At 39.9% G+C, this 61,616-nt stretch overlaps 1 protein-coding gene and 1 long non-coding RNA gene across 2 annotated transcripts; one reads left to right on the forward strand and one right to left on the reverse strand.

The window, feature by feature from the left end:
* Positions 1 to 28,139: 28,139 nt before the first annotated feature.
* On the reverse strand, positions 28,140 to 32,233 carry LOC121137640. The gene is made up of 2 exons (XR_005874928.1): positions 31,928 to 32,233; positions 28,140 to 29,601 (listed from the first exon to the last, which is right to left on the reverse strand). It is a non-coding gene; the product is annotated as an uncharacterized LOC121137640 (long non-coding RNA).
* A 410-nt stretch (positions 32,234 to 32,643) lies between these two features.
* Irak1bp1 (interleukin 1 receptor associated kinase 1 binding protein 1) lies at positions 32,644 to 59,376 on the forward strand. Its single transcript, XM_005073694.4, has 4 exons — positions 32,644 to 33,028; positions 41,105 to 41,170; positions 58,612 to 58,742; positions 58,841 to 59,376. Exons 1-4 carry the CDS (start codon positions 32,717 to 32,719, stop codon positions 59,109 to 59,111), a joined length of 780 nt encoding a protein of 259 aa, XP_005073751.1. The 5' UTR covers positions 32,644 to 32,716; the 3' UTR covers positions 59,112 to 59,376.
* The last annotated feature ends 2,240 nt before the right edge of the window (positions 59,377 to 61,616 follow it).

The raw sequence follows: 61,616 nt of genomic DNA on the forward strand, positions 1-61,616 counted from the left end.
TTTCATAAAGTTTTTCATTTATAAACCCCCACAAGTCTTTAGTGTTGACTCCAGCAGAACAGAAAATATCTTTATACATCACTATAAAAACAGACCTGTTTACCAAAGGAAGACATTCCAAAGGAGAACAAGAAACAGAAGTGTAAACTCCATCTCCAATCACAACGTTAAAAAGAGTTTGGCGATTATCATGGGCAAACTGAAGTGCAGGAAGATTTGCAAAAAGAGTCTGTACGTGAAAATCTCATTCAAATCCAGGGAATGAGGTTAGCCATCTTATTGTTGTGACTGTAGACTGTAACTGGACTGTTGGTTCTTTATTAGTGTACATTAATTGTGCAAAATAATAGTTTTCACTATTATATAACCATACATTTATATAATGCACTTTGATCATTTTTCCACTTTCTTCTCATATCTTTTTTAAATGTTGTATTAGTCAGGATCCTCTAGAGTAGCAGAATTTACAGGAGAGAGAGAGAGAGAGAGAGAGAGAGAGAGAGAGAGAGAGAGAGAGAGAGAGAGAGAGAGAGAGAGAGAGAAAGGGGATTTATTAAAATGACTTACAGGCTGTAGTCCAGCTAAGCTAATCCAACAATGCAATGACTGGCTGTAAATGGAAAGTTCTATAATCCAGCAGTTACTCGGTCCACAAGGCTAAATGTCTCAGCTGGACTTTCGTATATGTTGGGATCCAGAAGAAGTAGGTTCCAATGCCAGTGAAGGAGAGGACCTGCTAGCAAGGTGAGGATAAGCAGGCAAAGAAAAACATTTCCTTCTTCTTCCAGGTCCTTATGTGGGTGTGGCCTGGGTTAGAGATGTACCTTCCTGCCTCAAGATCTGGGTTTAAAGTGGATCTTCCTACTTCAAACTAAGCAAAAATCCCTCAGATGTGTGCCCTCCATATTTGGCCTTTAGTTAATTCCATATGTAGTCAAGTTAACAACCAAGAATAGCCATCACAAATATGTATTTCCCATTTGAGAGAAATATGCAATATTTATCTCTCTAAGTCTAGCTTATTTTTGCTTAATGGGCAAGCTCCAGTTCCATCTACTAAAATTTAAATGATTTCATTCTTCTTTATGCTTAATACTCCACTGTGTGTATAAACAACACATTTTCTTTATCCGTTCGTCTACTGCTGGGCACCTGGGTTGTTTCCATTACTTTGTTACTGTAAGTAGTGCCATAATTAAAAATGAGTATATGTGTGTCTGTTGTATACTGACTAAATTCTTTGGGCTAATACCCCTGAGAAGTATAGCAGGAGCAAACAAGTTCTATTATTAGATTTCCGAGGAACCTCCACATTGATTTCTCTAATTGCTTCTTTATGGTACTCTAGCAGCAGTGGATAAAGGTTCCTTTTTGCTTGAATCCTTTACATTATTTATGCAAAGGATTTTGTTTAGTGCATAAAAAAGAGAGGCGGGAAAAAACAGAGAAAATAAAAGTTGAAGAATTACACATTTATATAAAGCAGGCTCATGGTAAAGCAGGATAGAGGCAATTTAGCCTGCATTGTCAATGTGGCTGAAGTCACTTGACTTTCTTAAGAAGCCAGACAAGACTAATAGAAGGAATATGTGCCCAAGGCAGTTTTAGGAGAAAATTAAGTAACACTTCCAGACCTGAGAAAAAAGTATCAAAAGATATGCAACAACCAAATAAAAGACAGCATAAGACATACAAAAATATTAGTAGACTAGTAATAGAAAAAGAAAAACAGATGAAAGTTGAAGACTATTCTTATTAACATTGCATAAAATAATTGGAAAACATAACCAAATATAAAATGTGTGAGAAAAACAAGTGCCTATATAAAGGAAGCTTCAAAAGAGAATTTTGATACATGAAAATGGCTCAGTGGGCAAAGAGTTTGCTGCGCAAATATAAGGACCTCACTCATATGCCCAGAACCCATGGCAAACATCGTGTGTGTGTGTGTGTGTGTGTGTGTGTGTGTGTGTGTGTGTGTTGGACAGAGGGGAAGTGACAGCTAAATGGCCAGTTAGTCTAGCCCAAACAGAAAACTTCAGGTTTGGTGAAAGACCCTGTCTAAAAAAAATAAGGTTAGGCAGACAGTGGTGGCAACGCCTTTAATCCTAACACTCAGGAGGCAGAGGCAGGTGGATATTTATAAGTTCAAGGCCAGCCTGGTCTACAAAAGCTAGTTCCAGGACAGCCTCCAAAGCCACAGAGAAACCCTGTCTCCGAAACACCAATAAATAAATAAGTAAATAAATAAATAAATAAAGTGAATGAAAAAAAGAAAGCATCTTCAACAAATGGTGCTGGCATAACTGGATATTGGCATGTAAGAAGACTGCAGATAGATCCATATCTATCTCCATACACAAAACTTAAGTCCAAATGAATCAAAGACCTCAACATAAATCCAGCCACACTGAACCTCTTAGAAAGGAAAGTGGGAGGTACCCTTGAAGGAATTGGTACAGGAATCTGCTTCCTGAACATAACACTAGTAGCACAGACACTGAGATCAACAATTAATAAATGGGACTTCCTGACACTGAGAAGCTTCTGCAAGGCAAAGGACACAGTCAACAAGACAAAAAGGCAGCCCACAATATGGGAAAAGATATTCACTAACCCCACATCTGACAGAGGACTGATCTCCAAAATTTAAAAAGCGCTCCAGAAGCAAGTCTCCAAAACACCAAAGGATCCAATCAAAAAGTGGGGTACAGAACTAAATAGAGAATTCTCAATAAAAGAGTCTAAAGTGGCTGATAGACACTTGAGAAGGTGCTCAACGTCCTTAGCCATCAGGGAAATGTAAATCAAAACAACTCTGAGATACCATCTTACTCCTGTCAGAATAGCTAAAACCAAAAACACCAATGACAGTTTATGCTGGAGAGGATGTGGATAAAGGGAAATGCTCCTCCACTGCTGTCAGGAGTGCCAACTTGTACAGCCACTTTGGAAATCAGTATGGAGATTCCTTGGGAAAATGGGAATCAGTTTACTACAAAATCCACCAATCCCACTCTTAGGCATTTACCCAAAAGATGCGCATTCATACAACAAGGACATCTATCTGTTCCACTATGTTCATAGCAGCATTGTTTGTAATAGCCAGAACCTGGAAGCAACCTAGATGCCCCTCAACTGAAGAGTGGATAGAGAAAATGTGGTACATTTACTCAATGGAGTACTACTCAGCAGAAAAAAAAAATGGAATCTTGAAGTTTGCAGGCAACTCAATGGTACTAGAAGAAACCATCCTGAGTGAGGTAACTCAGTCACAAAAAGATAAACATGGTATGTACTCACTCATATATGGATTTTAGACATGGATCAGGGGAGTGTCAGCCTACAATCCCAGTGCCAGAGAGTCTGGGAAACAGGGAAGACCCTAAGAGATATATGCATAGTACCCCAGAGAAGAGAAATGGGACAGGATCTCCTGAATGGATTGGGAGCATGCGGTGAGGGGAAAGGGAGCAGGGAAAAGGAGAGGGGGAGCAGGAAGGTTGAATCAGAGAGAAGAATACAGGAGAACAGGATCAGAGATACCATAATAGAGGGAGTCATTATAGGTTTGAGGAGAGAGCTGGCACTAGGAAGATTTCCAGAGATCTACAAGTGTTGGGGAAGTCCTGTGTATATGTTAATAAATTACTGCTGGCCAATAGGAATCTAGATAGGTGGGGCTAGGAGTCCAGGAGGATTCTGGGAAGAAGAAACACAGAGAGTTCGAGACGTAACGCCATTGGGGTAGGAGCCCAGAAACTTCTCCGGTAAGAGACATACTTAGATTAACAATTATGAGGTAACTACTTAAGTCAGAGCTAGCCAGTAAGAAATAAGCAAGGCCAACAGCTTCATAATTAATATAGCCTCCTGTGTGTTTATTTGGGACTGATGCAGATCTGGAACCAGGCGGGCGAGAAGGCTCCTGTCAAGGAAAGCTTCTCTTAACATACAAGGATGACACCAACTGGCAAACTAAGCAATAGTGGAGAGGCTACCTTAAATGCCCTTCCTGGATAATGAGATTGATGACTACCTTATATGCCATCCTAGAGCCTTCATCCAGTGGCTGATGGAAGCAGAGGCAGACACCCACAGCTAAACACTAAACTGAACTCCTGGAACTCAATTGCAGAGAAGGAGGAGTGATGAGCAAAGGGGTCATGACCAGGTGAAACCCACAGAAACAGGTGACCTGAACAAGGGGGGAGCTCATGAACCCTAGACTGATGGCTGAGAGGCCAGCATGGAACTGATGCAGACCCCCCTAAATTTGGGTGTCAGTGAGGAGTTCTTGGCAATCTATGGGGCCTGGGGTAGTAAATCAGTATTTATCCCTGGCATACAAATGGACTTTGGGAGCCCATTCCACATCGAAGGATGCTCTCTCAGCCTGGACACATGGGGGAGGGCCTAGGCCCTGCCCTAGATGATATGACAGACTTTGGAGATTCCTCATGGAAGGCCTCACCCTCCCCGTGGAGTGGAGTGGGGATTGAGTGGAGGGTTGGGGGGTTGATGGGGGTGGGAGAGGAGGGGAAGATGAGGGATCTAAAATTGATGTGTAAAGCAAGATGTTTCTAATTTGAATTTTAAAAAATAAGTTGAGAGACCGCCTCTCAAAATAATACAGTTGAGAGTGATTGAGGGAAACATCTCTCATGAACCTTTGGCTTCCACAAGTGCAAACTTGGATGAACACACCCACACCAGCACTCACACTTATGTGTACACCATGTCTTTGCATCATTTCTTGAGCAACTTAAAGTATAAAGCGTTTATTTAGCTCACAGTTCCAAATTTCTGCCTATCATGGTGGGAAAGTCACAGGGGCTGGTTACATCACATGCACAATCAAGGCACACAGAGCAAAGAGTGTTGCATATCAGTGTCTGGCTCACATCTTCCACTATTGCATAGTTCATGATTCCCTTACTAGAGAATGCTGGGTAACACAGTAGTTGGTTCTTCACACTTCAGTTCATGCAATCAAGACTTTCCTCCACAGGCACGTACACAGACCAACTCAAGCTAGATAATTTCTCACTGAGACTCTTCCCTGGTGATTCTAGATTGTGTCAAGTTGACAATGGTCTTTTAAAATCCCAACACAAAGACACAACTAAGAAAGAGAACTTCAGACCAATATCCCTCATGAACATTGATGTAAAAATACTCGATAAAATACTGGAAAATTGAATCCAAGAACGCATCAGAAAACTCATCCACCATGATCAAGTAGGCTTCATCCCAGGGATGCAGGGATGGTTCAACATAGGAAAATCTATCAATGTAATCCACCATATAAACAATCTGAAAAAGAAAAAAAAACATGATCATCTCACTAGATGCTGAAAAAACCTTTGACAAAATCCAACACCCCTTCATGATAAAGGTCTTGGAGAGATCATGGATAGCAGGAACATACCTAAACATAATAAAAGCTATATACAGCAAACCAACAGCCAGCATCAAACTAAATGGAAAGAAACACAAGGTGATTCCTCTAAAATCAGGAACAAGACAAGGATGTTCACTCTCTCCATATCTCTTCAATATTGTACTTGAAGTTCTTGCTAGAGCAATAAGACAACAAAAGGAGATCAAGGGGATACAAATTGGAAAGGAGAAGTCAAACTTTCACTATTTTCAGATGACATGATAGTCTATATATGGGACCCAAAGAATTCTTGGGGAACTCCTACACCTGATAAACACCTTCAGCCAAGTGGCAGGATACAAAATTAACTCAAAAAAAATCAGTAGCCCTACTACATATAGACAATAAAGGTGATGAGAAAGAAATCAGAGAAACATCACCCTTTACAATAGCCACAAACACCATAAAATATCTTGTGGTTACTCTAACCAAACAGGTGAAAGACATGTATAACAAGAACTTTTAGTCTTTAAAGAAAGAAATTAAAGAAGATCCCAGAAAATGGAAAGATCTCCCATGCTCTTGGATAGGCAGAATCAACATAGTAGTAAAAATGGCAATTTTACCAAAAGCAATCTATGGATTCAATGCAATCCCTATCAAAATATCAGCACAATTTTTCACTGACATCGAAAGGACAATCCTCAACTTTATACTGAAAATCAAAAGACCCGGGATAGCCAAAACAACCCCGCACAATAAAGGAACTTCAGGAGGCATCACCATCCCTGACTTCAAGCTCTATTATAGAGCTATATCCCTGAAAACAGCTTGGTATTGGCACAAAAATAGACAAGTAGACCAATGGAATCGAATCAAAGACCCTGATATCAACCCACACACCTTTGAACACTTGATCTTTGACAAAGAAGCTAAAATTATGCAATGGAAAAAAGAAAGCATCTTCAACAAATGGTGCTGGAGTAACTGGATGCTGGCATGTAAAAGACAGCAGATAGATCCATGTCTATCACCACACACAAAACTTAAGTCCAAATGGATCAAAGACCTCAACATAAATCCAGCCACACTGAATTTCTTAGAAGAGAAAGTGGAAAGTACCTTTGAACAAATCAGTACAGGAGACCGCTTCCTGAACATAATACCAGTAGCACAGACACTGAGATCAACAATTAATAAATGGGACTTCTTGAAACTTAGAAGTTTCTACAAGGCAAAGGACACAGAAAACAAGACAAAATGACAGCCCACAGAATGGGAAAAGATATTCACAAACCCCATCCCTCCAGCCTCACCAATAGAACTACATTCAACTTCTCCCTTAGACTTAGTACAGCTCCACTTCATGTCTGCAGTCCTTCTTAACAGTTGGGTCAGTTTGTTTTATTTGTTTGGGTTTTGGTTTTGCAAAGGAAAATATACATCTTGCCAAGCTAATTTGTAAGCTATGCAATTCCTCTCTGTCTCAACTTTTGAAATAAATCCCCAGTGGTCTCCCTGAGTTAAATTAGCAGAAGAAGAATATTTCATGGCTCATTAGTGCATTGAATCAGGCAGCTAGCAGTGTGGAGAGAGAAGCAACAGGCTGAGACCCATTGTGTTAACTTCACAATTAACCTGTGAAATATTACGAGGGTGAAAATTTGATCTGACAGTGACGTTTGTAGATGGAAATTCTGGGAAGTGATTAGGGTTAGTTAAGGTCATTGTGGCTGAATCACTGGTAGCTTTTTCTTGATTCTTTGATGGTTTCATACACCTATACAATGTATTTTGATCATATACCCCCATTACTCTCTCTTGTCCCCCTCCCTGTCCTGCTGAACCTCCTTTTAACCAAGAAGTCTGCCTCCTACTTTCCCTACTTTCATATCTTTTTGTGACCCACTGGGTCTGAGGTTGCTTGCATGAGTATGGATGTAGTTTATTTACTGTAGCATGGGCAAACAATCCCATGGCTACGCCATTTGTGTTGAAGGATCACAGTAAAGAAACTGATGAAATGACTGCTCCATTTTTGTGGAGGTGCTTATTGTGGGTAAGAGAGAGAAAATACCCAGAGACCTCTGGAAGAGTTCAATGTAAAGAAAAAAATAGACATCGTCAGGGCTGAGGAAGTAAGGAAGCAGAACAGTGGGGGAGTCATGCAGGTCACAAGGACAAGTGGCTAGCAGGAGGGAAACTCACAGGCCTGGAGATTAGGATGGAAGTGTGGTGACGAAAGGGGCCAGGATGCTAGTGTGGACTTGGAAATGTGTGATGGGTGCTTGGGAATAAGGACTTAGGGAAGCTGGAGGCTAGCATGCTGATAGGCTCTATAGGTATTTGTCACTGGAGAGTTCATTTGACTCCCTCTTCCCTGGTACCATTAACTGTCAATGAGTCCTCATGGAGCATGAAGCTTCCCAAGTTCTTCCCTCATCCATGACTGAATGATGAAGGGCCCAGCCTTGTGCAGGTGCCAGCACCTGATGGGATTTCATGGGTGGATGTCCCAGAGACAGTGATTAACCACACTCCTCTGTCCTCCGGGTCTTAGATCAGTTCTGCCTCCTATCAGATACCTTGTGAGTCTTGGAATGAGTGATACAGATGTCTATTTTAGGGTTCTAATTCTGAGCATCCTGACCTTTGCTTCGGGATTATAAAAAAAAGGAGAGACCAGAAGGTATACATTGATACCTTGTTCCCATCTCTTGCCATAGAATGGCCTGTAACATCTTAGGAATCTGACAGCAAGATGCAGCCTCATCAGATACATCCTCATGCTCTTCAACCAAAATCGCCCTCTTTTACATTATAAAATAGTATGCCTCAGGTATTTCATTTCAGTTGTGTAAAATGATCTAATTTATTAAACTTGTGTTTTCATGCTTACATTTATGTGACATCTTCAGCTTCAATTCAAGGATTCTACAATTCAAATGAGAATATGTGAGCCATCAGGAGTACAAGGTAATCTTTTAGAGTAATTTAAAGAAAAATACTGGAATTTTTAAAAATTTGCTTTCATCTTTGGTTTACCTGTATGGGTGTTTGGCTTGCATGTTTGTCTGTGCAACACAACAGTGAGGTGCTCTCAGAGGCCAGACACTAGAGTTATTTGTACCACCACATGGGTGCTAGGAATCTCTCTCTGGAAAAGCCAGTACTCCACCATTTACCCATCTCTCCAGCCTCAGAGTTTCCACATTATTCTTCTTTAAAAATAAAATAAAATGTAATAAAAACTCATGGACTTTATTTAAGGTATGGATTCTTGCTCATCACTTTTCATACAGTGAACAAACTCTCCTAAAGTGTGGATGTTCCAGGCACAGAAGAATAGATTATGTCCACATGCATCCATTCTGTATCTCAGCCATTTATAAATCACCACCTAGGAGGACGTGTAGATGATATCATTAAGTTTTGCTTAAACTAACCTCTACCTGAAGGACATATAGCTTTAAGGTATTCCTGAAAAGACAAAGTGTGTTGTAAGAGTGGATATGAATAAGGAACCAAGAATATAGAAAGTCTACTCCTGGGTATGAACTCTTAAACAGCTGTATTATGAGTGACACAAAGATGATCTAGTTAGAGTAGATAAGAAGTTGGACAAAAGATTCACAGTTATTAAGACATCAATTAGAATATGAATTTACATCTACCATCCTTAATTTTGAGCCATTATATACAACTTTCTTCCTTAGAGTATTTAGTCATTGGTGATGTAAAAACTTTACAATTAACCTGACATTTCTTAAATATTATTAGTTTTCTTTTGATTTTGGGTGTGTTGTGTAATATATAGACCATACTATTTATTCTGTGTAGATAAACCTTGTTTATTATAGAGCAGACTCAGTGAACTAAAAGAATGAACATCCAGGCATGCTACTAGGCCTGTTATTTACTGTAGTCCAATCTTTAAAAAAAATGATGTTACCAGTTTTATTACTTACTATACTCCAACCTGGGCAGATTTCTTAATCTCTTCTTGATTTAGCTTCTTTATACATGACATGAGAATAACAGTACCTATCCAACAACTGATAAGGTTCTTACACCAGCATCTTGAATATTATAATCTCTAAATGTTAAATTTAATGAGGACATTAATGTTTAAAGAAAATGTTATTCAAATGGTAGGATAAATGCCATTTTAACCAGTATGCATAGAGTTAGCTAAGTCTGACACACTTTTCTAGAAAAACCTTGTGTCACATTTCTCTTATTTGAGAACTTAAAAGTAGTTACAGTTTATTGATTTTTTTCTATTTAACCCAATGTAAAGAAAAATATTTTCGTTATTTTACATTTCAATGCACCATTTGGTTTTTAAAATTGGGAGACTGAGCCCCTTCCCCTAGTCTTTTCCTACTCTAGCCCTCCCCGAGACCAAGAGCAATCAGGGAAGAATTGTATAGTCCTGGCTGGGAAGAGTGGCTGGATATTCAGGTGAGGATCCAGTGAGGATCCAATGACCCTCCTTACCTGTTCCTTCTGGCAGGGGGTAAGCCAATCAACAAGCAGAGCTGTGAGCATCTTCTGCAGACACAGTTGCTCTTACAACAGTGGCAATTGTTCTTCTTAGAGGGCAGCCCATGAGTAGTAATTCCAAGTAAATAAATCTCAGGATATTCAAATAGATAAATGGTTATATTAACGACACAAATAAGCTAGACACTATTTACACCTGACCAAAAAATAAAAGCAATGTGACACTACGCTCCCCAACAGTTAGCATACTAAGTGTTCCTTATGTTGATGCTTGTTTCAGCAAACACTGAAAACTGATCGTGGGGCACACGCAGGGCCATCAGCTATCCCAGATAATACAAGTCAACACTCATGACAGACATGACAGTTCAGATTAAAGATTGCTGATGACCAATAATGCACCCAGAGTCTATGAGCTGGAGCCAAAATGACCAAGAAGTGTAAGTTACTGATTTCGGTGAGACGAATACTCATTAGGAGCCTACAGAGCGTACCAGCTGGTTGGCTGAGGCTAGAAGTTGAGGGTCACATCAGAAGGTGTGGCACAGAAACTCTGAGTGGAGAGTGACAAAGGTCAGTTATGTGAGTTGCGGGAATAGAGAGAAATACTAAACAAGGATTGCAGAAAAGACAAAGTTAAAAGCGTCTGAAGCAGCACGGCCTGTGCCCGGCTCTAAAAGCATCTAAATGTAACAGGCACAACTGGGAGACGAGGAGAACAGAAAGGCAAATGAAGTTGGGTCCCATGGCTGCAGCTCCGGGATTTGGTATTTAAAAAACGGGAAGAGCCATGACCAGAAGCAGCTCAAGAGACTGGTTCCAACAGATTCGCACAAAAATTCAGAGCAAGGCAGAAAATGCCAGAGGCGGGGAATAAGTCCAGAAGTCCCTTCCGTCAGAGAAGCCCCTGCCTGAGCCACCGCAGTGTATGTACCCAACTGCAATTTCAAGACAGTACCTAGAACTTCCCACGAACAGCATTTGACCTTTTCTCAGCCAGTTTTATGTATTCATTCCGCAAATGTGTATCCGATGTTTTTTTCTACTGAATACAGTTTCAAATGCCAGGAACAGACTCGGGAACACAGTGGGAGTGGACCTCTATTGGAAAGTGTTACTTGTAAGAGACACAAGCTTTTGTGTCATGTAACAAAGGAATTATAGAGGGTAGAGAGCCCCCAGACTGTTCTGGTTTACAATAAAAGCCACGAAGGCTCTCTGATACAGTTGACGAAGACTTGGTGAAGCAAGACAGTGAACCCCAGATACCTGGAATGAGAGTTGTCCGAGCAGAGGAAAGCGCTGCGGCTGTCAAGCAGGGTTCTGCCGCAAGCCCTGAAACCATGTCAAAGTCAAGTTGAGATTACAGGACAGAAGATTATGGACTTCAGACGGACACTTTTGCAAAGCCATATTTCACTTTTAAAAGCCATATTTCACCTTTAAATGAAACAAAAAGAGTGTGTTGCTGTGATTTGAGAGCCTGAGTGAGAAAATCAGAAGTAGACAGTTTTACCAGCACAGTCAGAAAATTCACTCGCTGACTTGCTTTGGGGACTAGGGTCGGCTGGGTACCATTTTCAGTGACTTCCAGCATGATTTAGTGACATCACTGTAACATGTTGGGCCAACATGTTACGCACATGAGAACATAGTTTTTTTTGTTTGTTTGTTTGTTTTTTTAATTTTCCAGTTTAAATTTGGATAAGAAACAAGGTTGCTTCACAAGTCAGTTCCAGGTCCCTCTCCCATTCCCTCCCTTCCTCCCGAGCCCTCTCCCCCCCCCCCCCCCCGTTATCCCCTCATTTCCCCAGGGAGGGTGAGGCCCTCCATGGGGGTGTGCATAGTCTGTCATTTCATATAGGGCAGGGCCTAGACCCTTCCCCAAGAGTTCCGGTGAGAGTGCACCTCACATTGTTCTATGGGAGTCCAAAGTCCGTGTGTATACTTGGGATGGGTACTGATCTGCTGCCCAAGGCTCAATAGATTCCCTAGGCCGCCTCACTGACACCCAGATTCAGGGGGTCTTGATCAGTCCCATGCTGACTTCCCAGGCTGATGCCTGGGATTCAAGAGTTAGCCTTTGTCTGGTCAGCTGTTTCTGGGGGTTAAACCAGCCCAGTCTTAATCCCTTTGATCATCAGTCCTCCCTCTCTGTTACTGGCTTTCTTGAGTTCAGCTCAGTACTTAACCAAGGGAGTCTGCCTCTTCTTCGATCAGCCACTAAATAAAGTTTCTGTTTCCCAGACTCTCTGGCCATAGGATTGAAGGCTGGCACTCCCCAGATCTATGTCTAAAATCCATATATGAGAGAGTACATGCCATGTTTCTCTTTTTGTGACTGGGTTACCTCACTCAGGATGGTTTCTTCTAGTGTCGTCCATTTGCCTGCGGATCTCATGATTCCATTATTTTTTTCTGCTGAATAGTACTCTATTGTGTAGATGTACCACATTTTCTCTATCCACTCTTCAGGTGAGGGACATCTAGGTTGCTTCCAAGTTCTGGCAATTACAAATAAAGCTTCTATGAACATAGTGGAACAGACATCTTTGTTGTATGAATGGGCATCTTTTGGATATATGCCTAAGAGTGGAGTTGCTGGGTCTTGTGGTAGGTTTATTCCCATTTTTCTGAGGAATCTCCATACTGATTTCCAAAGTAGCTGAACCAGTTGGCACTCCCACCAGCAATGGAGGAGTGTCCCCCTTTCACCACATCCTCTCCAGCATAAATTGTCATTGGTGTTTTTGATTTTAGCCATTCTGACAGGGGTGAGATGGTATCTGAGAGTTGTTTTGATTTGCATTTCCCGGATGGCTAAGGATGTTGAGCACTTTCTCAAGTGCCTCTCAGCCATTTTAGACTCCTCTATTGAAAACTCTCTATTTAGTTCTGCAGCCCACTTTTTAATAGGGTCCTTTGGTGTTTTGGAGACTTGCTTCTTGAGTTCTTTGTAAATTTTGGAGATCAACCCTCTGTCAGATGTGGGATTAGTGAATATTTTTTCCCATTCTGTGGGCTGCCTTTTTGTCTTGCTGATTGTGTCCTTTGCTTTACAGAAGCTTCTCAGTTTCAGTAGGTCCCATTTATTAATTGTTGATCTCACTGTCTGTGCTACTGGTGTTATGTTCAGGAAGCTGTCTCCTGTACCAATTCGTTCAAGGGTACCGCCCACTTTCTCTTCTAAGAGGTTCAGTGTGGCTGGATTTATGTTGAGGTCTTTGATCCATTTGGACTTAAGTTTTGTGCATGGCAATAAACATGGATCGATCTGCATTCTTCTACATGCCAGTCTCCAATTATGCCAGCACCATTTGTTGAAGATGCTTTCTTTATTCCATTGTATATTTTTAGCTTCTTTGTCAAAGATCAGATGTTCGTACGTGTGTGGGTTAATACCCGGATTTTCAATTCGATTCCATTGGTCTACCTGTCTATTTTTGTGCCAATACCAAGCTGTTTTCAGGACTATAGCTCTATAATAGAGCTTGAGGTCAGGGATGGTGATGCCTCCGGACGTTGCCTTGTTGAACAGGGTTGTTGAGAGCATAGTTTTTAACTGGCATGGTTTCTATATAGTCCTAGAAGAGCACTTTTGGCATCTCGTAAAATTTAAGGATTTGTAATCTATTTCTAACCATTTAAATATTATTAAGTCAGAGACTGGTGTTGTCCTAAGGTTTTAGTTTTGTCACAGTTATGTTAGTAAAAAACAACTATTGGTAAGAAAAATATAAATATTCCACAAAGGCCTTGGGAATCAAGTGTTCTTTCTAATGTTATTTACCTTAAGCTTTAACCCAGCTTCATCTTTGGTGACCCTTGTCTGTGTAAAATGACTACCTCAGATACTGCTTAAAAACACTATTCATGCATATCAGTCCATTTAATCCCTTCAACACACTTAGAGGCCTGTAAAGGTGATGATATAGAAAGTAAATTCCATGAAGTCGTCATTCAGGTTAAAGCTGAAAGCAATGAAATTTAATTTTTTAATTTTTAATTGACTAATAAAAACAAAAATGTTATAATCCAAGTTCCTGGATACAACAGAAAATAAAAATAGTTTTTAGATGAAATTAAATGTAATAAACATATTTTATACATTTTTGTAGCTTGAAGATACAGTAATCCCTACCTTACACTCTAGCCAGGAGAAACAAAAGCAAGAGAGGGAAGAGGAAGGACAAGAAAAAGCAGGAAGAGGAGGGGAAGGAAGGAGGAGAAGGATGAGAAGGACGGGCAGTAATGGTCGGGAGAGGGGTGGACTGTGCAGACGAGATTAGTGCAGCAGGGCCCATTGGTAACAACAAAATGACCAGGAAACAACAGCACCAGCCATGCTTTGTGACTTCTTACAATGAGCACATGAAGGCTGGGCTTCACTCATGCCCAGGACTGTCACTAGTGCCCAGGACTCTCACTACTTCCCAGGGCTGTCAATAGTGCCCAGGACTGTCACTGTCACCCAGGACTATCAATAGTGCCCAGGACTGTCACTGTCACCCAGGACTATCAATAGTGTCCAGGACTGTCACTACTGCCCAGGACTGTCACTAGTGCCCAGGACTATCACTACTGCCCAGAACTATCAATAGTGTACAGGACTGTCACTGTCACCTAGGACTATCACTAGTGCCCAGGACTTTCACTGTCACCCAGGACTGTCACTACTGCCCAGGACTGTCACTACTGCCCAGGACTGTCACTGTCACCCAGGACTATCAATAGTGTACAGGACTGTCACTGTCACCCAGGACTATCAATAGTGCCCAGGACTGTCACTGTCACCCAGGACTGTCACTAGTGCCCAGGACTATCACTACTGCCCAGAACTATCAATAGTGTACAGGACTGTCACTAGTGCCCAGGACTATCACTAGTGCCCAGGAATGTCACTACTGCCCAGGACTGTCACTACTGCCCAGGACTGTCACTGTCACCCAGGACTATCACTAGTGCCCAGGAATGTCACTAGTGCCCAGGACTATCAATAGTGCCCAGGACTGTCACGGTAACCTAGGACTGCCACTCATAACCATGGTGGCCACAGAGACTCCATTACCAACTGACTGCCTAGAGATGGCATGAGGGAACTGTGAGGGGAGGAACAACGTGCCCACACTTGAGGTCTTTGAATGCAGGCGACTTAGAAAGCACTTTTGTTCTAGTGATCTAAAAGTCCAGTTTCCTTTTTTACTGACCACAGCCCCAACATTATCTAAAAAACAAAATACTTTCTACTTTCCAATCACAAAGAATTCTTTCAAGCTTGCAAACTTTTCTGTGCTCTGCTTTCTATATTTGAAAATACCTCCTTCTCATTCTTCAAGGTCAAGTACTCAAATATGACAGTTGAGTACAATTAAAACCTATTGGTTTCACTGTTTTCCTTTGGTAAAATCCAGTTAATTGCCCCAGTAGAGCTGAGATTTATTAAAGCAAAGTCGAAGCTAAATCGAAAACCTTTCAGAAGAGCTGATGCCAGCAGGAAGGACCCCTGTGAGCTCATGACAGATGGGTCCCATGTTTATGTGGAGTCATCTTTTTTGGAAACTAGATTGTGGGGACACCAGACCTTGAGCAGAAACCCACTTCCCCTTCGGCCTGGGAGCAGGCAGCTGTGAGATAATGTTTACTGAAAACAATTCAGTACTATAAAGCTCTTGATAGGGCTCAGATAAGGGCTTGCTCACTGAAACACCATGACTTTGACACCCCCTATGGCTAGATGCTTCTTCCTGTTCCCCCTGCGGTGTCTCCCCGATTCTGGGGCCAGAGATTAAACCACCAGCCAGGAGGGTGAGAAGTCTGGGAGAGTTGTTGGAGAATTGTATGTAGATGGATGGCAGAAGTCCTTAAAAAGGGAAGCGTTTTTCCTTGGGGAGACTTCTCTCCTAAGCGGACTTGGGGGCTCCTCCTAAGCCAACTTGGGAAGCATAAAGTTTTCTTAAAGCAACCGACGGGTCTCTGTGTCATCTATCCCGACCACCTAGCTACATTCTCGGATGCAGGCTGCACAGCAGGTGCGACACTAGATCTCTTCAGTAGGAGAATGAGGAAGCCGAGGTATCCTCGATTCCTCATAGTACCAAAAGCCTGCAGAATTTTCCACAACTTAGAATTCACACTGCGGATTTGGTATTTAACATCTACTGTGCCATTTACCTCAACCACCAATTCATCATGGCCCTTCCAGAAAGGGCTTCCTAGTCTTTCTTCCCAGGCAAACGCTATGGAAATTCACATTAATCATTTCACACATCTTTCAGGATTGATAGCAATGATTTAGTCAGTTTCAAACCTCATCAAAGTGGCTTTCAGTTTTCTCAGAGTTGTGTGAAAAATTGTTCTAAGACTGGAATGATGAAAGAATAATTAATTAGCCGAATCAGTCCGATGTCAGTGATTTGCTCACATTGAGTTCAGCACTCCGATCACAATGTTCCCTTAGCATTTCCTGACTGACAGGCAGAAACCCCATGAGTCTGAACATTCTACATCAACAGCTAATGGGAATGTAACTGAGCGTTGATGTTTAAAAGCCCAGAGAACCTGTGAGATTAAATGCCGGTTGACCATAGGCCAGTTCACCGCTTCATACTAATGCTCGAGTCCACCACATGTTCGTTTGATTGGCTATGACCTTGTGGAAGTGCGGTGCTTTTGAAGCTATGGAATCTTTTGTAGAGAATGTAGAGGTTCGAGGACTTTCACATCAGCATGAACATCTATGCTCATTCATTTTATTGTTTATATTTTCAACTGTGTATTTATTATTATCTCATACAATACATCCCAACTGCAGTTTCCACTCAGTCACTCCTCCCAGTCCCCCTCCCACCTCCTGTGTCGCCCAGATCCACTCCCCAGAAAAGAGCCTGCTTCCTAGGAGTTGAGCAGGACTCTGGGAGAGAGAAACACAGGGAGTCACGATGTAGTCTCCAGAGGAGTAAAAGGTCCAGACCCTTTCTCCAGTAAGAGAAATACTTAGATTAACAATTATGGAGTAAATACTTATGTCAGAGATAGCCAGCAAGAAACTAAGCAAACTGCCAACAGTTTCATAAGTAATATAACCTCCTGTGTGTTTATTTGGGGACTGCAACTGTGGCAGAGCCCAAGTGGCTGGCGGGGGGGGGGGACACCAAAACGGCTGGCAAGGAAAAGGCTTCACTCTACACTACTCTTTCTAAGATTTTTATCATAAAGGGGTGTTGAATTTTGTCAAATACTTTTTCAGCATCTAATGTGATGATCATGTGTTTTATTTTTCTTTCAGTTTGTTTATATGGGGGATTACATTGATTGATTTTCCTGTTGAAGCATTCCCTGCATGTCTGGTCATGGTGGATAATCTTTTTGATGTGTTCTTGGATTCAGTTCATAAGGGTTTTATTGAATATTTATATATCTATGTTCATAAGGGAATTTTGTCTGTTGAATCTTTGTGTAGTATAGTTGTCAGGGTGACTGTGGCCTCATAAAATGAATTTGGCAGTGATACGCCTGTCTCTATTTTGTGGAATAATTTAAGGAATATTGGTATTAGCTCTTCTTTGAAAGTCCAGTATAATTTTGTGCTAAAACCATTTGACCCTGGGCTTTTTTGGGGGTGAGTGAGAGACTTTAATTACAGCTCCTATTTCCTTGAGGTCATATGTCTATTTAAATTGATATCTGATCTTGATTTAATTTTGGTAAATGATATGTATCAAGAAAATTGTCCATTTCTTTTTTATTTTCCAATTTTGTGGAGTACAGATTTTTAAAGTATGACCTAATGATTCTTTGGATTTTCTCTTGTCTGTTGTTATATCCCCTTTTAATTTCTGATTTTTTTAATTTGTATATGCTCTATCTTTTAATTTAGATAAGGATTTGTCATCTTGTTGACTTCTTCAAAGGACCAACTCTTTGTTTTGGTTCTTTGCATGGGTATCTTTGTTTCTATTTTATTGATTTCTGCCCTCAGTTTGATTACTTCCTGCCATCTACTCTTCTTGGGTGTGCTTACTTCTTTTTACTCTAGAGCTTTTGGTGTGCTGTTGTCAGTATATCTGCTTTTTTTTTTTTTTTTTGATTTTTCAAGACACGGTTTCTCTGTGTAGCTTTGTAGACCAGGCTGGCCTCAAACTCACAGAGATCCACCTGCCTCTGCCTCCTGAGTGCTGGGATTAAAGATGTGCACCACCACCGCCTGGCTGATCTGACAATTTTAGTGCTATGAACTTTCCTTGTGTCCCATAACTTTGGGTGAGCTGTATATTCATTTTCATTGAATTTGGCGACATCTTTAATTTCTTTATTTCTGTCTTGACCCAGTAATCACTCATAGAGAGTTGCTCAGTTTCCATGATGTGGGAAGACACCCTTGTCTAGTAGAGGTCACACTTCCCCATAGCCTGACAGTTTATCTCAATAGCTGGACAACATGGAGCTCCCTCCCTCCAGCAAAACTTCCAGAATTCCTCTATCTGCCCTTATCTGGACAATGTCCCTGGGCATAGAGAACTTACCTTATCTGAAAGCTACCCCTAAACCAGATTCCTGCCTCTGAACTAGATGCCTGATTCATCTTTGGCTTGAAGTTTGGCACAAGTTGTGGGGAGTTCTGCTATAGGACCCTACTGCCACAGATTAAGCCTTGTGATAGGAGTGTGCCACTTAATGCAAATTAGGGTTTGTCCCCAGGCTCCCCAATCCTTTGTATTCCTTATCCTGCAGAATAAAGTTGAGTTGATTTACCAAAATCTGTCTCCTTCGGTGTTCATAGGCCATGGACAAAACTCTCTGTTGCCTCTTTCTCCTCTCTCAGACTGATTGTTAATCCTGTTATTTTGTTGTTGTGGTGGTTGTTTGTGGTGGTGGTGGTAATGGTGATGGTTGTGGTGATATTTATGACTTAATAAAGATTGCTGCTTTGCTTTTCTGATCTTCAGCTTCAACCCCAACATCTGTCCCTGGGTTTACATTATTCATGCTACAGGTGATGGTGGTGGTGGTGTATGTTACTAAATATGTAAATACGACTTTCTTAGTCTATATAATGTTACTCATATATGTTTTCAGGGCTGACCCTTTGATATTAGATACCCAATCAGTGTGCTTTTCCCTGGAGAAGACTGTATCTCCCACTCTCAGCACCATAGTTATCTGTAGTTCTTTGTCTGGGGATGAGGCCTGTTGAGCTTTCCCCCCTCCCATGTTAGCATGCCTATTGGTGTATCCTTGTCAGAGTCTTATTTAGGCAGACTTCATAAGTGTAGCCTCTGGCATTCCTAAGAGACACAATCTTACAGTAAAGTCACTGTTCTTCTGGCTCTTACAGTCTTTCTACCCCCTTTCCCATGATATTCCCTTATACTTATGTGCAGGAGCTGTGTTGTAGATGTTCCATTGCAACTAGGCTCCACAACCCTACATAACTGGCTTTCTGTAATAATCTCCAGTTTTTGCAAAGAGAAGTTACCTTTATGAGAGTAGAGGACTACACTTACCTATGTGTATAAGGACAAGCATTTAGAGTGTAGTTAGGATATTAACCTTCTTCATCTCAGTTTTCTCCCCTGTAAAGGGGAGTTTTGACTTTAGTGACTTTCTGAAGGTCCAAACACTGATCAATTTATTATATCAGTTGAATTCTTTACTAACAGGTCCCTCGTTCTGCTAGAGATAAATAGGCATTCTAGAGCATGCATGGTACTTAATGTGTGTCTATATAGAGATTTTGAGTCCTACAGATGACAGTCTATGTACCAGAATTAGTTCAACATTTATGAAAACAATCAATAGCCCAAAGTAAATGGCAGTAGATAACAAATTCCTCAACCACAAGAAGATGCCTATGTACAAATTTTAGATACATTGAGGGATACTCAATGTGGAAGCTTGTTGGGAAACCACAAATGCAATCATGTTACTACAAGAGATTGTTTGCATGCATAATAACTGGCATGTGGGTATAAGTTGCTGAATTTTAAGTGATAAAGGTCTGAATATAAAAACTAAGGCTATGTGCCTATGAAAGGAAAGAAGTTTCCTTTAAAACACAAAATGGAAAAAGCTTTCCATCCACAAACACTTCATTTTTTCTGCAAAAGCCAGATAGAATTAACATACTATCACTAAATTGATGGTTGATTTTCTTGTGTCGTCATGAATGGCTTTTAAAGATTAAATGACTAGAGATATCGAAGATAAAAATGTTAACATACACATAAAACAAGCAACTAAACAAGAATCCTGGATGCCAGTAGTGAATACTATATCACACACACACACACACACACACACACACACACACACACACACACATATATATATATATATATATATATATTACAGTCATAACTTTCACTGTTGGAAGGAGATAGCAGGCTGGTGAGATGACTCAGCAGATAGAGGTCCTTATCACCAAGACTAAGGACCCAAATTTAATCCCCAGGACTCACATGGTGTAAGGAGAGAACCCAAACCTGCAGTTGTCTCTGACTTCCACATGTCTGCCCTGTTCTCTATTCACGCGCACATATATGTGTACAAATACACTAAATAAATATTTGAGCTTTTAAAATAAAAAGTATATACTGTAATTTACTATTAAATTACATTTTACAAGAACCTGTCTGGGTTGATTAACAACACACAATGTGTATTAAAATAATACACATTTGATATCTCAGCAAAGAAAATTAAATCCAACAATCCATGGTTTAAAAAAAAACAACAATGAAGAATTTGACCCTAGAAATTTTATTGGTATTTAGGGAATTAATAAAAAATTCTAAGATAACCTGGCTTGCTTTTTAAAGTCAAGATTCTAGAAAATCACACAAAACCTTGGATTTTTAGAGAGTTCAATAGAGAAAAGTAAACAGAAATATAACATCGTACATAATTCACTTAAAAATGTATGTGAGGTCAAAATTAACCTTTCTTCTCTTTATGAAAAAAGGTGTGTATGCTGGTGAAGATAAGCCATCTAGCAATATAGAAAAGGTGTTGTACAATGATGTTTATTACACTCATGAACTTAGCGTGGAGAATGGAGCACTATGAGAGAACATATTTGTAATCTCCTACTGCCATCTTATGTAGTGTCTTGTCACTGCACAGTACAAAAGAGGAAAATACATGAAGAGGCAACACCAGAAACATCTTCTAGAAACTGTATATGAAACTCATGCTCTTCACATAAAAATTGAATATCTATTACTTTATTACATAAAAATTAAATTTTTGTTGCTCAATTCTAAACTGCAATTACAATTATATTTTTAAAATTAAGCTACTGAGCAATTTATTTATAATTCCTTCCCTATCGATTCATTGAACTTATTTATGCTGGTCATATATACTATACTTTACTTCTGATCTATTGTAATGAAAAATGCTAGGTAACACTGCACATTAGCCAAATGTATGAGTAATGTAAAGCCCAAAAATTTTAAACGGATAATAATCAGATAGTAGACTAAGCTAAAGTGAAGATCTTCCCTCTCTCTCCAAACATTTAGCAATGCTGGGCAAAGTGTCTGGGAAAATGCATAGCAGTGCTACCAGAGAGCTAGCTAGCATGTAAGAGAAATCTTCAAATGTGATGCCACAGACAAGACAATCAATAGTAATATTAGGAGAAAACAGAAGAAACTGCAGAAATTTGTCTAAGGTGACTTCTGCAGCACATTGACAAATAGAGGTCATTTCCAAGGGGGATGCCTTCCTATCACAAGGTACTCATACCATAAATGCTGCAAAAGAGGAAGCCACTGCCCAGCAGAAAAAATGTGCATGCCATGAATAGCATATCAAGTGGAAAGAAGTCACTGCCAGGGATCCAAATAACAGAGCAATCCCAAGGGACTCTACAACGGGACATTTGAAATATTGATGTCTATTGAGGCAAAAATGTGACACATGGAAAAGAACTCGCAGATTTAAAACTAAAAAAGAATAAGTTTTGCAAATAATAAGTATAGCAGAATGGAAATAATTCTTAAATAACTTCAACTTTGGGGAAATAGTGAAAAAGAACCTCAACTTTAGTTGACTGTTTAGTGAAGCATTTTCTACTTGATATATTTTATTAAAAATTTATAAACATGAGTTAGTGATCTTTTAAAAAATCTTGTCTTTGTAAGACTCTTTCAACTTGAACAAATAAGAACAATTCTGATAAACCACAAGATGGCATGGGTAGTTAAGAAGGAGAATAATAAACTATATTAAGAAGTTACACACCAATAATGTATGTCCTTGGGTGCCTATATGGAATTAAGCAGATCTGGAATTAAGGCCAGCGGTTGCTACAAAGTCCCAAAAAAACTTCAGCTACCGAGCAAGATCTTACCTCATAAAAATTGTTTATACACACACATATATATCTATGGGAAGACTCTCTTGACATGAGTGCTAATAATGCTCAAACTCTTCTTTAAGCATATCCAAGGTACTTGAGGGGAAATTTAAGTTACTTTTCTCACTGAGGTAAAAAAGACAATTGGAACACACTCATACACAAAACAAAGATTCTATAATATCTAAGACAATAAACCTTAAAATATGCGATCTAATCAGGAAATAACTACCATTACTGACATCTACTGAGAAAGAATAAATCCTAATAAGATTATAAATGATTTTAGCTTTTCTCTTTGAGTCTTTACGAGGATGCCTGTGTACTATCTTCTGTGACAAAAGAATATCAAAATTCAAAACTAAGATACAACTGACATGGCTCAGATCATTAGCCTCAAGAAGGGTGCTAGGTAGATGTAGAAATGCTCTAGATCTTAGATATGTAGGAAAAGTCCTTCCATAGTTATTTCTATTTTAGTAGTGTCTAACAGGTGATTAACTACTAATACAGAATAATGGAATATCAATATACTTGATGACCTCTGTTTATCATAACAACTTCTTTAGTAGCACTTGTGAATGCCAGGAAAGATGAAAAATAAGTTCTTTGTACAAATAAAACCTTCAAATAAATCTTAATAAAGAAAAGTGACATTTTACTGGTCATTCCCCTCTTTAAAAAGCAAAGTGGAAATAACAGCAATTATGCCACTTCCTAGTTCTTAAAATAATTTCATTATTATAAAAAAGGTATTATAATAAACACATAGGAACAACTATGAATAATAGCCATATTATGTTTAATCATAAAACAGAACTACAAAACCTGATTAACGTGTTACAAAGGAATATAATAAAGTAATTCTTCCACAAACAACAATAAATCCACATTGATGACTGTAAAAAATTCAGTCACAATAATCTTTGATGGTTCTTGATATGACAATGTCACACACATAATAGTACATATGTAAGATCAATTACCAGCCTTGTTTACTAAGGTATAAGTACCTACATAAACTGCTGTCAACTCAAGTTTTAAGTACTAAGTCACTCCAAACCACGAAAATCTGGCCCTGGTTGCCTACAGCTAATGGAATTATGCACTATATAACCCAGGTAATTCTTCTAATTCTATATTTTGTACATTTGGCTCAAGCTTTATAACCTAAACTCAAGAGACTGGGCTTGGGAAATTTTGCATTGATAGCATCCTGTTATTAATGCTAATGGACAGAGAATTCAGTGATGAGAAGCTAATAGAAGCGAGCTTAAAAAATAAAGGAAAACACATGGTGAATTAGTGGATCTCAACCTTCGTTAAAAATGCAAATCTCCTACTAGTCTATTAAAAAAGCATCAGGGACTCAGTGGTTAACAGCACTGGCTGCTTTTGTAGAGGATACAGAACAGTAACTACACAGTGGCTCACAACTATCTATAACTCCAATTCCAAATGATTCAATACCCTTTTCAGGCTTCCATGAGCACTGCACATACATGGTGCACAGACACACATGAAACCAAAACACTTACATACATAAAATATAAATAAACCCTTTCATAATGTCTTAAATTCCAGATCAACTAAATCAGAATCTGTAGAAACTGATCCGTGTTGTTTTCTCTTGACCCATGAGAATATTCTAACACACAGGTTTTAAAAGCATAGCAACAGAGAAGATCAAACAAATAACATTATTCAGGTTGAAAATATTTACAGCAGAGACCTGTGTTCTAAACCAAAAAGAAGCTGAAAAGAGGAAAAAAACCACAAATATAACAATTTTTGAAGCACCAGAGTATAATGTAGACAGTTAGTAGTAGCTGCAGCACCAAGAAGTTTGTGAGTGACTGACGGCTAAGACACTGAAAGTGTCTAAAGCAACGCTCCTCCCTGGGGCTCTTACTCCTCCAGGAGTAATAAATGCAGTATGAAAGGAAAATAGATTTCATGTTGACTTCACCCTGTCTTCTATGTTATTTTCTTTGAACTGTGTTGATTAAAAAAGAAAGGCATTTGGAATTTCATTTGATTGCATACCAAAACTAAATTAAATATGTAGCATTTACATGCAAAAATTCTATCTTTCCAATACTCCAATTTCACAAATAACATGTTTAATACCCATCAGTTTCTTTTAAACAGACTTATAAAAAACTGTCTTCTAATTGTTCAGGTTGCTTTTCAGGCCATCTCTATCTAACTTCCAATAAATTTTGCATTTAACTGAATGTAGGTCTAACAGAACCTTACCAGATTGTAGTAAGCGAGATTAATATTGATTGTATTATTAATGTAACCCACATTAACATTATTAATGCTGGCTATTAGTATTTTTTGATAATTTTATCATTATAAATATTTCTAGCATTTATATTACTATTGGCTTCTATAGCTATTAACACTGGTATTTTCATAATCTTCACTTCCATGTTCCTACCTAGTATAAAATTCAGAGGTAATAAAGCCTCTGAAACTATATAAATATAGAATCATCTGACAAGGGAGGTCAATGCAATATGGAAACTAATATATTTATTTACCAGAGAACTTACACACAAGCTGGGAAGATCAGAAGCATGGCCCACTTCCAAGAGAGAGAACTTTGCTTTCCCTTTTCCTTTTATATCCTTACCTGCCCAGTAAGGGCTCACCCCTATGATCATCTTTATGTTTTATTTTAATTGTGTGTGTGTATACAGGTGCTGATGGAGGTCAGAAGAGGGTATTGCTAGAGTTGCAGTTGCAAGTAGTTATGAACTTCTTGATGTGGGTACTATGTCCTCTGCAAGAATAGCAAAGACTGTTGACCACAGGTCCATCTCTGAAACAACTAGGACCATTTTTATGTAAATAACACTAGGAGTGTAACAGACTAGATTTCAATCTTGACTGTGCTGGGTAACTGTGGACAATAAACTCACCTTTCCACACCGTTTCTGTAACTGTAAAGCTGAGGCAATGAGTTGATCTGAGAACTTTTGAGAAAATTAAATGAGATAGGATCCGTTCAGTATTTGTTAATAAATGTTCACTACAAATGTTCACTAGATAGATAAAACAAGGGAATCATCTGCTTCTGTCAAGAGAAAATAAATAATGGACTGTGGAACACAAAATGAAGTTACCTTAATGAGTTTTTCATTTTTGTACTGATAAAAACATGTAGCCACCAAGAAAATGGAAATAAAAAATATATTAATGGTTGTTGTAAGAGAGAGTCATTTTCTTCCATGGTGGAGCCACTGATGTACTAACTTGGAAGGCTAAAAAGCTCAAACATAAAAGAAAGTGGTAACAAGGAATAGAGGTAAATACAATCACAATTCATTGTATATATGTAAGAAAATGTCAAAGATTTAAAAAAAAACCTTAGCTACACAAGTGTTATTAAAGATAGTTTGATAAAATCGGTATCTGATACAGTGAGTCTTCAGTTAATCTCAAATTCATAAGTAAATAAATCACTAAAAGAATAATAATGTAGTTTCATTGTTTTGATGGACCAGAAATAAATATATGTATATATGTATACATACATACATATATATATATATATATATATATATATATATATATATATATATAGCACTTCCTATGTTACAATTTTGTGGCAATGGGATGACTGTGCTTTTTTACCAGGTGTGTGATAAATTCTGTCAGGCTGAATTGGAGAGAATGTTTGGAATAGTAGGAATCTTATGGTTTGAAACTTTTTGAAGTGTTAATGGGTTTTTGCTTCAGGAAGGAAAATAAGTACTTGTCAACTTGGGTCAGATCATGCATTTCAAGAGTAGCATTCACAAACCTCTTGGCAAAGATGAAATCTAAAGGCCAGAACAGATTAGTTCCCACAAAAAATGCTCTATATGTTATGCAAAAGAACATGAAATATCTGGCATGATTTGTAATAAAGAAGTATGCAAAAGATGTGTGAGTGTAGTCTATATCATGACATCTTGTCGCTGTTTGAAAATAAGACCAATGGTTGAAAGTATCAGTCACTTTGATTTTTAATCTTGTGAAAAAAGCTTCTGTGACAGAGGTGTCAAGTATGAAGGCTCAGCACACATACCACAAAAGACAGATGAGCAAGCTGACATTAAATAAGTTGAGTAACTTGGCCAAGTTCATAGAGCTCCAGGGTAGAGATGGAAAGAGAATGTGATAGGCCCTAGCATGCTGTCTTCTTCTGCTGGGATTCAAAGAATCCTAACATAACACAAACTGTTAAACTTGATCTCAGGAATGGTATAGTTTCTTTGTTCAAAAAAATCCTGATGTTTCCTAAAGTCCTTAGGAAGAAACAGATGAAGATTAATATTCAAATTAAACATGAATCTCTTGATGAAGATAAATGACTAAAACCAGGAAGAAGATATTTGTTCAGTAAGAGAGTTCTCTACAGGAAGAAGGGTCAGTTGAAGGTGATAATGCAGACTTCTCACATCTGTGACTTCTCAATTTTGTTCTCAGGTGATAATGCAGACTTCTCACATCTGTGACTTCTCAATTTTGTTCTCAGCTAAAATCTGTTATAGTGTATTGATTAAAAGCTTAAACATGAGAGTGAGACTTTAAGTCAAACCTCACCTAGGCATGTAACAGGGCTTTCCATTTAACCTTAACAGGATTCTGTTTTCTCATTTTTAAAATGAGAATCTAAATGAGAATCAAGGTCCTAAGGAGATGGCACCTGCTATATGCAAGCATGAGGACCTGATTTTTTTTTAACTCGAGGACCCATGTGAAAGGCCAGGCACAATGGCACACATCTATAATCTCAGCACTGGGATGATGGAAATAGAGATGCTGAGGTGCCTATCCAGACAGGCCTGTCTAATCATGAATGTCAGGTTCAGTGAAGGATCCTATTTCCAAAACTAAAGTGGGTAGCAATGGAGAAAGACACAAAATGTTGATCTCTGGCCTACTTACACATGAACATGTCCACAGGTATAAATACATTTGCATGTACACATGAACATACACAGACACACAGACACAGACACACACACACACACAAATGAGAATATATCTCATGTTTTTGCAGTAATTAAAACACCTATCTTATGGAAAGAATCTGTAACAACACCTGGGCATTCGTAAATGTTATAGTTATTAACATCACTTTTCCCACTTAGACTCCTAAGAGTCATTCATCAAAACTCAGGGAAAAAATTATAACCTCAATAATATTTAAACCTCTCAAAACAAGATGTTTATTGTGTTCTATAAAAATTTGTTCCCCTAGAACACGACTGTCTCTGACTCTTACAGGCCTACTAGTCATGCTGGGTCACGTCGCCCAACCTTAATCACGGGAAGGTGCTTAGTCTTGCTGCAACTTGATGTGTCATGTTTTGTTGAAACTTGTGGGAGACTCACCCTTTCCTGGATAGAGTCAGGGGACAGAGGGATAATGAAGAAAGGGACTAGGAGTAGAGGACGGATGGGAAACTGCAGCCGGGATGTAAAAATAAATAAATAAAAATTTAAAAATTGTATTCCTTAAAAGTAAAATTACACTTCTTGAAAGTATTTTCATATCATTAAATTTTTCTACTTATAGTGCTTTATTCAAATATACTTTTACTTAATAATAATTAGTAAGCAGGGCAGTGATGGATCACACCTTTAATACCATCACTTAGGAGGCAAAGGCAGGAGGATATCTGAGTTCAAGACCAGCCTTGTCTACAGAGAAAGTTCCAGGAAAGTCAGGGCTACACAGAGAAACCCTGTCTTGAAAAATCAAAGTAATAAGAAAATAATTATTAATGATAATTCAAAAATGAAATAATACAAATGTCATTTCTATGTATTTGAGTTCATTTGAGCTTTTTTTTCCATTGATGTGATAAAACACTGACCAAAACCAACTTACAGAGGAAGGGGTTTATTATGTTGTACAGGATAGAGTCCACCACCAAGGGAAGTCAGGTCAGGAGCTCAAATAGGAACACAGAGGCAGGAAATAAAGCAGAGACTGTGGAGGATGCTGTTTACTAGTCTACTTAACTTGCTTTTTATACAACCCAGATTTTCTGGGTGTTTTATGCCTTTATTTTTCATAATTAACATTTTCTTTAACTAAGCTATCCATTCTACCTTGTCTTCAGAATTGAAATTTTCTCTCCCATGTCTTAATCTGTTGATGAGGCATACTTCTGAAGGTGTTTTTGTCCGGTTTGTGTTTTCTTTAGTGAGTCTATTTCTTTTTAAGTTCTACTTTTATATTTTGAACTAAAGGGTTTGACCATCAAGTTGGGAAGATGTTAGGGCGGACACAGAGTCGGGCATTGAATAAAGCTCTTTTTGGATCCTACCTTCAGATGCCCGGAGCAGATGCAAGATCACCCTGACTCTGGGCAACAGGTTATCTGGGGCTAGTCTCAGCAACAGTTCAGTATTTGTGCTTCAGAAACCAGAAACCTTGAAACAGACCAGTGAATTGTTGCAACAAGTATTTGTATGTAATGCTGTTTGGGAAAAAACATACACTGTGTAACACAGTGCAGCTTGCAAAGCCACTTCAATGAATGAACGTGAGCTGGAGCGTGGGAAGGCTGGTGAACAGAGTGGCATGCATATGTCAGAGAGAGGCAGAACTAGACGGTGCTGACAGCAGGTGTGGAAGCATGGCTGCTGTGGATGGAAGGAGCATGTCATCCTGAGGAGTGCAGGCAGGGTAGCGTGCAGCAGTCTGGAGCTCACAGAGCCTCTGCCCCTCAACATGCCTTGCAGCTGCATGTGCAATTGCCCTCCCGTGAGCAACAGCACGAAGTCCACGGTGGAGAAGGATTCATTTTCTGGATTGGGCCTCCTCAAAAGACTTCCATGTCCACACTGCCTCCGGAGGCCATGTTGGTGTCCTTGGTCCACATTAATGCCAGAGGCCATGTGGCTGTCCTTTGGTATCTGTAATCTGGCCATGATGTCACTGGGGACCATGTTGAGGTCTGTGTTCTATGTTGTTCCTGGCTGTTATGGGCTTATGGGCAAGGAAGTTTCTTTTGCAATGGTGTCGACGACTGTAGACTCATAACTGAGAGCAAGAGATATTGAAGGTTTCTGTGACAACCCGCTGCTCCCCACAAAAGAAATAGTCTAGACAGAAAGCCATTGAAGAGTCCTCAAAAATTGTGACAGGGATGCTGAAGTGTAGCTCCTCACAGTTGATGGCTTCTGGCATGGGCAAAAGGCCTCAGTTATCTTTAAGGAGTTGGCCACTGGGAGTTTGACTATGCTCCAATGAAAATATGGGCAACACAAATTGAACTTGGAATACATGTGGTTTTCTGTTTTCTTTTGGCGGTAAGGACACAAAGGTGGTAGGGTGAACCTGAGAGAAATGGAAAGCGAGTGTGAACGGGTGTACTGTGTAAAGTTCCCAAACAATTAATAAAAATGTCATGTTGGACAAATGATCTTCACTGTGAATATATGAATTCTCAGAACATAATTAGGTGGAAATCGATCATCACATCAGTGACTCCCAGGAAGAGCTTCTATATGAAAAGTACTGTGGAAACTGAAGTTGCAGAGAAGTTTCAAGAATTCTATGCTATCTCCAGAGCAGTGCTGCCTTAATAAAAAAAAACTGCGCATCTGATATAATTTGCATATGATGCATCTCTGATGACTTAGTGATACAGATTTTGTTTACTCCATGTCTCTTCTTTCAGAACAACAAGAAAAATAATTTGGATGCATATTCTTGATTCAATCAATTTAGTAGTTACCTTGTTCAAAATGGTTGTTAATGGCTGAGTCTTAACTCTGAGGAAGAAGCTGAACAAATAGATGCATTCATTCCATCCATTCTCCTCTGAAAAACTCATAAATCATCCAGGCATATCTACTCTTATTTATTATATAGTTTTGTCACTAAGAACTCATCTCCCCTTCTTCTAAAATTACTTTTATCCATTTTTCTGCTTCAGAATTCATGACTTGCCAAAATTACAGTTTTAAAATGAGATGTTTCTATCTGTTTAAATTCTCATTTCTTTAATTGCCAATACATTGTGTAAACTTTTTCTTCTTAGTGTTACCGGCCACCATCGTTCTGTACTTTGGGTCTTCAGGAATTGACCCGTGCTCTGTCTGTCCTACTCCTTTTCATTTGCGGAAGTCCTAAGCCCAATGTGCCTGTGTTTGGAGACAGAGCCTTTAAATAGGTAATTAAGGTTAACTTAATTAAGTGCCGGTCTCTACTCCATGTAATAGGACACACCATGGATGGTATGCATAGGGCACAGAAGCAAGGTCCTGTGAAAGCAGCTGTTGCAAGCCAGAATACCTCAGAAGTCAAACCCACTGATGCCGTGATCTTGAACTCTGAGAATATGAAGTTGTGCTAGGCATCAGTCAAAACTGGATCCTGTTAAGTTTATCTCTGTATTCCTTGTCTATTTGGTTTGGGGGGGGGTTGGGGGAAGGACAGCACTGTAAACATCTAGACACTAGCCCCTTTATACATCATATTACAAATACTTATTTCCCCTCTTGTTTGTTTTTGGTGAACATACTTCTAATCTTTTGGTGTAGTCAATTTTTTCCAGAGTTTTCCTTTATGGTTGCTTCAGCATCTAAAATATGCTTAATAAATAAAGCTTTCTTCATTCCTCAGAATTACATGTAGGTACATATTTTTTCTTTTGAATGTTATTTTCAGTGTATCACATGATATTCAGATCTATTTCTTCAACACAGCTAGCCAATAATACAACTTAATCATTTTTCCACCAATCTGAAAAATTTATAGTACTCTACACATCTATGGTTTTCTTTTCTTTTTCCTTTTTAAGCCTATGACATCATTCATTCATTAAAGTCACTTGAATCCAAGCCAGAGAACCTTTCAATCCCTGTGGTCCATCAAAAAAAAATCCTCCAATTTTAAGAGATAGTTTTGTTGCCTTGAGTTGCAAAATATATGTATATATATGTATATGGCGGAAGTTTTAAAATTATTATAGTATATATTCTCATCTGACAATAAACATCAAACTAAAGAATCGCCTGGTGGTGGTGGCGGCACATGCCTTTAATCCTAGCACTTTGCAGGCCAGCCTGGTCTACAGAGCTAGTTCCAGGACAGCTAGGGCTATGACACAGAGAAACCGTGTCTCAAAAAAAAAAAATCTAAAGAATTATGTTAACCTAATGATGGCCCCAAGGAAGAGATTACCACCTAATATAGCTGAATTGCCATCCAGTTTTTTTAAATTTTAAGGAAAAAAAAATCACGAAGATGGTTGACCTTTCCAAGTTTCTATAAGAAACTACTTCCTACCTCCCCGGCCCCCCAAACAAAAATTGTCTCCTCCCGAATCTGGTAATAAAATTATAGTAAACAGAGCAGCTGTCTTCAGAAAGACTTGGTGATTGAGAAAATGACTGTAGGCCGGGTGTGTTGGTTTTGAATCTCTGCACTCCAGGGGTAGAGAGGGAGAAGGGGAGGTGGGGAGGGGGAGAGTGAAAGGAGAAAGAGATAGAGGGAGAGGGAGAGGTACAGGAACGGGGGGGGGGGGAGGGGGAGGGACAGGGAGGGGAGGGGAGAGGAGAAGGGGAGATGCGTGGGGAAGAATACTATTATGGGACGCCTTGAAGGAGGAAAGCTCAACTTTTCATTATAGAGGCTCTATCAAGAGATGGGTAGAAACCTTATCCGAAGTCGGTCAGGTAAACACGGCTCCAGGCCAGTGAGGCAGGTTCTCATGCCTGACCCTGTCTCCAAGCCGGGGAGAGGAAGGTATACTACACAAGGTCCAGGCACGCCTGTCGTTAACCATGCCGAGCATCCACGCTCAGGACCAGCACTTCCCAAAGGGTTTTAGAATTTGAGACGACAGTCATTCCAAAGATCGTAGCTACCCCCAACAGCCATCCCGTTTCCTGTTTTCCCACGTGCCCGCGGTCTGCAGGTGTGAGAAAACAGCACTGTCCCGGAAAAACTGACTCAAAGAACCACACTTACTGCCCCGAGTCTCATTGGCAGAACGCGGTTTATCTCAAGACAAGTTAGAGGATGGGAGCCTGACAAACTAGGAGGCCGACCTGCACCATAAAACCCAGGAAGGCAGGGTCGGGGTGGGGGGATCATACACTCCGGTTACGGAGGCCACGTCTCCATGTCCCCGTGGGGACTGGGAGGGGGCGGGCAAGGTCACGTGGAAGGCCCGCGCTCACTGCCCGCGAGCCCGGGGTGGCTTGCCCAGGCTCCTGCGGGCCGCGGGATCACTGTTTTCAACGTGAACCGACACAGTCGGCCTACTTGGCGCGGTCCACCGGTCTCTCCACTCGGCAGCGGCTCCCACGCTCGCCAGCGCGCCCCCCACCCCTGCTCCGTCCCGGCATCCTCTGCGCCGCGCTGAGCCCCGGCGCGCGCGCGAGCCGGGCGTCACTCCGCGCCTGCCAGCGGGCATTGCTATGGCAACGCGGCTGCCCCAGCTATGTCGCTGCAACCCGCCCCTCCGTCGCGGGTGTTCATGGAACTGGTTCCCTGGGCTAACCTGGGCCGGGAAAACAACCCGATGCCGGCCTTGGAGGCGCAGCCCGTCGGCAGTCGTCCCCACGCCGGGAAGGCCCACCCCGGAGCCCGCGAGGTCCACGTGAGCGGCGCGGCCGAGGTGTCCGCCAGCCCCGACCGGACGCAGGTGACCGTGCGGGTGAGCAGCACCAAGGAGGCGGCTGCCGAGGCCAAGAAGAGTGTGTCTCGCCGCCTGGACTACATCACGCAGAGCCTCCAGCAGCAGGGTCTGCAGGTGAGCCTGCCGAGGAGGACGCGGCGCGGGGCGGGTGACCCTGGAGCTCTGGGGATGCTTTGTTACCCCAGTATTCATTCCAGGGCGCCATGGATGCTTGACCCTCCCTTCTCGAATCTAAATGACAGCAGTTACTGAACTTGAAATCCCGAGTGCAGATTGGGTAGGTTTGTCTCGGGTCATTTTGCTAGGGTGATTTTGTTTTTAAGCTTAGAGCGATGACACGTTTTCTTGAAAAGTTAACATGTAAATGCTTGCTGAAATAGAGTGTTGGACCATAGCCCCTCTTTGGGGGTAGTTTTTATTCAGCCTGCATGTTGAATTGGCACGTGAGTAGAGCTTGAACTGAGTCCTCCCAATCAAAGTTTCCTGTGGAGTGGATCTTAAGTGTAATTGCAGATTTAGCACCCGTGTTTTTTTTTCTTTTTTTATTATTATTTTTTTATTTTCCAGTTTAAATTTAGATAAGAAACAAGGTTGCTTCACAAGTCAGTTCCAGGTCCCTCTCCCTTTCCCTCCCCTCCTCCCGTGCCCTCCCCCCAACCCCCCCATTATCCCCTCATTTCCCCAGGGAGGGTGAGACCCTCCATGGGGGTGTCCATAGTCTGTCATTTCATATAGGGCAGGGCCTAGACCCTCCCCAAGAGTTCAGGGTGAGAGTAGCACCCGTGTTTTGTTTGTTTGTTTTTGTTTTGTTTTACAGTAACCACCTACTCCAAATCTCCCAACTTTTTTAGTTTTAACTTTTAAAAAAATCAGGATGTGTAGGCATCATAGGTAAAATGCTTCTACTTCCTAGACACATCCGTGAAACAAATCACTGAATAGATAGTACCTGAAGCCTCCTTTAAGGAATGGGGTAAAAACGGAAATAGCCTTAGTCACTCCACACACCAACTCTGTTAGGCGTGTTTTAATATCCAGATTTTCCAGATGTAGAGAGATAAAATAATGCTCTGAACTTTAAAGAACGATATTTGAAACCCTATTCCCAAAACCACAATTGAGGTTGCTTTCAACTGTGCCACTCTTTGGAATAAGCCACGGACAGCTGTCTCATTGTACAAAACAGGACTCGAACTGCAGGAACCATGGTTTTCTGGGGCAACTCTGATTTGTTCAAAGTGAAACATAATCTTGCTTCTGTACTAGAAATGCCATACCTTCGAAAATCAGGATTCAAGGACCCTTTCAATCTAAACACTTGCTTAAGGGATGGAACCTGATCTTCTCATCCTTTTCCCCTGGCTTCTGTCTCCTCTTAGTCTAGATGACCTTTACATTGTTTTTAAAGACCCAGACCAAAATCACATTTTTGCATTCCTTTCTCACACTAATCCCCGCTATACAATTCTCCACTTTTTACTTCAAATAAAGTGTGTCAGTCATTATAATTCTTGCACTTCTCACTCAGAATGATGCCATTTGAGTAATGCTCATCTACATAATGCATATAATGAAAAATACTTTTAAACAAGAGGAAAGGTTGAAACAATGCATAAGTTGTTAACTCAATTATTTGTAGACCATGGATTTGTGAATTTGTATGAAGATATAGCAGTCAGTTTTAGCATTGTTTTAACAGGAAAATGTCAAGTTCTGAATAGTGTTTACTTACCCAAGAAACATTTGTTAGTCATCTCAGATTTACATGGTACTTAACCTAATGTGGTCTTAATTTCAGGGGCTACTATAATGAGATATCACTGTCTGAGTAGCTCCCTAAACTTAGGTGTTTGTAGCCCTGGAAGTTAGCAAGGCTAAGGCACCAACAGCTTTGATTTGGTCTGGTGAAGATTCAGTTCATGGTACATAGATGGCGCCTTCTCCCTGTGTCCTTCTATGACAGAAGGGACAAGGCATCTCACTGGGACCTCTTCTTACTAAGGACACAACTAATTCCATCCATGAGGCCCTCATCATCTAATCTCAAAGACCATTTTATAATTACACCAGTGATTAGGTTTTAATATATGAATGGGGCATACAAACATTGCAGATTAGAGTGAATAATTTGTTTTCTAGTTTATATGCCAATTTAGGCTGTAAGCTCCAGTGTTTGCCTACTCATAATTGTATTATTTTCAATAACTATACATGCCTCAGGCAGGTTGGTAGGCAATAAGAAGAGAGATACTGATTTGTGTGTGTGTGTGTGTGTGCGCGTGCGCGCGTGCGTGCGTGCATGTTTATGAAAGAGAGAGAGAGGTGAAGGACAAAGTATTAGAGACATTTGTTTATCTTTTTTCTCCAAACCTTACTTATCACCAGCTTCCAAAGGTCCAATCACACAAGTATGTTTAGTTTTTTCTTCCAGTAAAAGCTTTAAAAAGCAATTATATCTGTTTCTTTTTTAAAGCTTACATATTTTATTCCATGTTTTTTCTTTTTTGCCCTTTTATTAAACATAGATTCTTTTTCTGTACAATATAATCTGAAAACAGTTTTCCTTCCCTCTACTCCTCCCAGTTTCTCTCTACCTCCTCTCCTTTTCTGTCTCATTAGAAAAGAACAGGCTTCTAAGAGATAACAACCAAACATGAAAAGAAGTATAATAAGATAAAACAAAAATCATCACATCAAAGTAGGACAAGTCAACAGAAAAATAGAAAAATAAAAGAACCCAAGAACCCCAAGAGAAGGCACGAGAATCAGCACCCACTCCTTCATACATTGAGGGGTGTCATAAAATACTCAGCTAAAAGCTGTAGTATATATGCACGGTACCTGCTGCAGACCTGTGCAGGCCCTGTGATTGCTGCTTCGGTCTCTGAGTTCACATGAGCTTTGCTTGGTTATTTTAGAATTTATTTGTCCTCCGGTGTCCTCCCCTTTTTCTCTCCCACTGTTCCTGCCTCTTCCCTGAGGCTTGAGGGGAGGGATTTGATGGAGATGGAGAGACAATAAGTTTTGAGTCCTCTGCTGCTGGAATCCCATGCTCAGAATAGAATAGTATGATTCATGCTGCCATGAAAGTATGTGTGTAGTACACTGATTTTACCTTAACAATTCCAGAAAGACTTCATAAAGGAAGTGACATTCTCTCAAAATATTCAGACTGGCCAAAGGGAAATCATTCCAGTTCCACATCAGAGTGCAGCAGGCATATATGTTAACAGCACTGTGAGTAGGCAGTGTGACTGGAGCACAAAAGATGCCGGGCAGCATGGGAGAGAATTCAGAGGAAAGACCTGGAGGCCGAACGTAGAAGTGTGTGGCTGTACAGCTTTACTTTTCTACTGGTGCTACGGTATCTGACAAGCAATCTGAAAGAGGAAGAGTCTGTTGTGGTTCGCAGTTTCAGAGGGCCTCACCATGGTGGCAGGAAAGGCCTGGAGGCAGGAGATGCTCAGTTTCTGCAGCATGAGCTCTTCACATGTCCCTGAGTAGGAAACTCAGAATGGGACCAGAAGCAGGGCCAAGTGCGTTCTTCCTCCATCACACTCCACCTTACTCCCACCTCTAGTGGCCTACTTTCTGCTTTGCTAGCCAGGCTCCACCTTCTGAAGGTTCACAGCCTTCAAAACAGCACCACAAACTTGGAAATAAGTGCTCAAAATACAAGACTGAGACGATATTTTAGATTCTAACACCGGTGTCCTATTGGAGTGTCTCGATATTCTTTATAATTAAGACAGCTACTTGCTGTTGCTAGACCTTATAGGAATGCTGTCTCATTTAATATTCCTACTCTGTAAAGTTAGTATTTGAGTTGCTGGTTTATGGAAGAGAATTCTCAGGACCAGAATGACTACTGGCAGATAGCTTGCCCACAGCTGATAGATGACAGAGGTTAGATACCAACGAAGACCTTTGATGCATGCTTTTAAGTATTACAGTATATTGTTACTTTATTCTCTTGGCAGTAGCTGATATTAATAATCTTTTATATGCCCAACACTTGTCATGTGTGAATTAATTGCCTGGGTGTAAAAGCTTCCAAACCTTGAAACTTCCTGCAAATGGGGTCATGCATTAATACCAGGAAATTAAGGCTTCCTGCCCCACCCTGAGAATAGCCTTCAAGTACAGGTAATAAAGAACTGAATTGAGTGACAGGAATGAACGGAAGGAGAGCCCAGCTTCTTCACTTGCTGAGTGGAATAATTAAGATAGTTTCTGATCCCAGTTGCAGTTTCTCTGCAGGGTTACTTTGAGTTGTCCCTAATGGTAATTTACTTCACAACCCAACCTTTTTTGGTTCTCTTCTTTCTTGCTTCCCATAACTCACTTATTTTTTTGGAATTACCTTCAAAATGAATTAATCCAAATCTTGTTTCCAAATCTGCTTCTATTCATACCCAAATTAAGATAGGGAGTGTTAGGAATAGTTTGGCATATTTATTTACTATCGTTTTTCATAATTAAAAAACTCATGCCACATATTTATACATGTATATGTGTCTGTATATATGAAGGCTTATGAAAAATTTAGGAAGATTAGTTTATACCTTCTCCACTTGGCACAGCATTATTTTCTTTTGTAATTTCTCAATTCATTAAGTCCAAAGACATGGTATTTTCCTTTTTACAATGGAAGTTAAGCTTTTCCATATAAATTTTTTAGTCATAATATTTTGCCCATTTTTCTTTGCCTTTTCTGCATTTTAAGGTTACCAATAACTTATAACTGTCATATGTACAAAAACAAATCTGCATCTTGGTCATATGACTTACATAGTTTCAAGCTTTCAAAGTTTTGACAGTTTATTTAGCCAAATTCATTAATCTTTTGTATGCTTTCTACCTTTAATGTACTATTTATTCAGTCCATGGTTCAAAGGCAATATGGCCATTAGATGACACATCCTGGAATCTTTAGAAACCCTTAATAGACCATTAGATATTTTATGCTTGGAGTTTATTTTGGTAAAATAACAAGAGTTTTATTTTCTGTTAACTAGATAAGAGGCTGTGCCTGATATCCTTCATTAGTCAGTGTTAACTTTGCAAAAGTTTACTTTAATAATAAAAACCAGCTGTGCGTTGGTGATGCACACCTTTAATCCCAGCACTCAGAAGGCAGAGGCAGGTAGATCTCTGTGAGTTCTAGGCCAGCCTGGTCTACAAGAGCTAGTTCCAGGACAGTCTCCAAAGCCACAGAGAAACCCTGTCTCGAAAAACCAATACATACATACATACATACATGTGTAAATAAATAAATAAATAAAAATAAAAGTCACAGTTTTATATATCTGTGAAATCAGGTTATTTTGTGGCTAATGAGGCTTCATGTGGCTAGTCCTCTTGCTTCCCTGATATCTTCCTGTTTGACTCCCAGTCATTACATCCCACAATGATGAGTCATCCTAAGAGACAGCCACAGTTAGTTATTGTAACCACATTAGAAAAAAGTCCTGTGGGCTGGACACATGGTTCAGTGGTTAAGAGCACTTGCTGCTGTTTGCCAAGGACTTTTGTTCAATTCCTAGTACACACATGGCAGCTCACAGCCCTCTGTAACTCCAGTTCCAGGAGATCTGATGGCCTCTTCTAAACTGTATGGGCACCAAGCATACACATTGTGCACAAACATATATGTGAGCAAAACTCATACACATGAATAAATATAGAAATAAAGCCTGATGAACAATCTAAACTTCTGTTTGTGGCAAGAGAAATGCTATAGACAAATTAACTTATATTTTGATATCTGCATGTCTGTGGTAAGCAAATGTGCTAATCCAAAATGGTTGTGGTCTCTCAAGGCTTACTTGAATCACACAGTTGCTGTTCTGGAGTAGGAGCATAACTATTACATGAGGATTTTATACTGCCTTTTATTTTGAAATATTCCAAGTCTTTGGTTTTTGCATTCTTAAGAGATTTTGACCCAGATCTAGAGTAAAACATTGGGTTCTTAGGGTGCTCCTATCTTATCCACAGTTTATTACATCTTTGTAAAACCTTTAAGGCCATGTTCTCCCCTCATTACTGTTCTACTGGAAAGATTTCCTTCCTGCAGGGAACAGGGCATGTTAAATGGGAACATGGAGATGCAGTCTGTAATTGTGATGGTAGAAACCTCTACAGAACAAGTAGAACTTCCCTTTATATTTGCTATTAGGCATATATATTTCAGGACAACTGCTGATGTTACAATATTGTGTCATAGTAAGTATATTCAAAAATTTTCTGTATAGTTGTATGGTTTATTCTTATATAGCTTTTTATGGTCATTGAGACTACTTTTTCATATTACTTAAATATCTATTCCTGTATTGACCAATTTGTTTTAAAAATCTGCCTTTTATATGTATGTAGAAACAAACTTGTAACTTAATAAGGAAAGCCTTGTGAAATAGCCTGGCATGGTGGATTTATCAGCCTTAGCACTGTTGACATTTTGAGCTAGATAATTCCCTTTTGTTGGGTTAACTTGTATATTGTAGGATGTTTAACAATATCCCTGGCCTCTAACTTATAGTGTAGCCAAAATGTATTCATTTAGGTGCATATTGGTAAATACAAAGCCAGAACAAAAACACAGGTGTTTCATTATTCCATTCATATGACATTCAGAAAGACTAACCTACAGAGGCCACTCAGTGGTTGACTGTAAAGGAGATGAACAGGAGAACCTTGACTGTGGAAGAAACTTCTTCACTGTTCTGGAGAAGTTGATACATCACTGTAAACATCTGTCAAAACCCAAAGAGCTTTTAAGTCACCAAAAGTGGATATTAGCATTCAAAACTGGGGGAGGAAAGGTATCAAACAAGCTGTTAGACATTAATCCCAGGACAGAATTCAGACTTGATGAATGAACCCAATTCTGTTATAAACAAAAGACACAGCTGTACTGAAGAGAGTGGGGAAAGGCAAGTCCAGTTAAAATAGTGTTTTATCTGGAAACTGTAGGGGTAGAGATAAAAGGGCAAAAACCCCATGCTCCTCTGATGGATCAATCTGTTTTCCAGGGTATACTAGTTAGCAGTTCTGAAACTGCTTTACCTCTGTAGACTGGTGTTTAGTAAATGTGTGAGCAAATCTTCCTTCTCACTGGGGAAGGGGAGAACGGAAGCAGAGTTAATGAACACTGATTCTGACCTGGGATCAAGCATCAGCAGGTGCTGTGTTCTGCACAGCTCCAGGGACTGACCTAACTGAGACAGAAAGGGAAGGAAGAAATGATATACCCAGAAGCTCAGTGTGTTTACTATATGAGATAGAATGGGGAGGTAGATAGAATAAGGAGGCAGGTTAATTAATCTCAGAGGAGCAGTCTCGTGGGTATAGTGTGTGTTTGTGTGTGTCTGTGTGTCTGTGTGTGTGTGTGTGTGTGTGTGTCTGTGTAAAGAGGCCATTTTCTGCGTACACTGTCAGCATTCTGACTGGAAGAAGGCTTTGCCACGCCCATGGTGCTGAGGCATTGAGGTCCTTGGCATGGCTGTGCCCATGTCAAATAATACTCATTCACGAGGCACTGGCTTCCTAGATGGAAGAACTTAGTGTTTAGCTTTCTTCCATATCTGTGGGAAAGTTCAGGGACCATCATGGTCATGTAAATATATTTGTTGGTTTTGAAATCTAACTTCCTTCCTTCCTTCCTCCATTCCTTCCTTCTTCCTTCTATTTTTTCCTTTGACTCATAGTTTGAGAACATTGTGGCAGGGAAGACAGTGGAATTCTATACTGTAGTATTATGGGGCCTACTTCTGTCTTCTGACTTCTCTAGCCATGTACTTTACATACAACTTGTTTTTAAATCATTATAACAACTGTGTGGTGTGTCTATTGACCTGATTTCATGCACATTGAAGCAAAGGCTCAAAAAATACTGAGTGACTTACCCAAAGGTAAATGGTAGATACTTTGTCAAGTAATTTATACTTTCTGTACAAGAGAAGTAAATGACTAAAACAGAAGTGGAAACGGGTATTTCTGAACGGTATTTGTAGGCTTCTGATTGATTTTATGGCAGTTTTAAGGAAGCTTGAAACATCAAGGCAGGCAGTTCATTTTGTATACTGTGTATCTTCCTATTTCAAACTCAGGCTTCTTAATTGTCAGGTAAAAATAACTGACTTAGTAGCCAAAGGTTTAGTAACTTTACTCTGGTACTTTGTGTTTCAGACAGAAAATGTAACAGTGACAAAGGATATTCGAAGAGTAGAAAATGCATATCACATGGAAGCCGAGGTATGTACTGAGTAATTGAAGGCACTTGACTTTGTGGAGGCAGCTGCAATCTAGCTGTATTCTTAAACTGAAATTTGCCAGAGAAATGATTCTTAATAGAAGATGGTTTTTCTTAAAATCGTCCTGATAATGTATATCTGGTGATGCTTTAAAATAAATCTAATGAGATCTACTTAAGAGAAATGTTGTAATAGGGAAACAGCAACTAACTATCACAGACTTTTGAAGCAGAAATTTAGGGATGTCCTATGATGTTTATTGAAAGAGATGTCACTTATGTAAAAAGCCAAGAAAGCTGAGAACCAAAAGTTCACACACTGTTCTCCAGGTAGAAACCGAAACCCAAAGAGAGAGTCCCCTCCCCCTTGCTCTATTTACCCATACGTACCTGTGAACACACCCATACTAGAGTGGTCAGCTCTTAGTGATATGTAAAATCACTCCCTACAATTCCCCTTTTAGTCTAAAGAAAAGATTTAAACTTGATACAAAGCTTAAACGTATACAACATATATACATAGAAGGTGATAAGCAAGTTATAATTTACTTACATCCTAAACTAAACATATCTATTCCATCTAAATCTAAGCTTATTTGAAAGAGATTCGAATCCCACTTCTGACACCATTTTGTAACATTTAGTCTTCCTGCCCGTCACCTGATTCCTATTGCTGCTTTTAGCCCCCAAATAACACACAAGACACTATATTAATTATGAAGCTGTTGGCCATTTTATTGATTTCTTATTGGCTAGCTCTGACTTGATTATTAACCCATAATTACTAATATATATTTTATAAGAACTTATCTTATTGAGGACGCACTCCTGAGCACCCATTGCTCCTGGGAGATCACATGGCGAGAGCTCTCCTCACTACAATTCCCAGAATCCTCCTAGACTCCTAGTCTCACCTATCTTGTTTCTCTATTGGTCAACAGTGTTTATTCAAACCAACCAGACACATATTTACAGAATAACGTCTCCCAACAGACTTTTAGTAATATTATCGGCTGGTGAGCAGGAATCACTACAGGAAAGAAGTTTTCCTTAGAATTAAAAACTGTGGAAAAGCTATAAGGCATTCTAAGTGTCTAAAGACACTTCTTAAACAGTCTCTTGTTTCTCAATACAATTTCATGGTCACTGTGGTAACTATGATTTAAAATTTTAAATCATACAGTCTTTATCCACGTTAAGAAGAAGTGCACTGTTTTCAGAATGCTCCATCCTTGATAACTGAGATCCCGGCATGGCTGTGCTTCTCAAGTGTTGGAGGTCAGGTTTCATATCACAGTGTGTCTAGTAGTGTAAGACTGCTCTTCTTGAACTCTGTTTTCAGATAGATGCTTAGTCCAGCTGCCACCTTGTCATAGGATACGAAGGTGACTGAGTTAGAGTGGAATCTTGTCTACCAGTGAGAGAACCCTTCTCTCTAGAGGTAGAAAACACCTCCAGCAGCCACTGGTGCTCCCCTGTCAGTTAGTGTGTTAGCGCTTCCTAGCATTAATGTTAAGGTTAGATCACTTGGGCTCCTGCTTCTCAGAGATGAAGGGTTAAGATCAGAGAAGCGGCACAGAATGGACATTGGAAAGGTGACTCCTTGTCCCTTGGGATAGAAATTTCAACAATAAACAGTCATCTTAATTAGCTTGTGATTGCTCCATCTAAAATGTAACTATCACAATTATTCATTATGAGCTTAGGCATCCATTTAGCATAGATTATTTTGACAGAATGAAGAGTAGTCAGGCAAAATTCTGAATTATAGAGGTTTAACGTTGGGAGGATATTAGGTACTTCTAAGGGTTTTACCTATTAGGAAATCAGGTTGTAATAAGTGTAGGAGCAGGCAATCCTAGTTGAGGGAGTAGATATTTCGTTTTTGTTTATTTTTTAGGCAGGGTCTCAATATGTAGCCCACACTTGTAATTTAAGAAAACGATTGCTCGAGAGACAGATGCCATGTGTCAGGGTTCAAGCAGAGGGGCTTTTTTACTAGGGAAAGGGATCATAAAAAGGGGAAAGGGAAGGGAGTAGACCAGTATCCAGAGACAGGAGCAGAAGAAGAGAGGAGAAAGGAAAGAGGGGAATAGAGAGAGGGAGAGAGAGGAGGGGATGGGAGGTGGGCAGGGCCCTTTTAAAAGGGAACATAGTGAATATGCACAGGTGGTGCTCTTAGTGGTTGCAGCTGAGAGCATATCCTGTCAGAACCCCAAGAACAGGCCAGTACAGATGCCTGAATACTAACAGCACTAGCCTCAAATTTATGCTCTTCCTGTGTCAGCTTACTTAGTGCTGGGATTACAGTCTGGCAATATCACCAAGAGCACAAGGAAGGGATTGTTCCAGTACTTAACAAGGGATGGAAGACCAAATGGTTTTTCAGATCACTGAGTTGTTCTGAGACTAAAGTTATCAGTTCAGCAAGAGTCCTCGACTTTATGAGGATTGGGCTGCACTCTGCTGTTCTTTCTGTTATACCTGCTTTTTTGGTATTGAGTATTCTGATGTCTTAAGAAAACATATGATTATGTTTCACACAGGACTCCCTGGAATCCAGACCTTACACTGTACTTTACATCCCAGTATGTGGTTGTCTTTAGGTCATCACCAATTGTCAGTGGAGACCATGGTAGTACACTCACAAGATACAAAGTACGCTAACCTGTTCAAAAAGAAAGATGGGTGGCTTTATGACTATGAATGTAGCAAACTCTACAAATCTACAAATGTCTAATATATTCTAGTGTTCTCATGGACTACTAAATGTGTGTAATATGGTTAAATGGTAGTTAGACATGTAAAACACAATAGCACAGAAGCACATAATATGATTTAAAATTTTACAGATGGCTTGAATAGATATTTGTAAGTAGACTTTTTCCCACGCACTGGTTCCCAAGTAATCAACATGGAGACTTATTATTATTTATAAATGCTTGTCCACCGGCTCAGGCCTATTACTAACTAGCTCTTAAAACTTAAACTAACCCATTTCTATTAATCTACGTATTGTCATATGGTCCGTGGCTTTATATGCCTTCAGCATGGCTTGCTCCTTCTTCGTCTCCTGGAGACTCCATTGTCTCCACCCTTCTTCATCCGAGCATCCTTAGTTTGGTTGTCTTGCCTACACCTCCTGCCTGCTAGTCAGTTCATTATTAAGCAATGAGAGTAATACATATTCACAGTGTACAGAAGGATTATGACACAACAGATATTTATCAAAATGTACCCACAGGTTTATGAATGGGTATTCAGCATCTCTAATTTCCAGAGAAATAGAACTCAAAGCCACAATGAATAATAACCTGTTATGATGGTTATTATCAAAAAAGCAAAACACAGTGTTAGGTGAGGAAGTGGAGATGTTAAAACCTTATACATTGCCAATGGCAATGTAAAATGGTAATGTTTGTGTAGAAAATAATATGGATTTCTTCTCAGAATATTAAACAAAATCCCAGATGATCTAACAGTTCCACTTATGTGTGTATGTCCAAAAGATTTTACACAATGTGGATCTGGAAGAAATACCCGTACACTAGTCTTCACATGCCTTCTCTGCAAGAGATAGGATCCAGTGCTTGTTTGAAACCACAAACACTGCTAAAGCAGCTATATATTGTTTCTTCCTAAATGCCCTGCAGTATTGTTGCACAGTAGCAGAATTAATCTCTCCTCTCACAAGAAATCTATTGTCTTCTTTTTTTCCTCAATATATGTTTTTATTGATATTAGAAACAAGCTTGCTTCACATGTCAATCCCAGTTCCCTCTCCCACCCCTCCTCCCTTATCCCTCCACCAGCTCCCCCAGCCCTCCCCACTCCCCACGCCATTCCCCATGGAGGGTAAGGCCCTCCATGGGGGGATCTCTGGAGTCTGTCATTTCATCCAGGGCAGGACCTAGGCCCTTCCCCATGTGTCCAGGCTGAGAGAGCGTCCCTCCATGTGGAGTGGACTCCCAAAGTTCATTCGTATGCCATGGTAAACACTGATTTACTACCCAAGGCCCCAGAGATTGCTGAGGCCTCCTCACTGACACTACATTCAGGGAGTCTGGATCAATCCCCTGCTAGCCTCTCAGCCATCCGTTTGGGGTTCAAGAGCTCCCCCTTGTCCGATCAGCTGTCTTTGTGGGTTTCACCAACATGGTCTTGACCACTTTGCTCATCACTCCTCCACCTCTGTCACTGGGTTCCAGGAGTTCAGTTCAGTGTTTAGCTGTGGGTATCTGCCTCTGCTTCTATCAGTCACTGGATGAAGGTTCTAGGATGGCATATAAAGTAGTCATCAATCTTATCATCATCAGGGAGGGGCTATTAAGATAGTCTCTCCGCTATTGCTTAGTTTGCCAGTTGGTGTTATCCTTGTAGATCTCTGGAAATCTCACTAGTGTCAGCTCTCTTCTCAAACCTATAATGACTCCATCTATTATGGTATCTCTCATCCTGCTCTACTCTACTCTTACCCCGACTCATCCTTTCTGCTCCCCCATATCTTCTTCTTCCCTCCTCTTCTCCCTCTCTCTTTTTCCTGGTTCCCTTTCCCCTCCCCCCATGTTACCACTCTGCTCAGGAAATCTTGTCTCATTCCACTTCTCTGGGGTATCTTGCATATCTCTTGGGAACCTCCATGTTTCCCAGAATCACTGGCAATGGGATTGTAGGCTGACATTCCCCTGAACCATGTCTAAAATATGAGTGAGTACATATCATGTTTGTCTTTTTGTGACTGGGTTACCTCATTCAGGATAGTTTCTTCTAGTGCTATCCATTTGCCTGCTAATTTCAAGATTCCATTGTTTTTTTTTTCTGCTGAGTAGTACTCCATTGTGTAAATGTACTACATTTTCTCTATCCACTCTTCAGTTGTGGGGCATCTAGGTTGTTTCCAGGATCTAGCTATTACAAATAATGCTGCTATGAACGTAGTGGAACAGACATCCTTGTTGTATGAATGGACATCTTAGGGGTATATGCCTAGGAGTGGAATTACTGGGTCTTATGGTAGACTGAGTCCCATTTTCCTGAGGAATCTCCATACTGATTTCCAAAGTGGCTGTATGAGTTGGCACTCCCACCAGCAAAGTGTCCCCCTTTCTCCACATCCTCTCTAGCATAAACTGTTATTGGTGTTTTTGATTTTTAGCCATACTGACAGGAGTAAGATGATATCTCACAGTTGCTTTGATTTGCATTTCCCTAATGGCTAGGGATATTGACCATTTTCTTAAGTGTCTCTCAGCCGTTTTAGACTCCTCTAGTGAGAATTCTCTAGTTCTGTACCCACTTTTTAACTGAGTCCTTTGGTGTTTTTGAATACTTGCTTCTTGAGTTCTTTGTAAATTTTGGAGATCAGCCCTCTGTCATATGTGGGGTTAGTGAATATCTTTTCCCACTCTGTGGATTGCCTTTTTGTCTTGTTGACTGTGTCCTTTGCCTTACAGAAGCTTCTCAGTTTCAGGAGGTCCCATTTATTAATTGTCAATCTCAGTGTTTGTGCTACTAGTGTTATGTTCAGGAAGCAGATTCCTATACCAATTCCTTCAAGGGTACCCCCCACTTTCTCTTCCAACAGATTCAGTGTTGCTGGATTTATGTTGAGGTCTTTGATTCATATGGACTTAAGTTTTGTGCATGGCGATAGACATGGATCTACCTGCAGTCTTCTTACATGCCAATATCCAGTTATGCCAGCACCATTTGTTGAGGATGCTATCTTTTTTCCATTGTATAATTTTGGCTTCTTTGTCGAAAATCAGATGCTCATAGGTTTGTGGATTAATATCAGGGTATTCAATTAGATTCATTTGGTCTACCTGTCTATTTTTGTACCAATACCAAGCTGTTTTCAGGACTATAGCTCTATAATAGAGCTTGAAGTCAGGGATGGTGATGCCTCCAGACGTTGCTTTGTTGAGCAGTGTTGTCTTGGCTATCCTGGGTCTTTTGTTTTTCCATATAAAGTTAAGAATTGTTCTTTCAAGATCTGTGAAGAATAGCGCTGGAATTTTGATGGGTATTACATTGAGTCTGTAGATTATTTTTGGCAGGATTGCCATTTTTACTACATTGATCCTACCTATCCAAGAGCATGGGAGATCTTTCCATTTTCTGATGTCTTCTTTAATTTCTTTCCTTTAAAACTCAAAGTTCTTGCGACATAGTTATTTCACTTGTTTGGTTAGTGTTACCCCAAGGTATTTTATGTTGTTTGTGGCAATTGTAAAGGGTGATGTTTCTCTGATTTCTTTCTCAGCCCTTTTATCATCTGTATATAGTAGGGCTACTGATTTTCTTGAGTTGATCTTGTATCCTGCCACTTTGCTGAAGGTGTTTATCAGCTGCAAGAGTTCCCTGGTAGACTTTTTTGGATCACTTATATAAGCTATCATAAAATCTGCAAATAGTGAAAGTTTGACCCCTTCCTTTCCTTTGATCTCCTTTTGTTGTTTTATTGCTCTAGCTAGAACTTCAAAGAAACTATTGAAGAGGTATGGGGAGAGCAGACAGCCTTGTCTTGATTTTGTTCCTGATTTTAGAGGAATTGCCTTGAGTTTCTCTCCATTCATTTTGATGTTGGCTGTTGGTTTGCTGTATATAGCTTTTATGATATTTAGATATATTCCTGTTATCCAACATCTTTCCAAGACCTTTATCATGAATGGGTGTTGGATTTTGTCAAATGTTTTTTCAGCATCTAGTGAGATAATCATATGATTTTTGTTTCACAGTTTGTTTATATGGTGGATTACATTGATGGATTTTCGTATGTTGAACCATCCCTGGAATGAACGCTACTTGATCTTGGATCCGATTTTCCAGTATTTTATGAGTATTTTTGCATCAATGTTCATGAGGGATGTTGGTCTGAAGTTCTCTTTCTTAGTTGTGTCTTGGCTATCAATGTTATTGAAGCTTCATAAGAAGAGTTTGCCAATGACCCTTCTGCTTCTATTGCATGGAATACTTTGAGGAGTAAGCTGTTCTTTGAATTTCTGTCCCTTGTTATGTTTTCCTTTTCATTTCTGATTCTGTTAATTTGCATGTTCATACTCTGCCGTTTGGTAAGTCTGGATAAAGGTTTGTGTATCTTGTAGATTTTCTCAAAGAACCAACACCTTGTTACATTGATTCTTTGTATTGTTTTCCTAGTTTCTACTTTATTGATTTCAGCCCTCAATTTAATTATTTCCTGGCGTCTGCTCCTCTGGGGTGAGTTTGCTTCCTTTTTTCTAGAGCTTTCAGTTGTGCTATTAATTCTCTAGTGTGACTGTTCTCCAGTTTCTTCATGTGGGCACTTAGTGCTATAAACTTTCCTCTTAACACTGCTTTCAAAGTGTCCCATAAGTTTGGGTATGCTGTGTCTTTATTCTCATTGGATTCTAGGAAGTCTTTAATTTGTTTTTTTATTTCTTCTTTGACCCAGGAGTGGTGCAATTGCGCATTATTGCAGAGTTTCTGCAGTTTGCGTTGTTGTTGAATTCCAATTTTAATGCATGGTGGTCTGATAAGATGCATGGAGTTATTCCATTTTTTTGTACCTTTTGAGGTTTGCTATGTTGCTGATTATGTGGTAGATTTTTGAGAAGGTTCTGTGTGGTGCTGAGAAGAAGGTATATTCTTTTGTGTTTGGATAGAGTGTTCTATAGATGTCTGTTAAATCCAATTGGGTCATAACTTCTGTTAGTTCCTTTTTTTCCTTGTTAAGTGTCTGTCTGGTAGTCCTATCTAGTGGTGAGAGTGGGGTGTTAAAGTCTCCCACTATGAGTGTGTGGAGTTTTATATGTGCTCTTGAGTTTTAGTAATTTTTTTTTACGAAGGTGGATGCCTTTGTATTTGGGGCATAGATGTTCAGAATTAAAACTTCATCTTGGTGGATTACTCCTGTGATGAGTATGAAGTGTCCTCCTTCATCTCTTTTGATTGATTTTAGTTTAAAGTCTAATTTATTACATATTAGGATTGCTACCCCCACTTGTTTCTTGGGTCCATTTGATTAGAAAATCTTTTCCCAACCCTTAACTCTGAGGTAATGTCTGACTTTCAAGCTGAGGTATATTTCTTGTATGCAGCAGAAGGATAGATTCAGTCTTCAAATCCATTCTGTTAGCCTGTGTCTTTTTATGGGCGAGTTAAGACCATTAATATTGAGGGATATTAATGACCATTGATTGCTCATTATCATTTGTTTTGGAGTGGTTGTTGTTGTTGAAATTGTATGTGGATTTCCACCACTTTTTCTTTTGCCTGTTGGTAAAGTGGGATTATCTATTGCCTATGTTTTTCTGGTTATAGTTAACTTCCTTGGGTTGGAGTTTTCCTTCCATAATTTTCTGTAGGGCTGGGCTAGTGGATACATATTGTTTAAATCTGGTTTTGTCATGAAATATCTTGCTTTCTCCATCTATATTGGTTGAAAGCTTTGCTGGTTATAGTAGTCTGGGCTGGCATCCGTGGTCTCCTAATGTTGGTAGAATATCTATCCAGGACCTTCTGGCTTTCAGAGTTTCCATGGAGAAGTCAGGTGAAATTCTGATAGGTTTTCATTTGTATGTTACTTGACCTTTTTCCCTAGCTGTTCTTAATATTCTTTGGGGTCATGATTATTATGTGTCTAGGGGATTTTTTTTTTTTTTTGGTCTACTTTATTTCATGTTCTGTAAGCTTCTTGCACCTTCATTGGCATGTCTTTCTTTAGGTTGGGAAAGTTTTCTTCTATGATTTTGTTGAATATGTTTTCTGCCCTTTTGAGGTAGGTTTCTTCACCTTCTTCTATACCTATTATTCTTAAGTTTGGTCTTTTCATGGTGTCCCATATTTCCTGGATATTTTGTCTTAGGAATTTGTTGGACTTAAAATTTTCTTGGATCGATGAATCTATTTCTCCTAGTGTATCTTCAACGCCTGAGATTCTCTCTTTCATCTCTTGTATTCTGTTGATTATGCTTGCATCTATAGTACCTGACCGTTTGTCCAGCTTTTCTATTTCCAGCATTCTTCCAGACTGTGTGGTTTTGTTTGTTTGTATTTCAGATTTCGGCCCTTGCACTGTTTGAATTGTTTCTTGCAATTTTGCTTGGTCTTTTTTTCCATCTCCTTAAGAGATTTTCTCATATCCTCTTTGAGGACCTCTATCGTTTTCATGAAGTTGTTTGTAATGTCATTCTTTTCTGCTTCATTTGTGTTGGGGTGTTCAAGTCTTGCCGTTGTAGAGTCTCTGGGCTCTGGCAGTGTCATATTGGTTTTTCTGTTGCTCATTGTGGGTTTTTTTTTTTTTGGTTTTACGAGACAGGGTTTCTCTGTATTATTTTGGATGCTGTCGGTCCAGCCTAGCCTCGAACTCACAGAGATCCGCCTGCCTCTGCCTCCTGAGTGCTGGGATTAAAGGCGAGCGCCACCACCACCCGGCTGCTCATTGTGTTTTTATCTTGTCTCCTTCCCATCCGTTCTTGCAGTGGGTTCCAGAAGGTACCTCTTCCTCTCCTGGTGGGTGCGGGACCAGGGTTCCCTTCTGGTGGGTGTAGGCAAGTCCAATGCTCTGGTAGCTCTCCACTTCTTGGTCTCCTAGTCCCGTGGGTGGAGCAGGAGACCAGGGTGCTTTGGCTCCCGCCTCCGGTGGGATGGAAGCTGCTGTGGCACCATCTGTTGTCTTCTTATTGTTCTTGTGGGAAACAATGCAAAGGGAGAAACAGTGGATCAACATCTTTAAAGTAATAAAAAGAGCCATGGAGGCTGAAGAGATAGCATGGTGGGTAATTGTTCATTGTATGGGCATAAGGACCAGAGCTTGGATCCCTGACCCCCACAGAGAAAACTGGGCATAGTACCTTCCATTATCCCAAACTGGGAGGAGGAGACAGGAAATTTTGAGGATTCCCTGACCAGCTAGCTGATCCAGGTCCAGTGGGAAACCCTGTCTCAAAACATAAGATGAGGAGAGGCAGAGGGAGATACTTAAGGCTAGCTTCTAGCCTCCAAAGTGCATGCACAGGCCTTTGTAACAAACATATGTACAGCACCTTCCCCATGTACACAAGCCATCCAGTGTTTAATTTTAACTCAAGGGAGAGTGGGTAGAGAAGATTGCAGGTTTCAGTCTAGTCTGAAATACATAGCCAAATCCCATCTCAAAAATAAACCATTAAAAAGAAAAAAAAAACCTAATGGTAAACCTAGAATTCTATATCAAATAAAAATCCAGAAAAAAGCCAATTAAAGGGTTTTTTTTTTATAAGCTGAGAGAATTCATTACCTAAAGACCTGTTTTCAGAAATGTTTAGCAATATCATTTGGGCAAAAGAAAATATCAGAAAGAAAAAGGCATCTGTCAACACAATGGAATAAAGAACATGGAAGAAGGGTACTGTTTGTCCTAATAGATATTTTTCTAAAATAAGTCTTTAAAAATATTACTTAAATTATAAGGATAATAAATAAAATGCCATACAAAGAAGTTAAACAATAGTAATAATGTGTAAGTCAGGACGGAAAATAAAAAAGTATACTATTTAGGTTCATATATGCATAATATACTTCTTGTAAGTAGGTAATGATAAGCTAGAAATGTATCTAATTAGTACTAAAATAGCAGCACAACTAATAAGCAATGAGGGATAAAATCATAGTAAAAAAAACAGGAATTAAGAAACAGAAGAACAGACAAATACAGAATAATAAGATCCTGGGCTTATCAATAATCACAGAAAGTATAAATGGTCTAAATACCTTTAGTAGAAGAAAATGTTTTGTCTGTGTGTGTAACCACAGGTCTGGAAGCTTAGGCCAAGGCAGAAACATCTCTGTAAGTTCCAGGCCAGCTAAGGCTGCATAGTGAGATCCTGTCTTTAGAAAAGAATTTTAGATTATATAGAAAAGAATACTCCACCTATATGCTGTCTGAGGGAAGCAGATTCTAAATATGAAGGTATATTCATTACAAGTAATGAGATGTAGAAAAATGCACCATTCAACTGTAAATCAAAAGGAAGGGGGAGTAACTATAATAATATTATATAAAGTAGATTGCAGAGCAAACCTAATGTGCCCACACAAAAACAAATCATTCTAATGATAAAGTGGTAATCAAGAGGATATACACTGCTTAATCCACTTCTAATATTACACAAATCTTCAGAATACTTCGTGTAAAGATGATAAAACTAGTATGGTTTTAATAGAAAATTAGCTTACAGGTTGTGGCCCAGCTAGTCTCCCAACTGGAAAGGCCAAGAATCTGGTAGTTGTTCAGTCCAGGAGGCAGGGTGTCTCAGCTGGTTTTCAGTCTATGTTAGAGTCCCAGAGAAGGAGGCTCTAATGCCAGCGAGACAGTGGACTCATCAGTGAGGGTAAGGGCAAGCAGGCAGAGAGCAACAGCTGCTTTCACCCTGTCCAGCTGCTTGGCTTTTAGTTCCTGCCCAAGGCAGTCAGGCTAATAACCAAGATTAGCCAACACAAGAAGAAATCAGTAAAAATAAAAGAGATTTGACTGTTAGCCAGTTTGACCTGCTTGACATTTATAGAACACTCATTCCCAAAATAATGCACCCCTACTTTTCATCTGGAACATTTCCAAGTCAGGTTATGTTCTGGGCCAGTAGTCATAAGCACAATTGAAACATGCACAGTGTGTTCTCTGACAATACTGGAATTAAGTTAGAAACCAATAGAAACTTCTCAAGGTGACCATGCAAGTATTGGCATTTAAGTACCATGCTTCTCAGTAACGTGTATTGAAGAAGAACTTGAACAGGGAAAAGTATATAAGTAAGTTTAAGAAAGACATCATTCCAACTGTGTAGACCTTTCTAGAAACTGAAAAAGGTGTAATGCTTCCCAGCTCATTCTTTGGAGTCAGAAGATAACAAAACTGGTGTGCATGGATTGTGGGGCAAATATCAGAAAGAAAACTATAGACCAGTATCACTCAGGTATATTAAATTATAAACAAAGTTTTAGCAAACCCAACAGTTATATCTATACACGTAGTAGTGGTTAGTTTTCATTGTTAACTTGATATAATCTAGAATTGCTAGAGACTCTTAGTGAGGGATTGTGCCGATGAGGTGGCCTGTGTGCATGTCTGTGGAGGACTGTCTTGATTATGCCAATAATGCAAAGACCCCACCCACTGTGAGTGGCACCAGTCTCTGTGTTTGGGTTCTGGACTGTGTGAAAATGAAGAAAGTGAGCTGAGTGGTCAGCCAACATACATCCAGTCATTCCCTCTCTGCTCTTGACTGGGCGTCACTGGCGGCCTCACAGTTCTGCTTTGATTCCCCTCAGCGATGGACTGTAGCCTAGAATTTTAAGACAAATAAACCCTTTCCCTCTTCGAGTTGCTTTTTTCAGGGTTTTATTACAGCAACAGGATAGAGACTAGGCCTCAGATACACAAGCTAATCCATAATAGCCAAGTATGATTTATCCCAAGCGTAAAAGGTTGGTTTAACATTTGAAAAAAAATTGATCATGAGTCACCATGTTAAGAAACCAAAAGACCAGGTTCATTATGGTAGATTCAGAAAAGACATTTAATAAAACCATTCCTTAATAAAATTCTTAATAATTTTTAATAGAAATAGCTTAATTCTCTGCGAACCCAGTGTAGTGACATATAATTTTAATCTCAGTACTTAGGGAAAGAGAAGCAGTTTCCGGTCAGGCTGGTTTACATAGTGAGACTGTGTCTCACTGTGTCAAAATTAATTAATTTATTTGATAAGGAACATCTATTTAAAAAAGCTGCAGATAGCATTATACCTTTATGGTGAAATACTGAATACTTTGTGCTTAAGACCAGGTACCATATAAAGATGATGATTACTCTTGTGGCTTCTTTTTAGCATTATACTTGAAATTATAGTCAGTATAGTTTGGGGAAGGGACAGTCAATGATAGAACTATCCAAACTGAGAAGGAAGGAATAAAACACTCTTTACTCAGGAACATACTACCATCTGTCTAGAAAATATTATATAAAAATCTATTAGAAATAATAGACATAAATTTTCAATGTCAAGGGATACAGATGATAAAATATGCTAAAGACTATAAAACATTTGTGAGAGAAAGAAAGATTTAAGTAAGTGGAGAAATGTATCTTATTTGTGATTTGGAAGACCCAACATTACTGATATTTGTTCTTCCTAAAGTGAGTTATTTATAGATTTATTACAATCCTATTCTAAATCCTAGCTAGCTTTTAAAAATAGGAATTGGCAAACTGAGTCAAAAATACATTCAGAAATGCAAAATTATCTCCAACCACTTTGAAAAGCATCTTTTAGTTATAATAGCTTCAAATTGGAAACAAATGTTTCAGACAAACTGTGGTTTTATCCACATAACAGAACAGTACTCAGAGTAAAACAATTACGCAAGAACAAGGCTGAAACTGCACATGTATTGCACCAAGTTAAAGGAGTCTGTTTCCAAAGATGGCATGTTCCTGGAAAAGGCAGGTCTGTCAATCAGGGACAGGTCAGTTAACTGCCAAGGGCCTGGGAGTTGAGGAGCAACCAGTAATAAAATTAAATGGGATTTGTGAAGCAATGGGACAGATCTAATTATTTAGAAGGAGGAGGAAGGTTCATGGCCCAGGAGAAGACTGAGCAGCTCACCTTCCAAGGGTCTCTAAAGCCCCAGAGTCTTCAGTCTGACTGGAAAAAGCTGAGGTTTTCCATGACTGCCAAAGGGCAGATTGTGACCATCCTGGGGAAAACACGTGACTATGAGCATTTCCTTTGCATCCACAGCCAATGGGAGATTGGGTCCTGGAACTTCTTTGAGGTGCTGAGCACTTAGGTTCCCAGTGTGGAAAAGTCCTGTAAGGAAGAGGGCAAAGCCTACTGCTGTACACATTATCCTGACATGTTTGCACCCAAGTGTGGTGGCTGTATTGAGCCCATCTGGACAACTGCGTCCACGTCTGTGGCACCCTGACTGCACATGTGCTGGCAATGTTGCCTGCCTTTTGTCAACAGCTTCTTTGCGGGAATGGGCAGCAGTACTGTGAGGTGCACTCATGGGCTGCGTGGTACTGTTCTGTTAGCTGCTGCTGCTGCCTCACGGTTGTGCCAACAAGTCCCACCCCAAACACTTAGTCAGTGCCTTCCGCCTCTAGCTGCTCCACCAGGGCCTCTGTAGGAGTGAACAGCAGCCTCACTGCCAGAGCTTCCTCGGGCTCTCCTACATTCACCTCCTTCATCTGCCTTTCTCCAACTGCTGCTGTGTCCCAGGGGCCTTCCCCGGGGAGGGGGCATGGTGAGGGAAGAGGTGGTGGGCGCATCCAACAGAAACTGGAACCTTGGCATCATCAGGTGCTGGCACACAACAGAACCAGGTGTTGCCAGGTTCTCAGGGCCTCCTTTCCTGTTCTGTGCTATCCCTCCCAGGCTTCCTGCTGTTTGTCTTTCCCAGAGGTAGAAACTGGGACCAGGTCAGCTTCATTTGCATCCCCACAAATGGCCTGGCCTGACCAGGCTAGGTCAGCACACCATGCTGGGGCCTCACACTCACATTTAGCCAATGGAGTCAGGGCGGGAGAGCAGACAGGGTCTGCTGGAGACCTTTACCTGTGTTCCAACCCGTTTACCCTGAGACTACTGGGGACACCTGGTCCCCTCATATACCCCCATCCATCCAAGGGTAGATTGCCCACAGGCCACTGAAGGTCTTTGGGTTTCTGCTTTCCCATCTCCCAGGACTGGAGTGATTGCCATGCTTCTGCATTGCCCCTTTTATGCATGGTTCGGGGTTACTGAGAAAGGCCTCTCCAGAAATGATATGTTATAGCCTCTTTCTCCACCTCTGGGGATGGTGTGAGGTGTCTGAACACTGTACCAATGTATAGATTTGTATACTGAAGTTTGAAATACAGATGATTTTGAAGACATTTTAAACATATCTCCTTTTTTGTTCTTGTGTTCTTGTGACCTTGGCTTTGGTATGGAGAAAACAATTTGTTTTGTTTCTTCTAAGCACAAGCAAGTTAAGCTGGGCAAAGCTCTTGACCCCCTTTTGTAAGTTTACAGGCCCCCGGGACTGTTTTTAAGCTGCTATATTTTAAAACCTCTTCCTCACTGCTCAGGCCAAGAAAGTTTTAATTAAAACTAGTCTAAGGGGATTTGACCCTTTTGGACCTGGAATTCTGAATCTCATCTGTCCTACCCAAGGAAGGCAAAGAGGAAAGCACATGTCATGAGGCCAGTTCCTGCCTGAGTAAACCATCAGGAAGCCTATGTTCCCCCCCCCCAGGAACTTTCTGACAACAAAGAAAACCCACAAAACATTTTTAGCCCCTCAACTGCTTCTCTGGCGGCTCACGCCTTCTTATAAAAATTGACAGAGAAGACTATGAAAGACTTTGGTCTTGATTCCGTTGGGTACATCTCTTCCTCACACTTCCCGAAACCTGGACAAAGGTGGTTCCTTTTTCACAGGTGGGATTCATGCTAGGGGGAGTCTGGAAAGAAGGTCATAAGACGGTACTGGGGAGAAGTCTAGTAGAGTTCAAGGTAAAGCATACGGTCTGTCTGTCAGAACAACAGGAAAATGTGTATCTCTCTGTAGCAGGCTTTCTTACACCACCAGCCCCAAATCATGACACAGAGACTTACTAATTATGAAAGCTCAGCCTTAGCTTAGGCTTGTTCTTAACTAGTTCTTAACTTAAGCTAACCTGTTTCTTTCAGTGGGTTAACTTTCATGCTGCTGAGTGGCTCTTGGCCTTTACCTCTCCTGCACACCCTCTGTGTCCATCTGGTGACTTCGCCTTTCTTCTTCCCTGAGACCCCTCTCTCCCCAAGAGTTCTGCTAACCTCTTCCTGCCCAGATGTTGTCCAGTCACAGTGGCACATCTTCACACAGCCCCGGACTTTTGTTAAAAGGAAGGCAGTTCAGAAGGATCCATAGGGAGAGTAGCTAAACCATGCATCAGCCTCTAACTGAGGCCCAGTGTGATGAAGTTCCAGAAGTGCACTACCAGAGTGGCTGGCAGCTAGCCCAGATCTGGGGACGTCAGCCTGGGCACTTCAAAGGTTTGATATTGATTGTCTTTAGAGCTAGAGTGATGTCTCAGTGATTCAGAGCACTGGCTGCTCTTCCAGAGGACCCAGTCCAATTCCCAGCATCCACATAGCAGCTAACAAACATCTGTGACTCCATTTCCAAAGTATCTGATGCCTTCTTCTGGCTTCCATAGTCATAGCACACACATTATATATAGCCACACATGTAGACCAAACTCCCACACACATAAAATAAAGTAAATCTTAAAAGAATGGTCTTTGAAGGAACATCGATGATAGTTTAAAATGGAGATACTAACTTACTATAAGGGAAGACTTAGGCTTTGGAGTTTCCCAATCTTGAATTTAAAGTGATCCATTGAATCCTCGATGCCTTGACTGTTGCTCTGACCAGTATTTACTGAAACCAGATGGAACAGTACTCATCATTGGATAAGATTTATGATTAAACACAGGTGTCTGTGCTCTATGAGGTCAGCTCCTCTGCAGTTCCTCCTACTCCTCTAGAACCTGTACACACTCATTTTAACAGCCTAAGATTGTGAAAGTCCCTTTAACAGAAAAGAGTTAGTCTTCCATTAAAATCTTAAGAGACTACAGCTTTCAAGTTTTGCTAAAGTGAGACTGCTGCTCCATATTTAAAGGTGGACACAGAGGGAAACAGATTCACTTCTGCAGGTAATAAGCGGAAGGGGACACACCCCTCAGTGGCATCAGTAAAGGGTGACAGACTCACTACCAATCAGAAATCTAACTGAATAAATTAAGTCAGAATGGTGTCAGGGTTCAAAATTAAATAAAGAAGCTGTAAGGGAGAACCCTCTAATTTCAGAAAAAGTAAAAATGAATTTTAAAATGTTTTTTAAAATCTTTTTAAATATACAAGCAAATATTAGATAATTTTAAATTTCATAATCACAAGTCTTTAATAAAATAATATAGCTATAAGCATCACATTGTTTTTCTTATTTGGTATATTTGTTATCTGTTACTAATGAAGAACCTTATAATCTGGCTTTATACTCCTTCCCTCCTTCCTTCCCTCTTTCCCTCCTTCCTTCCCTTCTTTCCCCTTGCTTTCCCTTTCCTTCCCCTCTCTTCCTCCCTCCCTCCCTCCCTCCCTGCCTCCCTCCTTCCCTTCCTTCCTCCCATCTTCCCTTCTTTCCTTCATTTTTTTATTTGTTTGAGATAAGATCTTGCTGTGTAACCCTGACTAACCTGAAATTTGCTTTGCAGTCCAGGCTGGTCTTGAACTCACAGAGAAGTACTTGACTGTCTCCCAAGTGCTGAGATTGAAAGGCGTGCACTACCACACCAGCTTGGCTTTACTTTTTATACCCAGATTTAAACAAAATTTTAAAACTACATGAGGCATAAAATAATTTCACATATCATTTCACTTACAGGTCTGCATTACATTTACTGAATTTGGAAAAATGCAAACTATTTGTAACTTTCTGGTTGAAAAGCTAGATAGCTCTGTTGTCATCAGCCCCCCTGAGTTCTATCACTCTCCAGGTTCTATTGAAAACCTTCGGTAAGTTGAGCACATTTTTAAATTATTCATTCTAAATAAAACTATTAAGTGTGGCAGTTCTTTTAATGTTACACTAATCTTTACCTTCAATCCCTAAGACGGCAAGCCTGTCTTGTTGCTGTTGAGAATGCATGGCGCAAAGCTCAAGAAGTCTGTGACCTCGTTGGCCAAACTCTGGGTAAACCTTTACTAATCAAAGAAGAAGAAACCAAAGAATGGGAAGGCCAAATTGATGACCAACAGTTATCCAGACTCCCAGGTTCATTAACTGTACAACAAAAAATCAAAAGTGCAACAATACATGCATCTTCAAAAGTGTTTATTACTTTTGAGGTAAAAGGGAAAGAGAAGAAAAAAAAGCACCTTTAAAATTCCAACTAAAACATACTGTATTTGTATTTTCAAATCTGTTTTTATACATTTTATAGTGCTTATTTCTGTCCTAAACATACATGTTGTGTGGTATATTGATGCTGTATAAAATCTGCCACTTTTTGAACATAATCCCACAGAATATTTATGCTCACTTTCTAGTTTCCAAAACACTCAGAAAAATACTGTGAGAAATAAATGTATTAAAATGCACTTTTGTATACTGACAATTTATACATTGAAAATAAAATTAACCAAGCCAGCTGATGTTGAATTTTTATTTCCAAAAACAGTTATGTCTTGCTTTTATTTGCCCAATTGTACAGAAATAGATAATCTAAACTGCATATCAAGAAAAAAATTGCTTAGGTTCCATATAAAATGTTTTCCATTTCATCACAGTCTATATCTTTGTTCTTTTAAAAAAATTTCATACAATATATCTTGATTATACTCTTTACCCTTCTCCTACTCCTCCCAGATCCCCCAACATTCACCCAACTTTTATTCTTAAAACACCAAAATCAAAACAAACCAAAGCACACACATATACAGATAGATTCTGATTTTATTGGCCAGCAACTCCTGATCATGAGACCTGCCCTGATTCTGATTTTTATTGGCCAACAACTCCTGATCATGAGACCTGCCCTGAGGTGTAGTTAATATACCCAGTTTCATATACTTCTTTGAAGAAAAGCATTTTTTCTCTCTCCCAGAAGCTACCAATTGCAAGTAGCTTCTTAGTTATGGGTGGGACTTTGTGCCCATTTCCCCTTTTCTGTTCTGGGATTTTATCTGACAATTGTGCAAGTCTTGTTCGTATTGTCATAGTCTCTGTAAGTTCATATGTACATCAGCCTTGCATCTAAAGAAGTCATTTCCTGGGAGTCATCCGTTACCTCTCTTTTTACAACCTTTCTGCCTTTTCTTCTGAATAGATCCCTGAGCCTTGGAGAAAGAGAGTTTGATGATGACCTCCATTTAAGGCTGAGTGTCAGGGAGACTCTGTGCACGTGGTCCAGTTGTGTATATCTGTGTTAATCACAGTCTCTTGCAAGAAGAAGCTTCTCTGATGAGGGCTGAGCAATGCTCTGATCTATGGGTATAGCAATGGTCTTACAAGTTATTTTATTGCCCTGTTCCTCTCATAGAATAGTAGTAGGTTTCTCGTAGGGAGAATAGATAGTTCGTGGGTTCTAGCCTCATTAACAGTGTCAGGTATGAGTTCTACTGGATACTCATTCATTCATATTCATTTCTATTCTACTCATAAAGCTAGAAATTGGAAACAGCCTAGATGTTTATCTACTGCTGAATGGCTAACAAAAATGTAGTCAATTTATGCAATGGAATGTTATTCAGCTGTTAAGAAAAATAAAATTTTCAGATAAATGAATAGTGCTAGAAACAAGCGATCATTCTATACTAAAGTAACCCAGACCCAGAAAGGTAAACATTGACTGCTTTACATGTCGGTGTTAGGTTTTAAACTTTAAATATGTGTGTTTCAATCAGAATGACCACAACAGCAAGGCACCTAGTAAGAGAATAGGGGGGAAGAGGGAATTTTCCAAAGAAGGGGAAACAATATACTGTTGTAAAGGGACAATGGAATTAAAACAACAATAACAAAAAATTAGAAAAGGAAGATTAAATGAGGAGAAGGGGAGAGAGAAGAACATGGGGAGGGACAACAAACAGTAACTTTTGAAGTCATGAAACCTACTACTATAGAAGCTTCCTAGAATGTACATATTATAAAAGGAGCTTAAATACGGTTACCATATAGTGGAGGAGACAATACCCCAACTACACATCATGTGCCACCAAATAAAATCCTCAATACCAGGAATAGGTTACATCTTTTTGCGATGTTGGCCAAAGGGTTCCCATAGACAACTCCCGCCTTCATCAAACATCATAGGCTTTTGCCAAGACTATTGGTTACTCTCTACAACCTGATGGTAAGGCTCTATTGACAAAGACACCACATATGTTATTGAACATGAAGAAATTGAGTTGATGCCCAACAAGAAGTTTCACCCCCATGACTAAGGTGCTATACATATTCCTAGAGGAAAAACATTATCATCACTCTCACCCAGCTATAAACCCTGTGAGCCACAATAGCAACCTGCCTGCAAGATATGTCCACTGGCACAACAGTGACATGGCTGTTATGGGAGTAACCAACCACTTTTTTTTTTAATGTGGGTAGACTCTTCTTAACAGACACACACACACACATGTACGTGCGTATGTATGTATGTATATCCCTGACTGCTTTATGGTTCTATAAGTTGGAATGAGTAAATATCTATAGATAATCTTTTAAAGATTATTTATTTAGTGTGTGTGAGTAAATGCCAAAGCCTGCATGTGGAAGTCACTGGACAACTTTATAGACTCAGTTTCCCCTTCCACCTTGCTGAGGTGGTGCCTTCCTTGTTTCTGATGATAACAGTTTGTACTCCAGACAAGCTGTGACTTCCTTTCTAA

The sequence above is a fragment of the Mesocricetus auratus genome, unplaced genomic scaffold (assembly GCF_017639785.1).
Source record: "Mesocricetus auratus isolate SY011 unplaced genomic scaffold, BCM_Maur_2.0 Super-Scaffold_100691, whole genome shotgun sequence".
Classification (NCBI taxonomy): domain Eukaryota; kingdom Metazoa; phylum Chordata; class Mammalia; order Rodentia; family Cricetidae; genus Mesocricetus; species Mesocricetus auratus.

Excerpts from the sequence above, each read along its gene's own strand:
- Irak1bp1 (XM_005073694.4), top strand. The coding sequence starts at position 32,717 with ATGTCGCTGCAACCCGCCCCTCCGTCGCGGGTGTTCATGGAACTGGTT. Across the intron at positions 33,029-41,104 it reads TCCAGCAGCAGGGTCTGCAG|ACAGAAAATGTAACAGTGAC; the intron begins GTGAGCCTGCCG and ends TTTGTGTTTCAG. Across the intron at positions 58,743-58,840 it reads GGTTCTATTGAAAACCTTCG|ACGGCAAGCCTGTCTTGTTG; the intron begins GTAAGTTGAGCA and ends TCAATCCCTAAG.